Raw genomic sequence first — 72,089 nt, 5'->3', positions numbered from 1 at the left:
GGAAGAAAAAGGTCAAGTTACACAAACAGCCAGTTCGGCTGTAGACGTTAGGAAAGCCAGGCAGCATTTATTCATGGTTATGACGTGTGGCGGGAATGAGGCTGTTGAGTTCCTGACCATATTTATTTAATAATTTAATTGAATAATTGGGAAAACTGTGTACTTGGAAAACATCTGTCCTTCAGTGGAGACACATAAATAGGGCATTTGTATTTTTGAAATTTTTTTTTTTTAAATCAAAGGACCAAGGATTCCCTTAAGTATCATAATAATTCAGTACCCTCTCTCCAATATGCATTATCATGGCTCGATGCCCGTAACAGGGCAATATGACACCATATATGGCCCAAAGGCTGCTCCTCACCTCCTCCAATCCCACTGCACCCACCCTCATTCCCCATCCCCCATCCTTTCCCATCCCTGCCCACCCTGATCCATGTGCTGCACATCTGTGACAGGCATCACTAATCATTTGGCAAATGTTTGCCACTGAGCCTGCATGCCACCTCAGAATCCCTTGAAATACTGAGCCCCAAGTAGCCACCTGCAGGCAACTGCAGCAAGGGAAGAAACCTATCAAAATTCTAAGATTTATCAAATACTGACAACATATCTAGTCAGGTTAGGCTATTCAGCTCCCAAAGCAGTTAGTTCAATACTCAAAAGCCAGCCAAATTATATTTGGACATAATATAAATAAAAACACTTAATTTTTGGCAGGGATTTTTACTTCTCAAACCACTGTTTCAACACTGGTAAAGTTTGAACAACTAACTCTAAAAGTACAATGATAAGCAGCATTATATGAAGTAAATCTGATTGTGAAATAGCTGACACTTAGGCAGGATCTTACCAGCTAAGCGTGAATATGCCCCAAACCTCTCTTGCTTTGAAACAGATTTCTCACTGACCTTCCTTCTTTGCTGTCCTCCCAGCACACAGTATAGTTGCTGTTTTCTGCCCCATGAAAATTCAGCACCATATCCCAGCATTGTGGCAGATGGAGAGATCCGTGGCCCAGCATCTTGTTTGGAGATCCTTCCTGCCTATCCACTGCCGCTGAGTAGTTTTATGACTTGGGTTCATTTAGTATGGAAGGGGAAATAAGTCTGATCCTCATGCCATATACCAATCAGAGGCATAAAAATACCTCAGATCCCTTTCTAACAGCGTGGCCAAAATAATGGCACTTGGGAGCTGTGAATGTGTTTCCTCCTTTTCCCCTTAGATTCTGTTGACATTGTACGGGATCTGCAACAACAGGCAATCCCCCAGACTGAAAACCTAGGGATATAGGGCCCCTCTGTCTCCTCTTTGCTTATGCCTTTCTCAGTCTCCTTTGATACGCACAGAAACAGAGCTTGGGAGAAGCAGGGGAGAGACTCTTTTCCCCCAAACACAGTCTGTAAGACTTCTGACTATGGGGAAAAGGCATGAGAAAAAAACAGTGTGAAATTAACACAAGAAATGTATAGATATTCAAAAGGGTTTCCATTTTTAGATGCTTGCTTCCTTACCATCCACTAAGGCCCTGTCCCTGTCCCTGTGGGACCCCACTCTGGGCTGAGTCATCTTAGTCTTAGCCTATTGCTAGGCCTCTGACTGGCCTCTCTGTGTGAATGTTCCTGCCCTGCCTACTCACGAACTTGGGACATGCCACAGGGAGAGATGTGGCCCAGAAGAAGCGTGCACGAGTGCACTCAGTATGCTGAATGTGTTCTTACGAGAGCCACCAGCTCCATCTCTCTTGTTCATTGCCCTCTAAGGTGCCCTGGCAGCCTGAAGCTTAAAGCAGGGACCCCAATTTGCGGTTGTCAGGACAGCTCAATCCCTCAGGCTATAAAGGTAATGTAATGACTGACTAATTAATTCTTTTTTCTTTGAAAATTAGAGAAGTTTCTGTTAAATTCCTTACAATGGGACTTTTGCTCTAAACTGTCTCTTAATGTTGTGTTTGATAAATAATTAATGGCTCACTGCTCACACTAGTCAATAATTACTAATGCCTCATTTGCGTGTGCAATGAATGATGGTTGGTCCAATCATTTAAGCCTAAGCCAACAGGAGGAGGAGGCATGATGACTTGAGCAGAAGCTTGGGTTGCAATGGAATAAATGACTGGGTCAGTATCAATACTTTGATGTTCTCATGGCCTGTGCTAGAGACAGGTAATAAGGGCAAGTTTTTCAGTTTTTGGTGATGCCACGCAGTAACAGACTTGTTCTGAATCCCAGGCGCCATGAAGATTATTTGATCATGCAACAAATATTTGTTAAGAGTCCCACGGTGCACATACCGAGCCCAGAGCACCTGTGTTAGATACTTCCAATGGTTGTTAAGAATGTAGGAAAGAAAACAAAAAATTTAATTCTGCTTTTATATGGAATTGGTTTCCAGGCCCCAAGCAGAGACTACTGTCAATGCTTTGAAACCCCCTGGTTGCTTGACATCTGTCAGCATTTGGTGATAAGCCATGTAGCCAAAAGCTCTTCCCCTTGAACCTTTGGTTCATCATCAATTATAGTTATCAATTATGATTAAGTTCATCATCAATATTCTGTTAATAGACAAATAATATTTTCTTATATGATGGGAGTGCCAAAGCTCATTTTTATCAATCCAAGAATATAAAGATGAATATTTGCTTCTTACCATAGTGTAGTGGACGTTCATAAATACATGAAGAGTAGAATCTGACGGCTTAGGAAGTCAGTCAGATAAACTCCAGCTTGGGTGTTATGCCAGGGATGTCCTGAAATGATGTTCCCTTCTTTGGCGGCGGTACTGAGGAGGATACTTCTGTTTCATAGATGGGCCACGTACCAATCAAAATAGGCAATCTTCTGTTATTTTAAGGGAGAAGAAATACTTTTCCCTCCACTCTTCTGAGTTCTTGGCTGAGATCCTTGTAATGAAAGACAAATTAAGAAGAGAAAAACAAACAAAAGTTTATAAACATGTATACCTTATGTATACATGGGGGAGACCCAGGGAAAATGAGGAACTCTGAGGTGGCTTAGAATTCAGGATTAAATGCCATCTTAATAGGGAAAAGGGAGGGGGAATGTAGCCCCATTAGGGGAGAGTAAATGATTTTTAGGAAAGATTAATGGGCCCTTAGAAGAACAGATGGGAGGTATAACAGTTTTTCACAAAGTTAGTCTGCGTGTGGTGTTGACTTCTAGTCTTCTCTCCTGTGATAAAAGTCAGTCTTTCCTGGCTGATGAAACTCCCTGGGACAGGATTTATGACAACTGAGTTTCTTTCGGACAATTTGTCTTTAGGCAGACAAGGAGAGATCAGAGAAAGCCTTTCCCTGCAAATACTGTTTTCAAATGCCTGCAGTTTAAAATAGTCAATACACCAAGGTGACATATTTTGGTGTGGCATATTCTGCTACCCTTCATAAAAATCACCCCCAGTTTTACTGGTGTAATGCAAAAGTTTATTTCTCATTCATGCAAAATCTACTGAAAATCAGAACAACTCTTGAAAGCAGCTGCCCTCTTTGTGTTCACTCTTCATTCCAGGATGTGTCAATCTTATGCCACATCCATGCTACCATGCTCTTCTGTGATCACTGTGTCAAGGAAACAGAGGACTGGAGAGTGAAGCAATGAGAATTAAATGTTTCCACCAATAAAATGTAGCAGAGGAGATCTGTGCCATGTCCAGGCTCACAGAAGGACTGCAAGTCACTTGGCCACGTTCACCTTTAAGGAAGTAAGCTGCCATCCCTCCATGAGCATGGAAGCAGCGATGTCTGAGCACTGATGAAAAGGATGCTTGCCTGTTGGCTGACTTGAGAGCATTAGAAAATTCAGAAGAACTTTTACCTTTCCTTTGATTAGTAAACGTGAAAAACTAAATAAATAAATAATACATAAATATTCCTGAATGAGATTTTCTTTAGTATGAGGGTGATGATATAAATGTGGGAGTTGCTCGTAGATTATTGAAATAACTGTGTCACAAAAATTAAAAGTAACTGTTAGTAATCTACGTATTTTGGTACCTTCAGAAATATGAACTTATTAAATCTCTTGAGAGAGACTATACTTGGACTTCTTCTTAGAGGACTTTTATTGTGGTTGGCAGAATGATAGTGCCCTGAAAACATCCATGTCCTGATCCCTCGAACCTGTGAATGTGTTGTCATGTGGCAAGGAGGAATTAAGGTTGCAGATGGAATCTAATTAGCTGACTTTCAAATAAAGAGATTGTTCAGGATTACTTAGCTGGGCCCAAAATAATCAAAGCGTCTTTTAAAGTGGAAGAGGGAGGTGGACGAGGCCAGAACCGAGAGATGGCAACACGAGGTAGGACTGGGCTGATAGTGCTAGCTTTGAAGACGGAGGAAGCCAGGGTTTGATAGTCTCTAGAAGCTGGCAAAAGGCAAGGAAATGGATTCCCCCTACACCCCAACCCTCCAAAAGGAATGCAGCCCTGCTGACACCTTGATTTATCCTAATGAGACCCATTTCAGACCTCTCGCCTCTAGAACTGTTAAGATAATAAACTCGGGTTGTTTTAAGCCACTAAGTTTATGGAAACTGGTGTTATAGCAGCAGTAGGAAACTAATATATGTTCCACGCCTTCTCTAGAAGGAAGGTTAGGGCAGAACAAGTATTCAGGCGAGTGACGGATGGCTTTGGAACAGGTGACGGCTCGGGTTGATATGTTAAAAGGTGACTTTGTGTATGATGCTCTTTTGGTTAGGAAAATAATTAGGATTATGGATAGCGTGCACAACCAATCTACCTTGAATCTAGAGTGTAGCCAAGGTTAATAGAAAAGTTCCTAGTTTCCAAGGTATGTTGTATGTGCCATTATAAAAACTGTTTTTGCATAATGCATGACTCTCTAGTCTCTGTATGTGAATATATATGTGAACATATACATATATATGAATATATATAGCATACATTTCACTCCCTTGGAAAGATTCCCAAACAATGTAAAATACAACAAAGTTGTTATTTAGAAAAACCGGCAGCTGAAACACATACAGAGAGACAAGAATTTGGCTCAGAATAAAAAACTGTTGAAGACTATTCAATGAGAGGCCCCAAAGATGACCAATGGTAGACACCCAACTAGACAGTTTAACAATCATTTACCTTTTACCGAATCCTGATAGACAAGCATCCTTTCCGTGTCTATTTGCTGAAATTCTGCACTGATCCGAATTAGAAGTACTCCTGAGCTCCTGTCTGTCTGTACTCACCTGTGCCACCTGCCACCATTCTCTCCCCACTTCCTACCCCAACCACCGGGAGCCACGCTCTGCTTGTGTGTCATGTTTCGGTCATTAGTAGCTGCTTTACAATAATGATGGCAAAAGAGAGCTAATAGTTCTATTACTTATTTTCACTCCCACCTTGTTCTAAAAAGAATTTAAGAAGGGTTGCAAAAAATGCATGCAATATAGCCAGATGAAACAAAGATTAGCATAGTGAGAAAATTAAGGCAAAAGAAAGATACAGGTGGGAAAAATAAGAAACTGGGAGTACAAAATGTGCTCCATGACATTCTGAACCTTTGACAGGGTAGGACCCCAATTTTGGCCCTGGCTTTCTAGTAACCAGCTCAAAAGGGGGAAAGCGATGTGTGACATGAGTCACACAGCTGCTGGTCAGAAGCAGCACAGTAATTTCTGGAACCTGGACAAGAGAGAAGTTTCTCTCACAGGACTCCATAAAGAGGACCTCTGTGGAATTCTCTACATGGAAGAAACAATAAATTCCTCAGGGCTATGTCCTGTTACATCCTTCAGTATTGGTCTGTGACCTCATCCCCCAGCACAGTTCAGCAGAAACCCTCTACAGAGGGCCAAAGGGACAGCTTCCTGGTCCTCGATGCGTTGCCGGTTTAATCAAGGTGTAGAGTTAAAGTGTCTAGAGGAGCGGGTGGGTGAGCAGCCCTTCACAAACACTGTTTCTTTTCAGCTGAGCCCTGCAGGAGTTAAAAGCATGCGGTGCTTCAGCTAAAGGGAGAACAGTCAAGGCATTTGCAGAGAGCTTCCAGTCTCCTTTTTTGTGTTTGGGGCTCTAAGAGGAGAACCCGGCAGGCTGGGAGGAAAGAAGGCAGAGTGGGCAGGTACGTGTGATGTGTTACAAAGGTGGGGAGGTGGAGTGGTGGTGGTGTTGGGTCTTAGGCTTCTCCAGGGCGGGGACGGTCTGCTCCCAGCAGCAGAAGCAGCCCAGCTCCTCACCCTGTTGCCTTCCAGGGTGCCTGGGTACAGGGGGTGTCGGGCAGAGCCCACTCCCCTCTGTATGCCGAGGATCTGCATGGTGCCCCGTGAGCTTGGTAGTGGGGGCCTCTCCACCATCAGGGAGGGTTGGTCTTCATCTCAGCCTCCCCACCACATGCAGGCCTCCTCCGGGGCCCTGGGTGTTCATGTGGTGCCCTGACATGCTGTAACAAAGACCCCTGATGCTGTGCCCCCGCAGCCCAAAACCTGCCCCTCAAAAACTCCTGAGGCCTCAGTGGGGTTTGGGAACCCCTCCAGGCTCCAGCAGTGGGCCACTCACTTTTTTCTAGTGGCATTGTCCTTGGACATTTTTGGCAGGAAGAAGAAATAATGAACATGTGTTCTTCCAAAAATACTCCAATTCATTTTCCACACTACAGGCCCTGCAATCTTTCTAAAACGTAAATCTCATCATGTCACTTCCCTGATGAAAACCTGTCCGTTCTTTTCACGCCCCTCAGGATAAAGCTGCAGGTCTGAGTACAGTTAAGTAGACTTGTAGCTACCTCTACAGCCTCCGCCCTCCCCATTTCTCCTCCTTTCTGCTTGTCACAGCCGCTTCTATACAGTTACCCACACTTTCATCCTTTAGGCTGACCGATGTCTATCTCAGGTTACAGCCCAAAATGAATCCCTCCAGAGAGTGGTCCTGGAGGTGCCTCTGCTGGGTGCTCCAGGGACGTCCTTTGCTTTCTCCAACCATAGCATTGTATTAGGAAAAAGCCAACTGCAAAGACAAACTCCAACATTTCAGTGGGTTAATGCAATAGACTTACTTCTCCCTCATCTAACCATCCAACGCAGGTGCTCCTGGTTGTCAGGTGGTTCTCTCCAGGGTTACTCAAGGCTCCAAGCTCTTTCCCTATTGTAGCTTTGCCATTTTCTAGGGCCTCTGAGTCCCTGGCATGCATCTGGGGCAGGAGAGACAGGGGCTGGAAAGCACATCTGTGCCTTACTGCCTTGATGTGAGGGCATCACTTGTCCCTTCCATCCCAATTCCACTGGCATGAACAAGGTGTTATGTCGTTGCCAGGGGCAGCTGCTGTCCGGTGACAGTGTTATAATATGGAAGGACCCCTTTGCCAGCACCATCACCAGCGCTTTGGGGCAGAGACTGCCAGATGTGCGCTTGGCTGGAGGAGGGAGTGGGTCATGGAGATGAGGCCTCCTCTTGCATATGCTCCCTGATATTGTGTCAGAGCTGGAGAGAGCGAGCCAGCAAGCAAACAGGTGTTCCTTGCTGCTGCTGCTGCCCCTCTAAAAAGCGCCAATTCCCCTCACAGGAAGGCATTCATTGTGAGCAGAGAGGTTCTGTAATCACATATGCCTGTCAAGGCGCAGGCCTCCTCTTGGCTGATGAGCCTTCTGATTAAAGACTTGTTGGTACTTCACGGGGCAGAGAGAAAATGCGCTGCTGTCAGTACTGGCATTGCAGCCCCAGAGCACATCTGGCACCTGCCTCTGGGGCCAAGGAGATGGGTGCTGAATGCTTTTTTTTTTCCTTCTTTATAAACCAGCCACATCTTTAAAATGTCTCTCCACAAGCCATTTTTTGTGTGTATGTTGTTATGAGCATGTAACAGTAAGAAGGCAATCACCTATCATACTGTTTGGGTAGAGAAGGAATCAACAGACTCATTGACTTAGAAAGTAGAAAAACAGAATTCACCATCTCGAGCAGTGCAATTTTTCTATTTCTGAATATCCTCAGGTAGGACAGTAGTGCCTTGACTTGTGAAACTGGGATCTTACTGCTTTACAATTTGAGGCCCAAATAGTGGTCCAAGGTGATGTCACAAATGAAAGCCCTGGAGGGCCCTATCCCCACAGTCCCATATGGGAAGGAAGTCTGGTACTCCACTCTGCAAGGTCCCCTTCTTCTAAGTCAAGAACCCCAGGGCTGACTCAGTCCCAAGTGTTCAGTGTTCATTGCCTTCGGTGTCACTGCAGAAAACAGAAAAGTCCAGCGGTCTTGGTGATATAGCTCCTCCAAATCTGACACATTGGCATACTGAATATTTCAAGCAGGAAGGTCACTCTGACCTTCTACCCCCTTGCCCTTCATCCCTGACACAAATCATAAAACCTTCCTGTGAGGGGTGCCCTCTCTATACCTGGAGGAAAGGACCATCCGTATCTCTGAAGACAAATGGACACCAAGAATCTGGACACACAGACCTTGCTAAGTTCCCCTCAGTTTTCTACACTTATCTCATACTCCTTAAGCTATCCTATTCCTCCGGGAATGTCCACTTGTCATCAGACTTAGCACAGAAATACACAGGTAGAACTCGTTTGTGGGGGGGTTCATTTCAGTATGAAGGCTCCTGTATCATGTAAAACTCAACATTAGTTGAATCTGTATGCTTTTCTCCTGTTAATCTGCCTTTGTCCATTGACTTTTCAGGCCCAGCCAGGGACCCTAAGAGGGTGGAGGGAAACTTTCTCCTCCCCAACACCAGGCAGCCCCCACCCAGTGCAGGGGGCGGGGTGGAGACCCAGTAGCAAGTTGCTGTCTCCAGTCTTGCCAGTTTCCTCAGGGTTTGGGGGAAGAAGGAAGCCTACCTCCTCCCTTGTTAGTGGTCCTCTCAGCCGTGGGCACCACAGGCCAAGGGGGCAATAGGCAACCAGTTTACAGCTCTCCAGCTAGATGGTCTATTTAGGGTGGTGATGTCTCCATGTCCAGGAGAGCCAGGGCAGAGCAGGACAGCTTTGTTTTGATGCAGGAAAACAGATGTGGGGCGTGAGAAGGGCTGTGTCCCAGGCTACGGTTGAGCCCCTGGGATGTGAACCGCCAAGTGTGGGTCCTTGGCTTCACGCAGTTAAGACTTCAAGAGTGAGCCACATTTGAGTAAAGGTAGATTTATTCAGAGAGATACATTAAAAGGCAAGAGAAAGGCCACGAGGTGTGGGGGTTGGGTGCTCAGATTAAAAGTAGGTACACACTCCACACAGAATGTGGGCCATCTCTGAAGAGGGAGAGAGAGGGGCTGCCTAGAGGCGCTGCGTTACATTTTTATGGGCTTGGTGGCTTCATATGCTAATAAGTGGAAGGACCAGTCTAAGTAGCCAGGGGAGGGGGCTGGGATTCCCAGGAAGTTGGCCATTTCCCACTCTTTGACCTTTCGTGGCTAGCCTTGGGACTGCCATGGTGCCTGTGGGCATGTTATTCACCATGTTAATATATTGCAATGAGCGTACAATGAAGCTCAAGATTGAGCCTCAAGGCCTGCTGGGGGTTGAATCTTTCACCATCTGATGTTAATTGCTGTAGCACTCCTTGAATGGCTGTGCCCTGCCCCCTTCCATTCTGTCTCAGTTTGATGCCTCTCTGCTCAAGGTCAAAGAGCCAGCCCCCTGGGCCTGGTTCTGTTGACCCTCAGGGTCAAGAGGATGGTAATCTCATTGCCTATCCTGAGCACTCAGCTTCTGTTACAGCCATTCCAGGCCTGTGACTTTGAACCTCAGAAATGTTCTTGGTTCTTTTCTTCCAGGAAGGCCCAGAATATCTGACCCTTCCCAGGGCCACCCTTCTCTGAACAATGAATCCCTACACCCTCAACTGCTAATAAAAATAACTAATATTTTCCAGCACATACTATGTGCAGGCATTGTTTTACCATGTGCAGGTATTGTTTTAAATCTTTTATATGGATTAGCTCATCTAATCTTCACACATAGACACAGATTAAGTAGGCCTTAATTTCCTCCTCATTTTATGTAGGAGGAAATTAAGGCACAGAGAAAGTAATTGCCCCAAATTAGGCAGTGTCCGGTGTGAACCCACACTCCACACCCTGGATTCTTCACCTGCTCCCTGCTGTCTCATTTACACCACAAAAGTCACTTCTTCTCAGAACAGAGATGCGCCTAAGGCCACTAGACTTTCCTGCTATTGTCACCAGCAAAGCTCACTGGGGTCCCCAGAAAAAACCAGATGGAATCTAGATTATAAGGCCTAACCTTCTGTGCTCGGTCTAGTTCCATTTGCCTGTAAGGGCCCATGTGGCGAGGCCTTGTACCTAACACGTAAGATTAGAGTTCCCAGCAGAGAGCCCCTGAACCTGACACCCCAGGTTGGCTTACCACGTTCAGAGGCCGGTGCAGGACACCTCCGTTCACGCCCGCGCAGGTGAGCCACGTGCAGAGACGCCGTGTCCGGCACTGCCAGCTGGAGCGTAAGCAACACGCCTGCGCCAGACCCGAGCGCTCCACCCGCTCCCCGCAGAGAAGCCCTGTAAAGCAGCCCTGTCCTCAGCCTGTCCGGAGAGCAGCTATTCACACAGTGTGAGCAGGCACCTCTCTATTCTTTGATCATAGAATAAAGCTTTCCTTTGTATCAGAACCTGATTCGTAAGGGCTGGTAACATTATCATTACTAAAAATGTACACAATGAAGAAGTTTAAAAAATACAGAGTAAACCCCTTAACCCTCATTTAATCGTCCCTCACCAGAGGTGAACACTGAGAACAGCTGGGTATGTGTCCTCCAAACCGTCTCCCCGCCTTTACAAACATGCTCATGTGTTTCTACAAAACCAGAATCTTTTCTACAAAATAAAGAGTGGAATAGCTGGTGGTGTCTTTTACAGAAAAGTATTTTGTAAGAAAGTTCAGTCTCTGGGCACCTTGCTGTGCTTATAACTCAGAGAGGTCTCCTTGACCACCTTTGCAAAAGTAGCTCCAGGGATATAGACTGAATGCTTGTCCCTCCCAAATTTATATGTAGAAACCTAATCCCCAAGGTGATGGTATTAGGAGTTGAGGCCTTTAGGAGGCAATATGGTCATTAGGTATTAAGGTAGAGCCGTCATGAATGGGATTAGTGCTCTTTTAAAAGACCCCCCCCCCCCAGAGCTCTCTTCCTCCTTCCACCATGGGAGGTTACAATGAGAAGATCTGTGAACCAGGAAGCAGATTCTCACCAGACAGCCAGCCCACTAGTGCACTGATCTTAGCCTTCCCAGCCTCTAGAACTGTGAGAATAAATGTTTGTTGTATAAGCTACCCAGTCTCTAGAGTTCTGTGATGGCAGCCTGAACAAGACAGAAATCAGGCACAGCACACACAGAACTAGACTCTCCATGAACCCGAGTTAACTGCGCACGAGAGAAGGATTTGCTCTGCTTCGTGTCTGGTGCCCTGCATGCCAGCAGAGTGAAGCACGGGATCTGTGAGGCGCTGCATCAAACCAGGATGCCCGTGCCACCTCCTCCCTCTGCCCAGTCCGTCTATCTGAAGCAGGGCAGCGCTTCCTCGCTTGCGTCCGGCGACTCACGCTCTTTCTCCTGTGAGATGTTCCAGTAAGACCTAAGATGCTAGAAGGCTGGAGACTAAGACCATTTGCTTCCTGGTCACTGGACTTTAAGACCCTAGGAAGCGTTACGGCAACGGCAGCCTTGGCAAACACCTGTTTGGATTTCACTTCTCCCTGAGACGTATGAGATCTCCCTTGTGCTTTTGGAGGCCTTGTGGTTGACAGAGCTCCCTTGCAGGCATCCAGGTGTTCACACAGCTGGAGAGAGGGAGGGAGGGAGGAAGAAAGGGAGTCAGCATCAGGAGTGGCACATGCATCAGGGTGACTGAATGCGTCGGGGCCAGAGCTGGCACTAAGAGCCTGCAGACCATGCACTGCCCATCCCTCCTCACACATTTCGATTCAACAACCTCTTCTAAGTGGTTATTTTTAAATACAAATAAGGAAGCTCCCAAGGGAAAATTCCTTCTCTAAAAGTTTACTGTATGCTCCCCCACCCCCCCAGTGATGGTCATTCTGGCTCCTCAGACTGTAATATAATTGTGATCTGCTTTGTGGAAAAAGATTATCTATTTGTGTCAAATTGATAAAAGAATTAAATTAGGAATTGATTTTAAAAAGACTCACTGAAAGCTTTCTTTAAACAGAGAGGTACCTTGGAGGCATTTCAAATTATTTGACTTACAAACACTTAATTTGCACACAACCTTTCAAGGAGAGAAAGGTAGGCAAATGTGATTTGTGTGTGCATAACTTGTGTGCTGCTTCCAAGCCTCATACATCGCCCATGGTTGGATCTCTTGTCCTCTATGTGTTGTGATCGCTGTTTTCCTGTCTGTTATTGCTGTTATAGTGAGAGTCCCTTGCTGGCAGGGAGCATGTCTTAATCATCCGTGTATCTCCGATATCCAGCAGGGTTGCTGACAGCTGGGTTCGTCTTATTTTCTTTCTTTCCTTGGCATCTGATTTTGGGACTGGTATTCTGGGGCACTCAGAAAAAGTTTATTGGATTGAAATAGCTAAATACAAGTTTCCTTCTTTGGAAGTAGTATGGATTTTTGTACTTGTTAAAATCCTCTCATTAGTATAGCCCATTAAAACAATTATTTAATGTTTCTGGTCATGGGCTATCTGTAGGAACTCTGGCTTCCCACTGATCACTTAATGTATGGAATGTCTATCATGTACTGGGCACTGAGCAAGTAGCTGGGGATACAGTGAGTAAGGCAGATGGGGTTTCTGCCCCTGTGCAGCTTGTGGGCAAGGGGCCAAGGCAGAGGAAAAAGAAGTAACAGCATGGTTAAATCCTGGAAAGAGCACAGGGCAGGAGTGGAAGTGATGTTTGAGCTAAGACCAGGACAAGGAGGAGTAAGTCACATAGTGCAGATAGGAAAGTCTAGGTACAAGGAACTGAAATTTGGCAGGGGCAGGGCCTACAGAGGAAGCCACAGAGAGGGAAGAGATAGTGGGGAGGTTGGCCAGGACAGGCTGGCAGAGGCTGTGTTACCTGCATGGAGTGGATACGGAGGAGGGGGAGGGGAAACCTGGAAGGTGACTCGGCCACAGCATGAAGGATGAATCGGAGAGATCAATGCTTGGGTCAATTTGGATTTTTAATGTCCAAGGGAGTGTTTTATTGTGAAAATAAATGAAGACCAACCAAATGAGAATGAGCAAAGGCTATTTACTCCGAGCTTACTATACAAGGGAGTGAGCCGCCATCACCTGCACTTTGGCAGAGACTCAAAGGCAGGCATAGGAGTGGAAATGCTTTATAGCTCAGAAAAGGGGGAAGCTTGAGTCTCTTAGCAGCAGCAGGGAGAACTACAGTATTTACAGTTGCAGGTATTTAGAGTTGCAAATAACAGCAATCACTTTCATTAATGTGTATTAAATTCCCATAAATATTTAGCCCTAATTATACAATTAGCCAATTAATTGTAATGGTCTTAAGCACATTATGCTACATTTATAGATTTATTTAATCAATCTGACTTCTTTAAAGCACTCCACACCTTTAAAAACCTAAAAAAAAAAAATCCCAAATCTGAAATAAACCACCTAGCTTCACCAACATGCCACATCAGCCATTCCATCTTTAAATAACAAACGTACACAGACTGTCCTAAAGATTACAAAACTTAGTCCTCTAATGAACAGTATTAAATATAGGTTAGAGTACTTATCTTTAAACCATCTCACTTTGTTAAATCACTTACCTGCATCAGAAGAGCAGGCAGGCTAAGGTTACGAGGACAAAAATAGTTAGGACACAATTTCGTCACTTACCAATCATATTTGAGACTGTGACCTGGGTCTTGACACTATATCCTGGATTAATCTACCCATGCCACCGGGGTGTAGGCCGGGCCCTTTGTGAGGGTCAGTTTCTGTGTTCCATGGTTGGTGGATGCCTTCCCTGGCAGTTCCTTCCAACTGGGATTCATTGCAACTCAGTGCATTCCATTTCTCTTGGGAGTCTTTGAGTACTGTTGATTATTTCCCTTAACTTTCTTTAACTCTTGTCACCACTTGATTGGATTAATCTCTTTACTGTCCCATTGGATTCTTTATATATTTTGATTGACAACCTCTCCAGGGAGTTCAGTTAGGAGGCTGTTGTGGTCAGAGGCAGAGGGGGTGGTGGCCTGAATGTAAGGATAGAGAAGATTTCACAGCTACTGAGGGCAGAAGACAGGTAAGATTTAATGACAGAGGAGATGTTGGGAAGAGGGTATTGAGGGGAGAGGAAGGAGACAGAGAGATTGCCCAGGCTTTTGGCTTGGACAACTCAGTAGAAATATGTTTCATGAAAAATCACTGACTGTTATTGAAAATTAACTCCTTATGTGTGGTTGATTTAATTAGCTAAACATGTGGTAATTTGTAAACAGGCAGATGCAGCCTGCTAGGGGCAATGAGATGGGCTGAGAGACCCAGAACCAGGAGTCAGGAAACCAGGTTCTTTTCTCAGACTTGCTAGTTGCTTGCTGGACAGAGCCTGTCTCTTCCCCAGGCCTCCATTCTCTTGTAAATAAAAATATACACTAAAAGTCTGAGTTCTATTAGCTCTAAAATGTATAAATCTGTCAAATAAGAGAGTTGGATTAGACAAGGTTTCACAAGCTTCTTTGGTAATTTGATGAACACCAAGGACCCTCGCCCTAGGAAAGTGCTTGAAACATGTGCATATCCTTCCACAGGGTTACTCCTTCCTCCTGCCCTCAGTACTCACGGAGGAGGTGGTCTCTGAAGCTCTTTCATGCTCTTAAATTCTCTGATTTTATGATTCTTCAAACAAAGACACGCCCTCTTCAGCACTTTAATAAACATGGTGCTGCCTTTCTTAGCTCCTGTGTTCTTTCTCTTCCCTTTGAATTACCTAGGCCATCTATTTAGAGTGGACTTCCTGGGACAAAGGCTGTCTCAGTCTTTGTATTTGTTTTAGTGGTTAGAATGCAGTTGGATGCTTAACAGCATTGAATTATAATAATATGGATTATGGTATAATGTCATGTGTAAACCTTGGTAAATTTAGGACACATTCATAATATTTTAAAAATCTGTATGAAACAGATGGACAAAATTTAAGGGAACTTAAAAGGGGACTTGTGATTTCATGTTACACTAAAGGGTTAATTAAACATCCCCAGAAATTTATCTCTAAGAACCCATGGCTCACAGAATATTAGAATACATACATAAATAAAAAGTCTTGAATATATATAACCGTATGTTACATATAATATATTGAACACATATACTATGTATATTCAAGAATTATTTGAACTCTTAATGATCATAATAATCTTTAGGCCTAAGTAATCTTATTGCAGAATTATGTGCCCCTGGACTACAGATTTTTGGTTTTATTAGAGTTATACAGGCACAGAGCTCAAAGAGACAACAAGTTCTTCAAGTCTGGTTAAGAAAAGCAGTAGTCCCCAGGCTGCCTTGTGCCTGTTTGCCCTTCTTAAGAGGGAACCACTTTTACATTTTTTAACTGACTTTAAGAATTTCCTTCCATATCTATAAATAACATGGTCGTGTTGCTCCTTGTTTATTTTCATCTCTGACTTTATCTATTGACTTCCCACTAAGGAAAATGAGGATTAAACTCTTGCCTTTTCCTGTCCCTACCACACATGCTCACTTTCCATACTCCCAAGGTGATGTATTATAATTTTAGTTAAATCAATATTCAATGTCTACATTTTTATGACCCGATATGCTATTCAGAGCTCACCACGTAGAAAACAAGAATTACTTTTCTTTTCTTGCACAATTGTTTTCTTTCAAGTTAATAATTGTATTTAAAGAAAAATTTTTTTCTTCAGTTTTCTGTGCATTTATTTCTGATTCAACCCATCGTCTACGGTGCTTCTCAAACTCTCTGTGATGAAGGACCAGCTTTTTAAAAAACATTTCTAATCTGTTACAGATGGATACTTTTATAAAGTATAATAAGGATACATTTCTAGAACAGTTCATGGATACTTCCTGTGGCACTGTCAGGTCTCTTGTTAATAAGCCAAACATACTGAGTCTTCCATCAGTTTTGCCTTCTCGAAGAAGCCTCCTTGGAGCTTTCTGAAGTGCCACTGTGAATTCGCTGCCTTCTGTGTTCCAGGTATCCAGCTGTTTCATGAGTCTGGATTCTCTTCCTTATTCCTCAGGCTTCTCCTTGCCTCCCTTTTTCTCTGGTTCCCATGCCATCCTCACAACTGATTTACTCCCTTGTTTGTATGGAGCATAGCCTCCAAGAGCTCCTGGAAAAACGTGTGCAGAAAACAAAGTTTTTGAGACCCCCTATGTCAAAAAAATGACGTGTTCAAGTCACTCTTTTGACTGCCTATTTGGCTGAGTATAGAATTTTTGGTTGGAACTCATTTTTCTTCAGAACACTTTCTTGTCTTCCAGCTTCCAGTGTTGTTTTTAAGAAGCCCAAAACCATGGTGTTTCCAGAATCTTTTTATAGGACCTTTTTTTTATTTCTGGAAGCTTGTAAAATACTTTACATATTGTGGATTGACTCACGTTCATTAGACTGGGCACTTGTGAGCTTTTTCCATTCCAGGAAATGTTCTCAAATGATTTCCTTTCTTCTCCCTCCTTTGTTTTCTCTGCTTTCTCTTTCTGGAAACATTAATATTTGGGCATTTGACCTGCTAGACAGGTCTCTCATATGAGGATTCTCCGCGTAAATGGACTTGGTGCCCAGTTGTCCCCTCTGCTGACTTAAGAATCAGCATCCTCTAGGCTGTATATTAACTGCCTCCTCCTTCCTTCTCCAAATCCTGGTACTAATTATTTAATAGTAATTTTAGTGGGGCCTCGGGAGAGAGCAGAATTTGGTGTGTTTAATCTGCCATCTTTAGCCAGTATCTGGTGTCTGCTTTCTAAATAGTGATGTCTGCTCTCCATTGTGTTCTGGTCCCAGCTGTCTCTTCCCTTCAGCCAAGTAACAGATTAGAAGAGGATGTAGCTGTTGGTTTGGTACCAGCCCTACGGACATCATTTCCCAGCTATGACCTTGGACCAATCACTTCACCTCTCAGAGATTCAGTTTCTTCACCTGTCTGATGGAAGGAATAATAATACCTACCCCAAGGGATTGTGGAAAGGTAGCACTCAGTACACAAGGTGGCCAGTCCATAAATGGCACCTGGTATTGCTACTACTGCTCAGGCTTGACCCTGCCCCCTTCCTCTTCTCCATCAAAGTCTGTGAGCTAGAACATTGAATTGTCACACATGTTAGACTGAAGTAAGACTCCCACAGGGACTCTACTAAGGTGTAAGGGAAAACATTGCAGGGACTTGGTGGCAACCAGTTTGGATGCCCAGAGACTCATCTACTGGTTTTCACTATTCTCCCCAGATCAGCCAGAATCCCCTCTCTCAAATGCAGATCTTATCACAGACTCTCTTGAGCCTTCACAATGCAGGTGCAGTCCTTACAAGATGTCTGGGTGTCTTCCTGCATCTCCAGCCACATGCCCTGCCACCTCAGCTGTGGCTCACAGGTCCCACTCTCTTGCTTCCATGCTTGTCCCTCAAATTCTGGTCTCCCAGCTCTGCAGACCCCAGATCCAAGTCTGCTCTTCCCGTTGGAATTAGTTCAGTCTTCACCCTTTTCTGGAAGATTTTCCTGACCGCCCCCTTCTGACCCCTGTCTCTCAGACCCTACTCTGGGTTACTGTGTCCAATGTGCCTCTTCACATCCTCCGGGTGTGTGCCTCTGTCTGAGCGCCTGCGACTCTCAGCTGTAGCTGGTTACTCATCTTTCTCATCTGCAAAACTGTAAGTGCTCCAGAGATAGAGGATGTGACCTCCTTATTATCTTATTCTTAGCACCCAGTATGGTGCTTGGTGCATCTTAAGTGTGTGCAATTTTTGAAGTAAAAGAATACTTTTGAGTGAATGAATGAATGAAAAGATCTCAAATAATATTTTGGTTTGTGCATACTTAAAGAATGAAATCCTTGAATCAAGGAACTTAAAAATGTAACTCTCTTTGCAAATCTTCAGAGTTCAAAACCTTCCCCCAAAGAACAATAATGACTTGGCATTGCTGCACCTATTTGGGTAGGGAAATTATGACTGAGGTGTTCTAAGTGCTCTGATCCTCTTCTTCACGCTTGCCAGCTGCTCAGTGAATCAGCACAAGAGAATCACTGTATCACAATTGTTCAAACTACACACAGGCAGCTTTGTAACTTCTCTAATCAGCCCAGCAATAATATTTCAGTCACATTTCTGGGTGCTCATGCCCTTCTTAAAATACAAACTCTCTGCATGCTGTTTCCAGCCAAATGAAGATAGGGTCAGCTTTATACGTCTAACAAAGGAACAGCTCAAAAGCTTAGGGAAAAAGGAATTTGGTCACACTAACATGCACTGCAGACACGTGAGGGCAGGGACTCCTGTTCATCCAGCAATAGGTTCTGCCAGTCCCAGCTTTTATCCTGGTGGCCCCTGAAGGAATCCTGATTAACAAAACGACGAGGGTGTTCACAAACCAGCTCATTATCATTTTACAAAACTTCAGGGCCGAATAAAACACCAGACTTTATGTTCAAGCTGTGCTACCGACAGACATTTATTTAATGAACTATTTTCTGCTTACAGATGGAGGTTGAAATTGTATTCACATGCTCTAAATGTCAGCCTGCATCTTTAGACTTAGAGGAGGAAAGAAATGACAAAACATGAGATGCTGAACCTTGTTATGTTATCCCAAACCTGAGCATCCAGCTTCTGGGGGTTACTTTCATCCCTCTCTTGGCCTCATCGATGGAGGTGTAGCAAAGATAGGGATTCTACATACAGAGGAAGCTACTGAAGCAATTCACCAGTGTCTAATTAATGCTGTAATTTCAAATGTAAATTAACAACCCTCTAGATTTCAGGTGAGAACTGGACTCTTCAAAGATGGTTTCTCTCTGTGGCTGTAGTGAGTGAATTGGACACTCTTGAACTGCAGTCAGTTTTATATCCTAAGCATAATTTTCGTCTCTCAATACATATTCATGTTTTACCAAAAGACAGTTAAGACCCATCTAGAGCAACCTTTTAGGAAGGACACAGGAAACTGACAGAGCAAGATCAAAGTTGCAAAAATTGACACTGAGGAACAATGATCATGTTAAGTAGCCTTGTCATTATTAAATGGAATAAAAAGTCATTAAATGTATATGAAGTCAAAGCAAAATTGATCAGAAGAGTTAATCACCCTCATCAAGTCACATTTCTAGAAGTGCCCTCTGGGTGCAAGTTATCATGCTCTTGGACACTGGCTATTCATCCTTCAAGGGCAACATATTCAGAGCTGGGAGCAGCCCTGGTTTGTGGTTGGGGGTGAGAGGGAGGAGGAGAGAGAAGAGAATGCCTGACCACATAGATTCCATTTATGTTGCTCAAGACATCAGTGGTTTCACTGACTCCAACTAATTTGGACTCACAGATATATTAAAAGATAATCTCTGTGTTTGAAGGGCTTTCAACTCATCTAGGGAGATGTAACATGTATTATCTTCCAGGTAAATTGGATTTTGCTGTTTAGTGCTTTGAGCACAGTGTAGTCAGGGAGCTTTAGTGAATAACTGTGTGATTGATTCACAATCCCTTGGCTGTAAGGAAGCCCCAAGGGAGAGCTGATAATGGCCAGCCAAGTGTGTCCATCCTACTCCTGGCCACCCTGGGCAGGAACTGGTAGACTATGGATCTCCCCGAGGGAGCTGAAGTGCCCAGATTGTCCTGATGTGGCTTTACTTCTGCTCATCACTTGTAAACTGGACCTAAATAGGCATTACGTTTTACACATTAAAAATAGAGCCTGCTGCTTCTGTTTCATAAAACCAAGGAGAACAGCTACTATTTATTCACTGCCCATTCTGTCCAGGAACATGCTAGTCATTTTGCCCATTTGAAGTCAAATCTTCACATCCTCAATATACATTCTATTATTCCCATTTTACAGATAAGGAAACTGAAGCTCAGAGATGTAAAATGACTGGCCCAAGATTTAGTCAGTGGTGCAGCCATGGTTTAAACCCAGATCTGTCTGGCTCAAAGGGCATCTTCTTTCCTTTCTGAACAAACACAAGATTGTGTGTGAGTGGTATGTCTGTATTTATATCTCTATGAAATTGGCACCATACTTTATAAATGGATTTCTCAAAGAGTTCAACATGAAATTACCATAAAACCCAGAAATCCCACTCCTAGGTTATACCCACATAACTGAAAACAGGAACTCAGATATTTGTATACCAATGTTCACTGTAGTATTACTCACAGTGGCCAAAAGGTGGAAACAACCTAAATGTATACTGATGGATGAATGGATAAACAAAACATTATGATTTATATACACACACACACACACACACACACACATATATATATATATATATAGCCAGTTACAAAAGGACAAATATTGTATGATTCCACCTAAATGAGGTACCCAGAATAGGCAAATTTATAGAGACACAAAGAAGACTAGAGCTTATCAGGGCCTGGGGAAGTGGGAATGTGGGGTTATTAGTTACACAGTTTCTGTTTTGAGTGATGAAAAATTTTGGAAATAGATAGTAGTCGCGGTTATACAACATTGTGAATATATATAACGACACAAAATTGAACACTAAAAAGTGGTTAAAAGTGTAAACTTCATGTTGTGTATATTTCACGACAATTTGAAAAGAAGTCTGATGTGATGAGGAGTCAAGTAGATATAAGTGTGAATCCCAGACCTGCCTCCTACCTGTGTGACTTGTGGCAAGTGACCTGAAGTCTCTGAATCTCCATCTTCTCCTTTTGAAAATGGAAGTAGTAATGCCCAACTCGCTGGTAGGTAGGATGTAAATTATCTGGCCAGTACTTAGCACCAAGTGAAAGCACTCTATAAATGTGGCCGTGACAGCTGTGGTGGGAAGTTCTAAGTTCTTGTTGGCTCCGAAGTTCCATACCAGAAACTTCAACATGTGAAGACTATTTCTCACCACACACACATCGAGGGACGGTTAAACAATAACTGAGTTTTTTTTCCTTGTTTTGGAAGAACTTTTTTTCAACAGAATGCCAGTGAAGAACCAGGTGTTTGAAAAATGTGGCTGCGTTAAGTTAAATGAGCCTTTTTTGGGATGCCAGATGGGAACATAAAGCTGTTTGAAACCCCAATGGTCTTTTCTTGTTGATTTTTCACATGACTGGAAAATGATGTGACCACAGCACAGAGAAGCTGCCTAAGTGTGTTCTTGCTGCCAGTTTCTTGGTTGCCGTTTAGGAAAAGAAGAGATGTTTTAAGAGCAAAAACGCGTAACCCTTGAAAATAAGAGGCTGGAAGCCTCTGGGGAAGCCTTTAATTATGGAGTGGCTGAGGTGACATGCTAATTACAGGGCTCTCAGACAATTCCCTTCAGCTGAGCATTGTCGTCCTCTTACCTCAGGTATGGAGAAACTGAGTCTCATGGTGAGAGCAGTGGAAGACACCTACCAAGTTGGAAAAGACCTAAAGAAAGCATTTAAATACATCTACTAGACTGTGATTTCTGTCTTTCATAAAGTAGATGACCAACCCCCATTCCCCATAGATGTGGAATCTGCTTTCCATGCGTGTTAACATTTTCTAGAATAAGTTTATGCCAAATTCTTATGGATATTGACTGTAGCTCCCTAATAAAACACAGCTATAGATCTGGAAACTTGTCCTTTGAACATTTGGAAGCAACTCTGCAGACTCCTTCCTTTGCTTGAGACACATATGGCCACTGAAAAATAATGTGCTTTTCTATTTAACCCTTCGAGTCTTTGAAGGAACTCTGTGGAATGACCTTGAACTTATTTAGTGGTTCCCTAATGATCTGCAAGAGTGAAAACACGTCCTAAAAGTCAACCTTAGCTCCCTCCCCCATATATGCTTTCTGTTCACCCAGAAATAAACAGATTTTCAGATGTTACTCAGTGTCTGATGCCTAATACCTGTCCCTTGTATGAAATTGATTAGACACTGTGTACAGAAACTCAGACTAACTGCCACAGTCTAACTACTTATGATGACTATTGTTACATTTAGGTGTAGAACTAGCCAGAGTTTTTTTCTCAGTTGAAGTACAGTCAGTTTACAATGTTGTTGTACAGCACAGTGATTCAGTTGTGTGTGTGTGTGTGTGTGTGTATATAATATATATATATATAAAATATTCTTTTTCATTATAGGCCATTACATTGAATATAGTTTCCTGTGCTATACAGTAGGACCTTGTTGTTTAGATACTAACTACTGTATAGCATAGGGAACTATATGCAATACCTTATAATGGCCTATAATTAAAAAGAATATTATACACACACACCACAATAGTATACACCACAGCTTCTTTATCCAGTCATCTGTTGATGGACATTTAGATTGCTTCTATGTCTTGGCTATTGTAAATAATGCTTCTATGAATATTGGGTTGCATGTATCTTTTCAAATTAGTTTCCTCTTCATATATACTCAAGAGTAGGATTGCTGGGTCATAAGGTAAATCTATTTCTAGTTTTTAAAGGACTCTCCGTACTGTTTTCAATAGTGGCTATGCCAAACTACACTCCCACCAACAGTGTAAAAGGCTTCCCTTTTCTCTACACCCTCTTTAGCATTTATTGTTTATGGACATTTTAATGACGGCCATTCTGACCAGTGTGAGTTACCAGAATTTTCAATACATAAATATCCATTTTTATCTTTTAAAAAATGGGATTATACTGTACATGCTTTTTAAAAACCTGCCTTTGTCAAATAGCAACATACTCCGAATATTTATTCCTATATTATTATCTTAAATGGCTGCCTAGCTTTTATCATATTGATTCCATATATTTCATTTAACTAGGTTTAAACTGTTGGACTTTCAGGTTGCTAATTCCATGTGTTGGCTAGAATTAGGTTCAGTTTTATTTCCAGAAAACTCCAAGCATAGTGGCTTAAATTAAGATAGATGTTTATTTCTCCTTAATGTAAAATAGCCCAGAGGTAGGCAGTCCAGAGCTAGTATGGCAGCCATCAAGGACTTGGGCTCCTTTTACCTTTTTCCTCCATAATTTTTCTTCCATCCTTGGGGTCACCTGTTGGCCCAAAAGAGTTGCAAGAGCTCTGGACATCACATCAAAGTTCTGTAGTACAGAGGAGAAGGAAGGAAGGCTTCAAAAGGCTCCTCCCAGCCAAATTAGCTGACTTTAAGCAGCCTCCTGTTTTAAGCCTCCTCTACAACACTTTTGCTTTCCTGTAGTTGGCCATACTCAGCTGTAAGGGAGGCTTCAAGTGGTAATCAAAAGAATTCAATTGCTGAGAAAAAAGGGAAGAATGGCTACTGTGTAGCAATTAGTGGTTTCTGCCTTACCAGTTTTTGCTCTTATAATCAATGTTGTCATTATCTCTTCTAGCTAAATATTTTTATACAAGCATGATTGCTTCCTAAGAATTTATGCCAAGGAAATAATTGTGCCAGGTGAGCACATTTAAAGATATTATTACCATTTTTTGATATCACAAAGCAATGTATGCTTGTTGAAAAAGATCCAAAAAAGTTGAAATAGAAACTGTTTTAATATATCATTGAATTATTGAAATGTTGTGTCAATCCACATTAATTAGCAGTGAACAAAGGGGTCACTTTGTCTATATTTTTACCAGTTCCCTCTTGTCCTGTTGTCTTATCAACAAATTTAATAAGCAGGATATATATTAATTTGTACTTCATTGACTATTCACCACTTGCCTTTTGAGATCCTTTACTTATTTTTCTAAAGGGGTATTCATTAAAAAATAATTTTAAAATGCTCATATATTTAGTTACTTGATAATTATTATATATTTTAATTTTTTCCAAGTTGTCAGTTTCTTGTAAGTTTATTTAGTGTTTTTGTCATGTAAAAATTTTAAACTTTATACACTCAACCTGGTTATCTTTTCTTTTAAGGCTTCCTCTTTATTTTAAGTGCTAACAGTTAGAAATAAAATATTTTTTATTTTCTCAGGGAAAATTAAAAAGTTCTGATTTGGATTTGGTATTAAAGCCTACGTGCTGAGAGCCTGCCATGGTAAAATAGGCAGTCAGGGAAGAAGTAACCTCGTCCCTTTTCTCCCAGCACAGAGCCTTGTGCCGATTACCTGAGGGAAAAAGTCTGTATTTCAACAATAAAGTAGTCTTTAGATAAACAAGTTCATGCTGTATAGTGCAGGGAACTATATCAATATCTTGTAGTAACTTATGGTGAAAAAGAATATGGAAACAAATATATGTATGTTCATGTATGACTGAAGCAGTGTGCTGTGCACCAGAAATTGACACAACATTGTAAACTGACTATACTTCAATAAAAAATATATATATACAAAAAAAAACCCCAATAACCAATAAAGCAGTCTAGGTGAGTCTCACCTGCAATGGTTAGGTTTCTAAGGACTGAGATGTAAAGGACATATTTGTCTCACTAGGATCCTATTTTCCCTTTCACTGACGTTATGCCTCTTCTTCGGGAAATATTTCACAAACAGGACACCTAACTATTTATTAATTCAAATGGAGCCTCCCTGTGCCTGAGAAGCAGTATGGAACTGTGGGAAGAATGTGAGCCTTGAAGGCAAACAACCTGAGTTGAAATCCTACCAACATTTATTACTTATGGAACTTTAAGCAGGTCCTGTGACCTGGATGGGTCTCAGTGTATCAGGGCATTAAAAGACTTAGAAGAGGTGATTCAAGTGAAAGCATCTAGCATCATAACTAGTTCAGGGTGATGGAGACCACTAACAGACGTTTCCCCAATCTGCCAAGAAACAGAAGAATTTAAGTGTATCCGTGCTTGATAGAATTCATTTACAAGGCAAATAATCATCTCCTATGTTTTCTGTTTGGTGGTTCCTATTTTCAAATACTAGGGTTGCTGAAATAAAACAGAACCTCTGAAGCCATTCTCAGAATACCTTCCCTTCTCTCCACCCCCAAATCAACTCCAGTTAATGGTAGGTGAGGGTGGGGTCGGGGAAATTGGCTAATAGATGTTACCAGTGCTGCAAAGCTAGCAAGTCATTGAGCCAGCAGTCAATCCCACATCTGATTCCTTCTCTTGACTTCTGAGAATTCAGATTTTTCAGATCTCTTAGACGGAACAGGATCTTAATATCCTTGGGGAACGGAGGGCCAGGGGTTCTTGTTTATGCTCTGGTTGGACCTGGAGAAACTGAGCCCCAGAGAAAGAACAGACTTGTGTAAAATGCGCAGTCAGTGGCTGAGCTGAAACCGAGACAGCAGCTCCAGGCCTCTTGTCCTCCCTGAGTCCTTCAGTGCTGGTGACTGGACATGATGAATCGCTCACAAGTTTGAGCATCAGAGGTCAAGACATCATTAGTTGCAGCCTGGAGAAGAGCCACTTCATATCCAAGGGGAATAATATGCCAGATGAATAGGAACATTAGTGATTTTCATTTGCTATGTGCTAATTTCTCTTGAGAAAGGTGAGCCGACTTTTTAAAGCCATATGCTGGCAGATTTCATTCTGTGCTATTTCTGAGGTCTTGGCAGCAGAACTGGCTCTCCATCCCAGATCTCTGAGAACTCCAAAGAATCCGGTGCAGGGTGTTCCTGTGAATTCAGATTTTGAAGCGTCAACAGAATCTGGGTGATGTGGAGCGGAACGGGGATGCATGGTGAGCTGCTCAGGCCCCAAAGTCCACATCGGCTTCCAGAAAATGGGATGATCACCAGTCTGAGAACTTAGGAAGTTCATTCTTGGGGCCCTTACTGCCGAGATGCATGTGGAGGGAGCTTGGAAGTGAGACCTGTTGGGAGTGGGTGAACCACCATGTGCCAGCCAGATTCCCCCAGCTGTGGGGAACACTGTTCATAAACATCAATTACCAATTTTCCATCTGGGCCTGGCAGGTTCCATGAGTTTACAAGCAAAATACCTTAAATAATTCCATCTCTGTAATTCACTGATCTGGAGCTTTTGTTTACTCTCCAGGAAGTCCATATAATGCACATTTGTGTGATAAGTGGGTGGGTTGTGGTGCATGCTGGGAAAAATGATTTGACTCACACATTTATTAGTAAATTTAGAACTGAAAAAAAAATTACTCTGGTACTAGCAAAATATGCTCTGGCGCCTTCATTCTTTCGGAATGCTTAAGCAGTTGAGTCGGTACAATTCCTCTTGACTGTAACACCACTAGCTCACCTCCACCCCACCCCTGCATCCCTAGCCCCTACCTGGAGACATAAAGAGTAAAAAGCTCTTGGAAACAGTCTGGAATTCACGTTCACTCTCTGTGTTGCACAGAGGGGCCTTTGGAACCACTCTCCCCTTGAACCTCTGGGTGTTCACTGAGGAGCAGGAGTCCCAGGCTGGGCCTGTGGTTGGAATTCTGATGGCTCAGGATGTGTCCGCTGAGTCAGTGGGGCAGGTGGCCAGCTTGTGCCTCTCTGCAGGAATGAATTTATACGGGCAAGAGAGACTTGCTCAGAGAGGAAGCTGGATACCTGGGAAGAGACGGGAACAGGGCAGACAGAAGAGCGTGTGGTATGTTTCAGGCCTGAGGTCTCCTGCTGGGCCCCCGGACCTCATCTGAGCCCTTTGGAGAGGGCTGCAGGCACAAGCCGAGCAGCAGCTTTCATTAGGATGGTGTCTTCTGGCAGCACAAGCAGTACCACTGCAGAACCTAGGAGACTCAGGACAGCACAGAGTGGGACAGAGGAGCACCTCAGAGAGCTGCTCTGATGTAGTGAAAACTCTGGGGAACCTGGCTTGGCCTTGGCACCCAGAGGGGTACGGCTCTGAGACTGTCTCCATTTATCAGTATTCCCATGGAGGGCGGCCAGCAGCAGTAGTAGGGAGGAGCCAGCCCTCCGTTGGCTTTGAAAAGAGTTGACATCAACTAGGGCACCAAGGATGTTTGTGACTCAAGCAAGACATCCCAGGTTCTCTCTGAAGTTACTAGATAGGACTTTGTGTGGGACGAGACCCAGTGAATTTGGGCTGTTAATATGACTGGCACAGTACCTGGGCAAGCTTAGACTACTCTGAATTCTCTTCCTTCCTCAGGAAGAAGAGTAACCATGGGGTTACTTGGCAGTGATAACAGCCTTTGGTTTTTAGTCCCCATCCACTGTCCTTTTTGGAATCCAACACCTGCTCTAGAATTCTCTTCCAGTTGTCATTAAAGTGTTCCACTTGCTCCCCGTGGCTGCTCCCTCCTTCTCACTGTTCTTCCTCTCTCCTTACTACACTCGCTGTTTCACCTGATTCTTCTTTCCCATTGCACTGACTCCGTGCTGGTGCTTCTACCATGGTAGACCGTGATGCCAAACCCAGCCCTGCCAAGGTAGGGAGCCCTCAATCCATCAGAATTAAGCTTTTATTTTGGCTCTTCAAAATAGCATCTTTTGCTCCCTCATCTTCTTATAGGCTCCCCATTCGATGCACTTAAGAACAAGTTACTACCAAGCGTGGTTGCAGGACATGTGAACAATTTTGCAAAGTGTCTCATGGAAAGGTTTTCTGTCCACTCACAGTCAAAGAGAGTCATCTCAAATTTCCTCTGCTATAGGAGAATTCATTTCTCCATACCCCTCTGCTCACTGATCATTTTTCCCATTTATTTTAAAATTTCACATTTCTCACTCTTTAGCATTTCTCCTTCCAGAATGGAATTCCATGAAACAATCTATTACTGTCTTTCAGAAGATTTTCCGTATGAAGTATCTGGCAGTTGCTTCTGTTTGTTTAAACTTAGAAAAATCAATGATTTCAAATCGCAAATTCAGTTAAATTTTACTTTGTGATAATGTTGTAGGATAAAACTGCCAGAGTTTGGAAGCAGAAAGCAAATGAGGCAGGAAAACAAGATAATCGAGAGGATGATAGAACAGGACCTCCGATTAGTGAAGCACAATTACACGGAATAAATACAATATCGACTTTTGTGTAAAAATCACCCACAGAAGGGGAAAAAAGGAGGGTGCTTTGTCATCTTTCCTTCTCGTTTCTGTTTTCCAAGATATTTTCAAGTTCCCTGAACCACATTAGTTTTGTTTTGTTTTTAAATACAATTCTGATTTAGATGATTGATATCCCTTTAAATGCCTCTGGTATTTCCTCTTTGGAAGTGTTCCTTCTGAACCCCTGTAGCTCTGTGTGCGGTCCACTCTGGCCATTCCTCATTTTCTACATGGTGTTATCAGTATCTGTGTCCATGTCTTCACTCCCTTGTCTGACGGTAAATTTATTGAGAGTAGACATATACTTGTATATGCTTTATCAACAGTGAATTCCCCAGTGGCATGAGTAGGTGGAGTTCTTATTTTAAGAACATGATTTAAAATTTTGAGTTATAAGACATAATGAAAAATTTTCACATAGAATGCATGTTTTGGTGACTCTGAGATGGAGAATACGAGCTCAATTTATATCTCTAATAATTTGTAAGAGGAAAAGATGGGTATTTCAGCTGTAAGCCAGTTTTTTTTTTTTTTAGTTACTTGTATTTGTTTATGGTTTCCAGGGCATATGTAAAATTTAAAGACACACACAGCTACACACAAACCCTTGGAAAAAGTGGGGAGCCCACTGTGCCCTTGTGGGAGGGGAATGTGTTCCCAGAACCAGCACTGAGTAGAAGGTTGATGTTCCCAGAGTGTTGGGATTGCAGCTCTCAAGGGATGAAATCTGGTGTCAGGAGCCTGCTGGTGCTTAGAGGCAGGAGTCACCTGGGAGAAGGGAGGTCTGGCTGAGGCCCTGGTTAACCAACCCTCCCAACTGAACGTCTCCAAATGAGAGCACTGTTGCAGACATGGTTCCTACTTCTTTTCTGTATTTATTTTCTGATGTTTGATGAAACTGAATTTGTCTGAGAAGTCTCTACATGGTTTTCAGCTTAGCCTTTTGGAACTCATGGATTCTCTGGAAATTTTACTGTATATGTGACCTTACAGAAATAAACTTGTATATTCCTTTCGCACTTACTTCATTGGAACTCATGGATTCTCTGGAAATTTTACTGTATATGTGACCTTACAGAAATAAACTTGTATATTCCTTTCGCACTTACTTCATGGAAGACCATTGCTAGAGAAGGCATTCTTAATTCTTAATTGGTGCTGCAGACTCTGTTTTGTTAACTTCTTAGGTAGTCATCGTGTAGAGCAGAGGTTAGGTGCTCAGGTTGTGGAGCCAGAACAACTTTGGATTTGGGCTCCGTCATGTAATGTGCAGAAGCCAGTTTACCATGAAGCTGGTGACAATTAAATTTGATTTGCTTCCTTCCTAGGGGGGCCCTAGCCATGTGGCCAGCACAGTCAATTAGAGAAGACCACTGTCTCTTTCCACTCTGATTTCCTCTTGGTCTCCGTCTACCTTGTGTAGGGTGGCACTGGAATGGAAGGGCACCACGGGGATCTGAATAAGGGGAGCTTGAGTGGAGACTATGCCATTTTAACTGAAATTTGGGGAGTCACTCTGGAATGTGTCAATAAAACAAGTGAGAAATTACAGACTCCAGATTTGAATATAGGTAAATGGTACTTTTTTTGTGGCCATCTTTAAACTCACTAAAGAATTGAAATAAAATTCATCTACAGTTAAAAACATGAAATAGAACTGACCAAGATAAGCAATAAAATCAATAGACACTGAGAAACAAATTATAACAAAATGTTCTCAGATCATATCAGAGTCAATTAACAGAAAGAAAAAAATTATTCATTTAGTAAGAAATAAATATTGACCAGAAGAAATGAAGAAGCACTTAGAGCTTTGATAATCCAGTTAACAAAGGGCAGTGAATCATATGAGCACACTGGGAAAAGATTTAAATTACATGCTGATTTGACAAAGAACAAAGATAACATGAAATTCGTAAGTCACTATAGTGAAGATGTCTGTTGACAGCAAACAGGTTAATGAATGTTGTCTACTCAGTGATGTTGATTCAAGATTAATCGTTGACAAGAAAACTTGAAATGCCCTGAAGTCTGAAGGCTCAGATATGAAAGATACTTGATAGGGCTTTCCCCCAAATTCGACAACCTTAAGGACTTACCTATCATCCATATTGAGTTGTGAAGCTGAAAGATATTTTCTCAACTAACAATTTTGATCAACCACAATAAGGACAGATAAATTATTTTTCTATTTTCTTTATAGAAAAAAATGCAGCAAACAAATGTAAAAAAATATAATAGAGGTATGTCAGGCAGATGATATAAATTACCGTTATTTTTCCAGACTTTATGATATTTGTAACACATAATTATATTTGTAATTTGCAGCATTTTCTTTCCTTTTTCTAAATAAACATTCACTCACATACCTAAGTTTATATTTGGAGTTTCATATTCTTTTCCTTAAAGCAGGAATCCTCAAATTGTTTAAGTTTCAGGCTCCACAAAACCTGAATCTGCCCTACCGCTAGATGACCCTGAAGAAGTAAAGGGCGTGTTCTGAATCTCAACTTTCTCAGACTGGGGATCATATAGGTTCCTGGGCATTAGGTCAAGGAGTTTAAATGAGATAATGAAGATGAAGGATTAACACAGAGTCTGGGATGTGGTAAACCCACCTATGAGTATCACCCATCCATTCATTCAGGAGACATATATTATGCACCTGAATATTCAGGCATTGTAGATTCAACAGTGAACAGGATGGAAAAAGTCTCTGTTCTTAAGAAGCTTACACAGTGTATTCTTCTTCTTATTATTATTTACTACTCTCATTATCAGGTCTCTTTATATTCCTACTCCTAAAAGGGTTGCTGGCTCCTTACCTTTTCAAATTAATTTGTTTTGAAAATTATGTGCCATCCTTTAGACATGGGTTCCCCCTTGTGAAGGTACAAAACCAGAGTTGGAAACTGATGACTTGATGTCCATTCTAATCCTGCGATGGAATGAGGTTGGCTTTCACAGTTGGGAGACTTGGCATTCTGAGTGGTCAGTGATGGGGATGGAGTAGCTCAGCAGGGAGCTCATCACTGGCCTGAAAGAGGCCTGTCCAGAGGCTCTCTCTCCGAACTTCCCCTGGAACCTCAGGGTAGAAGAGACCTCTTAGAACTAGGATGCAGAGCTCACTCACTTCTTTTTGGAGCTACCTATTTTGGTAGGGTTTTCTGGGGTAACTCATCATTTTGGAAATACTGTTTTCTGCATTAATAGCTTCCCAAAACACAGCTTTCTAAAGCTGGAGTGGGGTCAGGAAAGGAGGCAGTACGCATGTTTCTGAGGACCAGAGGGTTGGTTTTTTCACTTGGACTCTTTGAGTCCAAGCATCTGCTGAAATTTATTTATAGGTTTACAGAAAGGGTCTTGGTTATTCTACAGCAGACGCCCAGGGTACTGGCTTTGGTCCAGTTTTGGGAAGCTAAAATGTTTGACTCTTTTTGTTTTATTTTAGGAGTGTGCTATACTGGTAGAATCAAATGAGGAAGCAGTGATTTGTGAGCACAATGCTTTTTTTCTTCTTCTTTTTTTTTTTTAATATGAATGACTTGGTCAGAGGTCTGATAATACTTAGTTACTTAGTGGCAGCTACATTCAGTTATTAAGATGCCAGATGAAGAGAATCTACTTGTTCTCTTCTTGTGCTGTGCCTCTGTTTCTGATACTAACACCTGTGAGTTCTGGAGGCCTCATTTTGAACAACCTCAGGTACAGACTCTGAGCTCCTTCAGGGCAGTAACCTTATCTGCTAAGTCCTAGGAATAAGCAGGGTATCTGGTACTTAGCAGGTGCTCAATAAATGTTTCTTGAGTCAGTGGATGAGTGACGAGGGAAGGACCATATAAGTTAACAGCATTTCCAAAATGGAGAAGGAGGCCTCCTCTACCAAAATAAGTTCATATGGTATTCATTTAAGGCATGCTAAGGAAGATTCTTCAGTAACATTTATTTCAAAAATAAATGTTGTGTTTTGAGAATAAACCAGTTTCTGTGTTGATACAGAATAAAGTGCTTTTCAGTTATAGATGCATTTCTCCAAATGGGAAACATTTAAATATGCATCAAGGCAATTGAACTATATAGACCCCTGACTTACCCAATGAGATTTAAATCAAAGAGCCTGTATTCTAAACCCTGGTCTGACACATACTGGTTCAATGGTCTTAGCTAAGTTACCTAAGCTCTCTGAATTTTCTCACCTATAAAATGGGAATAATAATAACAACATTGTAAGGTTGTGGGGGAGACTGAATAATATAATGCTTGGCACAAAGTAAGTGCTCAGTAAAAATTTCTCTCCTCCTCCTCCCTCCTTTTCCTCCCTCTTCATCCTCCTTTGCCCCCTGCTAACTAACCTGGGCATTGCTGATTTCTCCTGATCATCTTCTCAGCTGATCTCCTCTGAGAGCAAGTTAGAGTCCAGGGAAACTTTCTCGAGGCCCTACCTGGCAGTAACAATTTTGCATAACCTTTGAATATTCAGAGAGAAAACAAAGATTTCTGTCCCTAGATTTCACATGTGAGTTGGGCACTCATATTTTTGCTCATTTCATTAGTGACTGACTATTCCCCTCCTACACTCACCCTTCCCCCAAGTTGGATTTCACAAGCATTCCAAATCTTCTCGGATTGCTCTGTGTTCCTTTTTCTTCTTGGAATGCAAGCCCACTTTTATTTTCGTTTTCAGGGATTTTACTGGGTGAGAAATTGACATTGAAGACCGTTTCCTAAGGTCCTGGGCCTTGAAGGTGACTGACTTTCTAAAAGCTATTAGTGACACAGAGAAGCCAAGCAAAACTCGCTCTTCTGGAGGGAGCCCACACAACTCTCTAAAGCAGCCGTTTCTCCTCACTCCTCCATGACTATCCAAGGTCAAGCTTGTCCGTGGTGGTGGCTGGATTTTGCTCATTTTGTATATTATTTATGTAACATGCGGGTTGTGAGGGAGTGTGGATATAGATGATTCACAGGCACAAGCAGTGGGAAACAGATTGCAGAAGCCCAGCTCCGTTACTTGGGTGTCCCCCACGCCCCGCCCCCCAAGCTGCTTCATATGCTACTTCTTGCAGGCCCTGCAGTGCTGCTCCAGCTCCATGCAGCCCTAGGTCCCCACATCCCTAGAGAGGAGGGGGCCCACCTACACTTTAGGGCTCAAAACCCACACCCCCTTCCAAAATATAATTCTCATTTTAAAAAAAAAAACTCTAAACAGTAAAATAGCATAAGGAATTCTGAAAAAGTTAGGATGACTACTTCGATGCTTATTTTTTGAAATACCAAGTTCTTAAAAAAAAGTTTTTCATTTCTGTGTAGCTGCCCTGCTTTTCTAGGCTATGCCTGGCACCTGCGCTTAGCTTGCCTATTGGGCAGCCTGGCGGCTGGTAGGCATGCCGTCCTACCGTGGCAAAGGAATCTCCACTGTTTAAAAGTTTTCTCCCACGTGGGATACCTGCCTTCAGGTGACATCCACTGCCGTGTGATGCAGTGGGTGGAGCACAGGCTGTGGAGGTAGCCAGGCTTGGGCAAGTGACTTGTGAGTTCCGTGTATCAGTTCTGTGTAATTCAATGGAACACCCCCACCCCAAGCTCCATAGCTTTCAAAGCACTTACTGTTCATCTTCAGGGGTGATAGGCCAGGCAGCTCTTATTGATCTTAATGAGCTTATTCACATATCTGGGGGTTAGCTGACAACTGACCGCTGAACTAGGATGGCCTGGGCTGGGGTTAATGTGGCGTCTTGGCTCTGTGCCCCATATCCATCCTCCAGCAGGCTGGCCTGGGCATGCTCTCTGGGCAACAGCAGACTAAGAGTGAGAGTAGGCTCAGTTTATGTTAATCTCATCCAATAACACCCTCACAGAAACATCCAGAATGTCTGACCATGTATCTGGGCACCATGGCCCAGCCATGTTAACGTAAAATTAAGCATCACAAGTATTACAAGCTACTTGTTACTACAGATACTAATTATGCATTCAACAAATTCAGCAAGTATTTAATGAATGCCTACTGCGTACCTGGAACTACATTTATCCACTGGAATACAGCGGTAAGTTATTAATCCCACCTTCAAAGAACTGGTGATCTAGTAAGCGGTAATTAAGCAGGTAAGACAACCAAGCATCACAAATGCTGTGACTTACCATTTGTGGGGTGTGCTTCCACACAGAATACAGGTTTCTGCATATGCATTATCTCATTCAATCCCTGGTAGGCAGGCAGGCAGGCAGGCACTGCTGTCCCTATTGTACAGATGAGGAAAATGAGATTTGGAGATTAAGTGAGCTGTGTCACAAAGCTAGTCAGTACAGAGCCCAAGTTGAGTTCATCTCTGCCTGATGCCCAAGCCCAGGCCATTTGTGGCTTCACCATCTCGCTTATGTCCTTGTACTGCGCCTTCTCACAGACGAAGAGTGCAGAGGAGGAGCGAGCGGGACAGTGCAAGCCCAAGGTCAGCCTAGAAGGCTGGGGAGGGCTCCTCTGCTCTCTGAGACACATGTGTTTTCTCGTCCCTGCAAAGCTGGGACTTCTGGAGCCTCTGGGATGTAGGCAGCAAACAGGCCACCAGTGTTATCCTGGAGTCTGCAAGTCCATCCTGGGAAACAACCCTCCCAGTATCCTCATCTTTTAAAGGAACAAATGAGCATGTGTGTCTTTGTGTAGGTAGAGGGATGGAAGATTTGAACCCTTTCCAGGGAAGCCACCTCTCATCCATTCTGCTCAGGGACATGCTCTGGGTGAGCTTGTGTACAGACATACATATGTAATATTTTCAGACTTTATCTACTTTCAAACTGCTTGCAGCAGGGATGCAGATGGAACTATTATGCTAATGGATGTGGGGGAAGCATACTCCCCACATAAGGATTGCTCCTATGTATGTTTAGAGCAAGCTATCCACTAAGGGGCTCTCCCTAGCAGTTAGCTATGGGCCGTGCATGGATACGCACACATTAGCTGTTGGCCTGGGGTAGGTGGCCAAAAACCTGACCTGGCCCACAGATGAAGAACTGGCGGAGGCGAGGGAGAAAGGGGCGCTTTATGTAAGTGATTTTTAGACAGATGGAGGATTTATTTTAATTGCATAAGAAGCAATCTTCCTTGAGTAGAGATGTAGGTCTTTTTGTAAACCTGTGTTAGGCAAATCCTTGCTGCTGCCTGCCCCTGATACTTTCCTAAATGCCCCTCTATTCCCATGATAATTGCTCATCCTTGTGTAGAGTTGTATCTGGGCTATTTGCTGCTTATACAGACGCTCAGCAATTCTCAGCATACCCCCAACTCAGTGCAAGTTCACTTCAGTCCTATTAATGCTACCTGCAGAGACTTGAGACAAATTGTAACTGATCCAGTGGTTCTGAGAATGGACAAGTGGATATTACCAATATGGGGCAGTGAGGACAGTGAAAAAAGCAAGCTCAAGCTGTGCCCCCATGGATGGTCCATATTCAGGGAAAACCAATTGACCTCCAGATCTTTGCCCCATTAGAGTTCACCCTTGAAAGAACCTCTGAGTTCTCCCAGAATAAGCATCCTCAGGACATAAAGGAATCTGGGTTCCAGCATCTTCATCTTTAGAGCTTAAGTTGGGAACCATCTTTAGTGGCCTTTATCTCAGGGACCTGGAGGAAGGAGAGGCTGGCTTCCTGGATATGCTCTGAGCTGAAGAATTCTGAATCTGACAAGAAAACATTGGCTTGGATCATCTGGTTTGTACGCAGCTAAAATCAAGATGAAATCACTTATGCGGGCTGTATATCAGTGACGAGCGAGTAAAGCCTGATCTCTCCAGCAGGAAGCAGCTTTTTCAAGCTCACAGCTCTGCAGGACGACATGTTCACAAGAAAGAACAAAGAGGCTTGAGGTACTGTATCAAGAGATCCTCTGTCCCAACTAGTTACGTGCTGAGTGGAAGGAAGTTCACCACAGGGATGTGTTTTTGTAGGCACTGCGCCAGGTTTGTTAATCTCTGCATCTCCAGGACTCTTCACTGAGAGGCACACAATAAATGTGTATTAGATGGATGAAGACTGAGACCAGCCAGAGTGGAGGCAGCCTCAGCCTCCAACCCTAACCAGCTTGTAAACAATACAGTGTGTGAAACAAGTTCTTGTGCAGGTTTCTGGGGACAACTATGTCAGGGGACAAGCAGAGGCACAGAGCTTCTCAGCCTCTGTCTCCACACTGCCAGTCACAGAAATTTCAAGAATTTCTTCTCTAGCCCACCTGTTCACCATCTGCATCTTGGAACTTGTATCTTCTTCCATAGGTGGGACATTGTTTTTCTTTTTCTTTTTTTTGGGGGGGGGGCATTGTTTTTCATCTCTGGCTTTGCATGTGTTGTCCCCTCTGCTCTGAGTGCCTCCCCCACTCACTGGGTGGACTCTCTCCAGAACCAATCTGCTTAGATTGCTGTGCTGGGGCTGCCACTTACTACTCTTGACTTTGGCAAGTTGCCCAGATCACCTAATAAGTTTCATCCAGAAAACAGGAATTATAATAACAGTATCCAAATCAGAGGATGGTTATAGGGTTGAATTGGTGAGTATACACAGAGTACCCAGAAAAGAGCCTGGAACAGGGCATTTAGTGCCCATCAGCCGCCATCTCTCTTGGGATTCCCTCCTCCTCTGCACCCCTGTTGGAGTTGTTCTCTTTTTGGTCTACTCACACTACTTTATTTTCTTCTCTTTCCCACTCAGCACCTTGGCTGGCCCGCTTCCTTATTCAACAACCCTCAGCGGCTCGCCAATACCCGCCTGATTACATTCAAAGCTCCTTAGTGGAACTCCCATTTTCCATTTTCCAGGCCAGCAATTTTGACAACCTATTTCCCCACTATTTCCCGATCCACACCTGGTTTTCTTGCCTAAATGTGCTCTCCTTTGTTCCTAAGCTAGTGCTGTGCCCTCTCACCTCCGTGCTCTGGCTGGCTCTGTCCCTCCCCACCTTCGCCTGCCTACACTTCTGCCAGTGGGGGAGGAAGAGCAGCAGCCCACATAGCAGGCTTGGCCTTCCTTTATCTTCAGGCTTCAAATACTCTTGGCTTGGTCCAGGAGGTCAGATCCTGCACTCACATCAGAAGGGCAGGACATCTTTAGATAGTATTCTGAGGTACAACTGTACCTTCTAGCAAACTGAAACCCATTGGCTTTCAAAAGCATATAAAAGGTTAATGCTCCCTCATCACCCAAAGTGCCCTGATTTGCTTGCCTCCTTGTGACACTGGTTTTATTACACTGAACTTGGTTACTTCAAGGGCCAGCATCGGTCATCTTGAGGGATTTTAATTTAGAAAATATGAAGGAGACTGCTTTTGCTATAGAGAGGGTCACTGCATCTTATTGTCCCTGACTATGTATGGCTTTTAAAATCACCATTTAATGATTCATATGTGGCAGAAAATGCTTATCATATGTTAGCTGAAGGAAATCAGAATACAAAATTGCACTTACAATATGATTATAAATATGTACAAATCATGTGGGTCACGACTAGAAGAGGCCGGGGGCAAATGACAATAGCTGGATTGGCTGGGGTGATGGAATTAGAGATAAACTTTTCTTCCTTTTTCACTATTGTGTGAATGTTTCTGCTATCATGCAAAAGAAAATATCCATGAATAATATTAATAGCTACCATTTCTAAAATTATATTCATAGTATACTAATATACGCATGTTCAGTATAAACCACTGAGCTCTGCATGATCTCATTTAATCCCCCCCTCATGTCTGTGAGGTGGGCATGTTTACCCTGGTGCATGGGCAAGAAAATAAAGGATTTTCCCCAAGAGACACAGCCCAGTGGCCTTCGGCACTGTGGCTCCTGTCACTTGAAACCTGTTCTCTCAGTCACTGCTTTTCTTATCAAAACAAAACCAAACAACTTTTCATGGAGCAATCATACAAGCTTATTATAGAACAATTAGACAATACCGGAAAGAAAAAAGACTTTAAAATAAAAACTTAAACCTGGGAAATCCGTTGTCGATCTTTGGACGTACCTTCCGGGCTTTTCCTTTCACCAGCCACTGTCATCCTCCTGAGAATGGCTAACTAGGACCTTTGTTAGGTTCTCCCCATCTAGGAGGTGGAAAAGGAGGAGAAATATTTGTTCTTAAGCCGTAGTCTCTTTTTTTGATGGCCGTTTTAAATTGAAGTGTAGTTGATGTACAATATTATATAAGTTACAGGTGTACAATATGATTCACAATTTTTAAAGGTTATACTCCATTTATAGTTATAAAATACTGGCTATATTCCCCTTGTTGTACAATCTATCCTTGTAGCTTATTTTATATCTAATGATTTATACCTCTTAATTCATCACCCCTATGTTGCTCCTCCACCCTTCCGTCTCCCCATTAGTAGCCACTAGTTTGTTCTCTATACCTGTGAGTCTGCTTCTTTTTTTTATTTTTTAGGTTACACATATAAGTGATATCATATAGTATGTCTTTGTCTAACTTATTTCACTTAGCCTAATGCCCTCCAAGTCTATCCACGTTGTTGCAAATGGCAAATTTTTCATTATTTTTTATGGCTGAGTAGTATTCTCATGTGTGTGTGTGTGTGTGTGTGTGTGTGTGTGTGTGTGTGTGTGTGTGTATTATACACACATACACACTACATCTTCTTTATCCATTTATCTGTTGATGGACACATAGGTTGCTTCCATATCTTGCCTATTGTAAATAAAGTCGCTATGAACATGGGGGTGCATGTCTTAAGCCTTAGTCTTGAGGCTAGAGCCTAGAAAACTCATGACACTCCTGCTGGATGGCAGAATTCCTCTCCTGAAATCTAACGTAGGACCGACTAAGGAACTGGAGTTTGGATAGAATGAGTTTACCCTGCTGACAGAGTTAGGCAGGTGAACGGCAATGCTGCACTCACGTGACTGTTCTAACTCTCACACTTCCATAATCTGGGGAGTAGACAGATTCCAGGAACTCTGGAGGACAAGCCCACTGGTGTTTGGAGGGATTTGAAATGGTGCAGGAGATGATTTAGGTGGGGTTCTGTGGGCACAGATCACATGATGAGACAGTCGTTCCCTTTTCAATCCTTGTTCAGTCCTCCTGGTGTTTTTAAAGGAGCCAGTCTCAGTTTGGTGCTGGGATATCCTCTAACTTCCCTTGTTGACAAGGAGAGAGCTGACCTCAGGAGCAGAGTCCTGGCTGTGCCACTGTTCTGTTTGCACTGTATTCATCTTAAAAATTATCTAGTTACCTCCTAGTAATGGCTAGAGACCCCAGTAAGATTCCTTTAAAAATAAATGTCAGTAGAGAAAGTACAAAAAAAGCAAGTATATATTGAGGAAAATTACAAGTAAACAGTGATACTCTGATGTGGCAAAAAAATCATGATGTGATATACAGTGACTGAAATTTAGGGAAAAGTGAGTTAACTGAGGTCTCCTGGCCCCTGGCCAGTATGAGCTCTTTATAACTGTATTTTTGTATGATCATCATACATGGACCCATTTTGGGTCCTCAGTCTGGCTTGCTTTCTTTCTCATCTACTTTCAACTGCCTGGAGGAGCCAAGAAAGACAAGTAGGAACATTTAGTTGGGTCTTCAAAAGTGTGAGCATTTTGCCACGTAATAGAGAGCAGATACGAGACCCCTCAAGGGAGCTGACCCCCCTCGTAGGTCACAGACAGCTTTTCCTTTATCATCAGGGAAATTGCTTATAATGGGAATAAATAACACTTGGGAACAATAAGTATAGAAAAATTCACCGAAAAACGGTTTGGTCAATAACAACATCATTTGAGAATTGGAGAAATATTTCTCCTTTCCCCTTTGGTAGCCGGGAGAGCAAATAGCCCTAACTGAGACCAGCAAATAACAGCAATAAAAACTAAAGCCCGTGCACAAGACTGAGGGGAGATGTCAGCTCTGAGGAGGGCAAGGACTAGGAGTGGAGCAAAACAAAGAAATGCAGGTTTAAGCCTGTGAGACACAGGTGGTATTTTTTTATATTAACACAAGCAAAAGACTACAGGGGGGAACGCAGGCTGCCTTTATTTTTTTTTTTTTATGACAGAATCAATAGACTCTAATCAAGTTTTGAATGCAATCAGAGTAAGATGAGAAATACCAAATAGGTCCTAGTAGGAAGTAACTAGAACATAATTGTGTCCAGAAGGGATTACCAGAGTGATGTTCCCCATTTCTATCCAAGCCCCTCCGAGGAGGGAGACTCTGAAATTGAGAAAGGGTGACATGGTTTCAGGTTCACGTCCCCAGAGTTTTGATGCCCTGTTTTTTTTCTTTTTTCATTTTTCAGCTTTATTAGGTAGAATTGTTACAATTTGACTGCATGTATATAATACATTGTGTGTAAATACATACATACAATAAACTGCACATTTTTAAAATTTACATATATGTACTGTTCATCATTTCTAAGAAAGTTTAGAGGTTTAGCTTTTTAAACTTACATAGTTATCAAAGGAATAAAGCCAACCACAAAATAAGAATTAATTCAAAAAGATACATACACCCTGCTATTAACAGCAACATTATTTATAATTGCCAAGATACGGAAGCATCCTAAGTGTGCATTAATAGATGAGTGGATAAAGAAGATGCAGCATATATAAGTAATGGAATACAACTCACCCATAAGAAAGAAGGATATTTTGCCATTTGCAACCCTTCACTTTTTTTTTTCCACTTCAAAAACCAGAATTTTATAACTGGCATAAACATTTCCATTGTTGATGCCTTGTTTTTGTTGACTTTCTTCTTCTCTGTAGAAGCTCCCCTGAAACCAGGTTTTCAGTGAAGAAAGGAAATGAAAGAAAGTTGTTTTTCTGGAGGGAGGTAGTAAGGGGTGTTACAGGTCACTTTCTAGGGTGCACAGACTCAGAAAACAGATGCTCAGTTGGAAAGTGCTAAGGACCAGGGGCTCTAAAGGTGATGGGTGAGAGTCATGATGCTTCATAGTCTTCATGCACACTCTGCCCAAGTCACCCTGTATACAAATAATCCAAGCAGAAACAGAATGCTTACCATGTTGATGCAGCCTCAGGTTCCTGGAGCAGCCATGCTGATGCCAGCCACTTACAGCAAGAGGACGGCTCATCACGGGTTGCTCAAGCCTCCAACCAGGTGCTTCTTGAAAGCACTTCCATACAGCATGTTCCTGGAGCCACCACTGAAAGGTGGATATGATTTGAAGTCATTGATTACATGAGGAACATGAGAAAAAGAAAAACCACTTAGTGACAGAAGCTCCAACATCTTAATTAGATAGGTTCTGGCTTATGAAGATCGGGTGCCGAGTTCTGGGAAGACAGGGCTGGGTGGGAAGAAGATCCTTGCCCTTGAGGGGCCCTCTCAAAGTGGGTGACATAGACACACAGTCAACAATGTAAGTCCATCAAACTGGGGCTGTGATGGGGGGGACCCCAGCCTGGAGCTGTGGGAGTCAGAGGAAACTGTTACATGATTTCAACATTGATTTTAACTTCTTAGAGTGGTCTAAAGAGATGCAATCCCCTGAGGGGGTATTATTCCTTCAGGCACATAGTCATTGTTCAAGAAATGTTTGTGAGCATTTGAATGAAGGACTAGATGAAAGTCTCCCAGCCTCAGAAAAGAAATAACTTGCCTGAGGTCGCACGCACGCGCGCACACACACACACACACACACACACACACACACACACACACACACGGCATTTGCTGGATGGTGGGGTGGAAAAAGCTAGAAGCTCCAGCAGCCAAGAGGAGAAAATGATAGGAACCAACTAAGGCTAGATTTTAGGAGAGAATCAGCCCTTGCTTGTAGATGTCTGTTTTCTTCTCAAATGGGCAAGATCACAGTAGCCACAGAGCACACTGCTCATCTGTAAACATTGTCTTAAATAAAATAAAATAAAAAACTGTAGTATTCACTCTTCACTCTCTGATATCTCAATGGTTAGCTCTGGTGTTACGATCTAAGTGAGCCCTCTAAAAATATTCTTCGTTCAACCCACTTGGTTTGGATAGTTGATTTAGAAACAACTAATGAAGTCCATTTGCCACATGCGTAAGTGAACTTTTTAAAGTAGGTGTTCTGCATCCCTGCAGTTCCAGGAGCTGTTGTCATAGTAACATTTCCCCCTTCGACTTGCAGAATGCACAGTCCATGGAACCAACGGCAATGTAGGTCATGAGTGAAAACGGGTTTGGTGGTATTGCCTCGGTGCCCAGTTTCGCACAGCTGGGGGCTCAGAGTGCTCTCCACTAGGACTGAGTTCAGAAAAGACATTAGAGGAGGGGTGGGGGAAACTGGAGGTACAGAAACTGTGAAAGAGGCTGGCAGGAGCGAGCCCCTGCATGGAGATGCAGAATATCCCAGAGCCCAGGGTGACCTGTCAAGGCTGAGGGAGGAGAAAGTGGAGCGTTGGCGGCTCACTGTCTCTGCTGCCTGGTGGGAATTGGCGCCCCCTGCAGTTCAGAATCCCTTCAGAGTTGGTTCATGAAGGCCCACATCAATTATCTGTATAAAAGTTTGCCTACTGGAGACCTCAGCTTTGTAGACAGCCTGCAAATGTATTCAAGGAGACATTTTACATGTACCTTGCCTGTCTATCTGTCTGCCTACCTATCTATCTATCCATCCATCCTTTGATATGGATGTTTTATTTAGTCAGAAATAAAAGTGTTCATGAACAGGGGGATTTCAAACCCGAAGACTGTAAGAAGCTGAGGGGCTCATTATGGGATGGTTCCCAAAATGAAAATGATAACATTGTTTAACATTACAATGGTTACTTATTTCCATGGGGTTTTCCAGATGGTGTGGGGGGAGGGAGATTGGTTAAAAGTGAATATCATATCATTTTAGGAAGATGACTTAACTTTTGTTTATGGATCATCAGAGGCATTTATAGGAAATAAGTGAAGTTGTTTCTTTATGTTCATGAAATAACCTAGAAAAAGTTTTGCTTAACTGGTTTTGTCTGCTTGGGGGATTTCAAGCCTGGTCTCATTTTGTTTTATTGTAACACCATCCATCCATCCAATCTGTCTACCTACTGTTTGATCCTTAAGTTGCAGGCATAATATAATGCCCTTTTGTTGCTAAATACTAAAGAGTCTATTTCCTAGAAACAAGATAATTCTCTTACATAACCATAGTATAGTGATCAAAATCAGGAAATGAACATTTACACGTTATTATTATTGTCTACGTGCAAATCTTATTCAGATTTTGACCATTATCCCAATAATGTTCTTTATAGCAAAAGGAAATTCTGTCCCACAAGTTGCATTCACTTGTCTTGTCTATTCAGTCCCCTATAATCTGGAATAGTTCCTAGTCTTTGTTTTTGCTGACATGGATAGTTTTGAGAAGTGTAGGTCAGTTATATTTTTAAAATCAGCTGTATTGACGTATAACCTTCATACAATAAAATTCATCCTTTTCCATGTACAATTCTCAGGCCAATTACCTTACAGAATGGCCCTTACTTTGGATCTGTCTGATGTTTCCGCATGTTTAGATTCAGACTCTGATTCTTTAGCAGAAAAAAACCACAGAAGGAATGCTGCATTTTCTTAGTGCATCAATCAGAAAGCACATGATAGTGACTCCCCAATTACTTGATGCTGTTGGAGACTGTGTTAATAATCTGTTACTCCCCAAACTTTCACCCACTAGCGTTTTCATCATTGATGGTTCTTCCCCCAAAATTCTTAATATGATGTTTGCCAAGTGGTAGTTTTCTAATTCCATCATTTCTTCTATATTTGTCTTTATTCTGCCAAGAGGACAATTTTCCCCCCAACTAATTAATAAATTAATTGGTAATTAACAGCCCTTCAAGCCATAATTTGACGTGTCCCCCATCACTCTTTGAGCACTTCTTTATTTTCTGGTACAACAGGTGTTCCAGGTTCCTGCTGTACTTTCTGTGCCCCTGCCCTGGAGTCCCATTCCTTCAAAGAAGGGTGCAGCTTTCTGAAGGTGCACATGTTGCCTGAAGTCATTTCAATCTTGAGACTCTTCCCAAATTCACATGGTAGAACCAGAAAATGGAGATTTTCTCTGTAAAATTTTATTCAGGATACTTATCTGGCTCTTTCCCCTGCTTAAATGAATTTGAAGCAACTTACCAAAAAATTTCATACAGCAAAATTTATGAACAATTTTCAAAGGGCGAAAAAATAGTGACTAAGAGGAAGAAAACAGATGTGCCAGCCACAAAAGTTGCTGGGCTTGCCCAGAAAAACTTGGCATTTGACATTCTGGAAGCCAAATTGAAGGAGGAACTGCATGGGGAAGATGCCCAGAGCTCATGAACAACTGCAGGGACTCTGTCCTGCTGACAAGGGCAGGTGCGGCAGCAAGGGGGCGGGCTCACATTGCTGTGGGAATAGAGTCTTTCTGGATAGCATTCCAACCATGCGGATGGGGAATGAGCCACAGAGAGAAAGCAGCAGGGCCAGGATTTTTCTTTTCTCAAAAGCACTTGGGGTATGCCCAGCTTTTAGACTAGCACTCAGTGTGACCCCACAGAGAAGAGAATTGGTATTTACGCTCCCCATAATCACTCCTTCACCTCTCACTCAGGGATGTTCTATTGAATATTTACTAGGAGATGTGCATCTAAAAGCCCAGGGGAGGTAGAGACAACTAAGATCCAGACCCTCACCACCAGGTCCAGTAGCCAAGCAGGCATGACCATGAATGGTCGTATACCAGTTTAAACCCTAACTGTGCTCTGGGAGTGCTGCAGGAATTGAGAGGAAACTGAAAGACAAAGGAACTGCTACGTTGTTAAAACGTGGAACTTCTGATCTGCAAAAGGGCCTTGAAGGGAATCTTGACCAGTAGTCCCATCAGATCCTTGAATCTCTTCTACCATTGGACCTTGTGGGTGAATTGTCATTTGACAGAAGTAGGGGTCAGGTAAAAAAAAGAGCCAGTGAAGGGAGTCTTCCCCATGTGAATAGGCATTCTGTAGTTCTTCACAGCTATTTATTGAGGCCCTATGATATTCTTGGCACCGGAGTGGATGCTAGGTGTACAATGGCGAGCAAAAATGCACTCAATTTCCACGTTCATAGTGGTTGAGAGCTAATGGGAAAGACAGACATTAATCAGATTAATCCAAAATGCATGTGTTATCAAAAATTGCTCCAAGCACTCTACTGAAAGGTAACCAGCACTTCTAGAGCAGGAGATCAGGGACGGCTGTCTTGAGAAAATGACCATTAAACTGGGTCACTAATGGGGCAGAAGATGGGCATTCCACGCAGAGGAAATAGTGTGTGTAAAGCCTCGAAGGGGTCAGAGCATATGGGAAGAGAGACAGACCCAAGTGGCTGGAGGGTAGGAAGCAGGACGTGGGAAACACACAATGAGGGGCAGAGGGTGCAGGTTCACACAGGGAGTCTTCTAGAGGAAGGGAGAAGATGTGTCGGGGTGGGGGAAGGCCAGGCTGACTGAATCACAAAGCAGGGAGTAGAGGTATGAGCCTAGAGCAATCATTCTAAGACACAAAGGAAGTAGGAGGTGAGCTGGGGACAAAATTATAAAATGATAGGAATACTGGTAATTTAAAAAAACCCCAGCTTCTCCCATTAGTGAGTGCCCCACTGACTGACAAGGAAACAAGGCCCTGAGCCTTACTGATAGAAAACAGGGTACAGGGAAGGCAGAGTTAGCATCTATTAACACAGAGCCGAAAATAACCTAGGACTGAACAATTCCATTTCATACCATCTACCCTATAGAAACACTCTACCGTGTATGAGGAGATACATCCAAGGATGTTCACTGCAGCAACGATTGTAATCACAAAAGGACTGAAAACAACATAAATGCCCATCATTGTGGGAATGGGTAAACAATCTATGGTACACCTTACCATGCTATGCTGTGCAGCAGTGGAAGAACAGAATAAATCTCTGTGTGTTACATGGAAACGCTCCGAGACTTATGGCTGGGAGAAAGCACAAGGCGGGACATTAGGTCAGGGTGATATCATTGGCGTAAATGGAAATAAGCAGTCCTCAAAAAAAAAAAAAATACTATCCTTCCACCCCTTGTGAGTATATATCTATAGTACTAAATGCCCAGAAAAATGTATGGAAGGGTTTAGAGTAAACTGAAGAGTCGTTAACTGGGGAGAGTCCTAGGATTAGGATTTGGACTCCTAGGTGTGGTCAAGGGGGATTTCAGCTTTATCTGTAATATCACAATTCTATTATGGAAACTTCCAAACATAAACAAAAATAGGAAACAGTAATAAGCCCCCAAGTACCAGTCAACCATATGTTCCCTTCTCCAGCATTCTTTTAAATTACACTCCAGACACTGCATTCCATTCCTAAGTATTTCTAACAGATAAGGACCCTTGAAGAAAAACATAACAATGTTACCACGATCACACTCAAAAGTACTACTAATAATTCCTTAGAATTTATCAAATACCCAACCAGTGTTCATATTTCCTTGTCTTGTTATTACAATTTGTTGTTCAAATCTGGACCCAAATGAACTCCATATACTGCAATTGGTTGATAAGTCTCACGTCTTTTTGTGTGTTCTTGCCAGTATATACCAGATTGCTAGAAGTAACTTAAGTTGGGTCAAAGGTCAAGGGTATGTGTAATTTTGCTTGAGTTGTAGTAATTTTCATTCCACTGGCAATGGGAGAGTGGCTATTTTCCCCAGAGCCTCACCAACAGACTATTCTGTCAAACTTCTGGATTTTTGCCAATCTGATAGATGAGAAGTGGTATCTCATTGTACTTTTCATTTCTTTAAATTAGGTTTCAAAAGAAAATGAGCTCAGGGAGAATTCTGAGTCTGTAGAGGAAAGAAGCAATTTGCATAGAAATAGTACTATTGCCAACTACCATTCAGTACATTGTACTTAATCCTCCCAACTCTACTAGGAAGGTGGGGTCTGGAAACATGAACCTATCAAATTCAGACTTCTAAATAAGCATCCTTCTGTCAAATACATTTTGATTACTGGAATATTGCTTTGCACAATTCATCATGAGCATAGAATATCTGGTTTTAGACTTTCAACATTACTCCAACGAGTGAGAATGGCTACTCTCCTTCCAGCCATTCTCTGGAAGAGAAGACTGAGTGACAGTTCACCTCAGGAATTCTCAAGGCTGCGGAAGGAGCCTAGACCAAGACTGTGTAGTTCCTTGAGGGCATGTTAGCCAGGATCCTCCACAAAATGGATTTTGATCAGAATTTGAACTTTAGGAAGAAAGGTCCTTCCTTCCTTCTGTTAGTACCCTGAGGGCTGAGACCCCAGTTTCCCCCTCTTGGTCCTCTTCACTCCTCAGCACCAGGCAGGGCTTTGGGGATACACTGGGGATCCATGTGCTGGGCCCGCCCTCAAGTAGCCGAGGGAGGGGAAGAGGGAGGCATTCAATTAGGCAACTAAAAATGAAAGTCACCAATCAATCTCTTGCCCCTTAACACAGATGCGTGCACACATGTGTATTTGCCCTGCACAGTTCAAAAGCAGTGGACTGAGCCTCAGAAGAGGTGGGTTTGAGCTCTGGCGCTGTCACTTCATGGCTATGTGGTTTGGGGCTAGTCACTTTCCCTCCTTAAGTCTCAGTCTTCCCCGTTGAAAAATGGGGCTGATGACCCTTCCGTCACAGGGATGCTGTGAAGAAAAAATAATTCGCGTACAGCAGAACCAGATGAAGTGATTAGGGCAGTGCCTGGCCAGAGTAGGTGTTCAGGAAATGCCTATAGAATCTGGTCTAGTATGCCGCAGGACTGCTAGAAGTACAAGGAACTTGGAGGCCCAGCATTCATTCTTCTCATTCTCTTTGGAAGTTGTGGCTGATAAGGAGCACTGAGCCTTGCCCTGCTCTAATTTGGGGCAAGGCTTGCCCTGGAACCCAGCCTTCCTGGTTCAGGCCCTCAATGCCACACTGGATCAGGGCAGCCTGGACCCTTGAAAGATGTGTGTATGTTCAGAGTTCACGCCCATTCCTTTTCTACCATTGCCTAAGCCCCCACCCCCAACACACACACCTTTTAGAGAACAGAACAAAGAGCTGCTTCTGCACTTTCGTCTTTGAAATATGTTTTGAATCATCTGCTTTTCTTTACTAGGTGGGTTTTTTGTGTTTTGTCCACCTCCCACTTCCCATCAATCATGAGTGCTTGCAAAGATTCATTTCAGGGTTGTAAGGAGAGGAGTCAGTTTAGCAGAAGATCCTCAACCCCTCCGTGCACCTCCTCCCCAACCAAAACTCAACAACAGCACCAACTATGACCTCCCTCCCTCTCCCAAATCTAAAGACCTGGCCTCTTCTCTCTCCTGGGCTGTGGGAGAAAGAGCTGGAGAATTACTCTGCGCTCTGGCAGGACTTCAAATTCCTTTTTTTTTTTTTTCCCCAGTAGAAGCTCAATAATTCTCAAGATCCAGATTTAGAAGCTTGTATGGAGAGCCCCGAGAAATCAGTAGTAAGACACCCAAGCTTTCTAACTTTTTTTCTTCCCCAAGAAATCTAATAAAGCTATTGCACAGTCATTTCCCAAGGTCAATTTTCAGCCTTTAATAGTTTTAATGAGCTGTTTAAAAGGCTCCTCAACTTGTGTTCATCCAAGCTTGCGTATGTTTGGGAGCAGAGAGGGAAGGGAAGGAAAGGGGAGGGGGATGAGCAGTGGAGGGGAAAGAGCGGTTTGGTCCTGCTAACCTGGGGACCAGATCAAGGGTTAGCGCCTCTACAGGACGTCCCAGGGATGCTAATGGGGCTGCTCTTTCACCCTTGGGATCAGATTTAATAATTCAGGGACCTAAAAGTCAGCCACTTCTATCTCCAAGCAGGACCCATGAGTGCCCCCCAAACCTTGGCCATCTGCAGGGAGGTGAAAGAGGAAGCAGAGTGAAAGAGTGATGGTAAAGGCAATGGGAGAGATAAGGGAGAGGAACTTTGAGAGTTCAATGGATACGTAAAGGGGCTGAGGAGGAGGAAGGAGAGAGATAAGAAAAAGAAGGCAGCAAATCATGGGGAGTGATGCTCCAAATATAATTGGGGCCCGTGTATTAGGTGGTCTGATACTAATGTTAGAGCAGGCAGATAGCTAGATATGAGCAGAGAAAGGGGGACACAGACCAAATGGCAGGAATTGGGCAGAAAGGAGGGGCACAGGCCAAATGCAGGAAACCACACATCATGTAAGCAGCAGGGGTCCCTGGGCAGAGAAAGAAAAGCAGGAACCTTGGGGCTGATAAGGGATCATGCTTTTTAGGATGACAAGTGGCCTGGAGAAGAACAAAGAAAGGTGAGAAAAGGCAGGAATTTCTAGTGTCCGAATGTAACTTTTGCTCATTATGCCCTCATTTCAATAAAATTAGCCCTGAAAATCAGAAGTACCCATCATGCACCTGACGCCATGACACTTCCAATCCAGACTAAATAAGGACAAAAATCCCTCCTCCCTTTGGGAAGGTGGAGTTGAGATGATAATCAGGGAATATGACCCCAAACCCTTCCCTTCCCAATGAATATTCCGCCCATTCATTTTTACACCGTAAGTAGTTAACTTGCCAAAGAAACTCAGGGCAGCCGCTCACCCGAGCCTGCCTGCTCTCCCCTGAGAGTGTACTATCCATCCTTTAATAGATCCTCATTTTACCTTTTTTTAACCTCTAAGTCTTGTCTCTGAATTCTTTCTGGGACAACAAGAACCTGGAACACCAGTTGCATCTATCGGCAACACTAATAATCACCATCATAATTACAATAACGCTAGCGATGCCCAGTACCATTCATCTGTAGTTACCGTGCAGAAGGCTTGAGGCTAAGCACACTGAAGGTCTTCTCTCCTTCAGTTCTCACAGCTGCCCGGGAGGTAGGTTCAACTATTGTTCCATTGTAGAAAACAGAGCATCATTCAGGGGAAGTCACTGATCAAAGGTCATCCAGTTAGTAAGGCTAATTTGCATCCAGCTTGATTCTAGAACTTGAGATTATAATCATGACTGTTAGTTTGTTCACCACCTGAGAACCATATGAAAATTTCAGAAAAATCCAGATACCTTCGTAAGGAAGAAAATTAAAATACTCCTAAGTCCACTTCATAGCCATAGCAACTTGAGCATTTTGGTTTATGTGGCATGCATTGTGGGCTGGCCACAAAAAGCCAAGCTTTCTTTTTTCACGGGGATGGAATTATAGCCAGGCCTTGGCTGCACAGCTGGACGGCCTTTCCTGGACTCCCTGGCAGTTAGATGTGAACAGGTGATGTGGTTGTTGTCGTGGAATATAAGCAGGGTAGATGTGGACCATCCACAGGCCTGAGGTGACATACACTTTCCCCTTCCTGCTGGCTGGAACCTGCAAGTGCAGCCACCCAGTGTCAACCAATGCTTGTGATGACAGCACCAGGAGGTGGGAGGCACAACGTGGAGAGAGGAGCTCACCTCTCGCACCGCTATTGTATTGCAAGATACAATTCTTTTTTTTTTTGGTCATTGTGTTGTTGCATCTCTTTGTTACAACAGCTTTCCCTGACTATTACAGCATACTTCCTTCCAGTTTTCTTCCCTATGAATATGTGTACAGTCATTTTTCTCACCCTGGCCCTCTTAGGTGTTTGTTCTTTTCCTCACATTTCATGGTCTTCTTTCAGGACCAGTGAGTCCAGACTCACCGTCTAACCATCTAAGTATTTCCAGAAAAGTATTTATTAAAAAATGATGATCCAAATACAAACCACCCATGCCCCACCTCATCTATGATTTAAGAAGACCTTCTATCTCAGGTACTCAGTGGGGAAGAATCCAGTTCCCACAGTATCATCCAACGTGTCCAAGGTTTTTAAGCCTGTAAGGTAATTGTGGCCATCTCTCTACTTTGTGTAAGCACGAAACCTTGTCCTTATATCTTGTGTTGTGACATGCAAAGCTCAAGCATCCTAGTTTCTTCATTTTGAGACGTCCATCAGCACAATGTCCTAATTAGGGCCCAGTATGTCTATTCCATAGATTAAGACCCTGTGGCTCAGAGAGGATCTGGTTTTCTGGACCCCACCCCCTGGGCAAGAATCCACACCTGGTTAAGGATGGACTGGGAGGGCAGAATATGGACTCAGTTCCTTTGATTCTAAAACTAGGACCTTTAAAAAACTTACATTTTTTTCATACATTTTCAAAAGTAATTTGTATTCTTTGTACACACTCTCAACAGAGGTCAGAAGTCTTTTATAACATAAGTCATAAAAAGACAAATAACCCAATTTTTAAAATGGGCAAGGATTTGAGTAAATATTTCTTCAAAGATATACAAATGGCCCCAAAGCACCTGAAAGTATGTTCAGCAGCATTAGTAATTAGAAAAATGCAAATCAAAACCACAATGAGATACCACTTTACATCCACTAGGATGGCTATACTCAAAAAAAGAGGAACAAACAAACACTGGTGGGGATGTGAAGAAACTGGAACCCTCATACACTGCTGATAGAAATGTGAAATAGTGCAACCGCCGTGGAAAAGAGTTTAGCAGTTCCTCAGAATAAACTGAAGACATATGTCTACATAAAACCTTACAAATGTTCATAGCAGCATTATTCATAATAGCCCAAAAGTGGAAACAACCAAAACATCCATCAACTAGTGATCAGATAAACACAATGGGGTATATCCATAGTGGAATATTATTCAACAATAAAAAGGAATGAAGCACTCCCACTTGCTACAACATGTATGAACCTTCAAAATGTTATGCTAGTTTTCAGTGAAAGAGGCTAGTCTCCAAAGGCCACATATTATATAATTCCAATTATATGAACTATCCAGAATAGGCAAGTCCATACATGCATAAAGGGGATTAGTGGTTGCCTGGGGTTGGAAGAAGGGGGACTAGGAGTGACTGCTGATAGGTATGTGATTTTTTGGGGAAAGAAGGGCATGAAAATATTCCAAAATTGGATAGTGTCAATGGTTGCACAATCCTGTTAATATACTAAAAATCACTGAATTACATATTTTAAATGAGTGAATTATAAGTAAATTATCTCAATAAAGCCGTTTAAAAATACAAATTAAATTCTGTCACTTCTTTGCTCTGACCCTCCATAAGGCTCCCCGATTTCCTTAGCTTAAGACCCACATACATCCTCAATACATCCTAATGACCCATGACATTCTGCAAGGCCCCAGGTGACCTGGCCCTCAGTTTCCTCTCTGACTGTATCCACACTCTCCCCAAGATGTGCCAGGAACACACCCACCTCAGGGCCTTTGTTCATCAGGGCTGGTCCCTCTTCTGGAGAAGCCCCTTCCCCATGGGCCCTCCTAATGAGCTCCCATTTATCTGTCAAGTTGCCAGTTCCAGAGGTTTCCCTGGCCACTCTGTTTAGAGTTACAATCTCACCCCACCTCTCACTCTTTAAGTTTCTGCTTTGCTGCTTTTTCTAACATCCTATGTGATTGATTCTTTTATTACGTTTATTGTCCACCAGAATGTAAGCTCTGTGAGACTCAGGGTTTTGTCTGTCTTATCACTGCTGTAGCGCATAACACAGAACAATGCCTGGAGCATAGCAGGCACTCGATAAATATTTGTCAAATGGATGGTTGAGAATACATGGGGCAAACATCACTGATTATTCCCAACTCCCTTTCTCCATGCCCACCTCCTGTGACGGAGGCTGAAGGATCCAGGTCCTCACTTTTCCAGTTTACCTTCAGCTGAGGGCACCCATAGGACCAGGCTGCCAGGGAGTTTCTAAGTAAGATGTTTATTCCTCAATAAAAGGAAAAAAGCCTCTTAGGAGGGGAAACCAATGTCTTGTCTGCACCTACTCTTAGCCAGCTTCTCACCTTTAAATGTTGACGTGTAAGGGCATCTTTCCAGAATCCTTTCATGTACACACTTTTAAAAAAATTAAAAATCAGATTATCCTCTCTACACACCATTTGAAAATCTGCTTTTTCCCACTTACTGTGTCATGGACACATTGAGTTGTCTGTCATTCTCATCCCCCTGCGGGGAGCTCACTTTGCCTGTGTTTACTCATTCACTCAACCAGCACTGACTTAGTGAGCACCTACTATAATGAAAGTCGGGCAGCACAGATCAAACACAGTGGTGTGTCCTGGGTCCAGAGGAGCTGGGGAGGAATGAGACAGGCAGAGCCTGGCATGGGGGAAAGCCTACTCTAACGAGGGAACAGGGCAAGAAGGGATTCAAGGACTGGCCCCAGGAAGGAGGAATGGTTCATCAGTCACAGTCAAAGTCACAGTTATGAGTCTGCAGAGCCCACAAGGGCCTTTTCTGATCAGACTCTCACTGCTTTGACTGCAGACACGTTCTAGGTGTGCCTCCACTAGGAGCTGCCTTGGGGGCAACAACCCATACCTCCGAATCTGGGCGGAGCGAGCGGTGGGGTGGTTTCAGCCCTCTGCTTCATGAATAACACAAGTGTAATTAATCATGTCCACAATGGTTTATACTTCAGCATTTTTTTTTCATTTTTAACAGTCTGATTAAATTCATTTTAACTTTATAAGTAGTTATTTTAGAATTATTCTTTGTTCGCCCATGGGTGCAGTGCTGAAAACGCATAATAAGCGTGTCGCAAGGTAGCGACTGGTATTCTCAAAATGAATCTTAAAGGCTATTCAGCAAATATTAGCCACTATATATAAAAACAGATTTAAAAAAAACAAAACTTCTGTATAGCACAGGGAACTATATTCAGTATCCTGTAATAACCTTTAACGAAAAATATGAAAAAAATATGCATGACTGGGACACTGTGCTGTACACCAGAAATTGACACATTATAACTGACTGTACCTCAATTAATAAAAAAATTCAATTCAAAGTTAAAGGCTATTCAAGGGAAAAATAGTATTGTGTTACTACAACTTAAATTAGCCATAGAAAAAAACTGGAGAACTGTTTCTTGTTTCTTTATCTTAAAACGATAGTCCTTGGAGAATTAGGAAGAGAAGAGCTGTGAGCTGGAGAAGAGCCCCTTGGCAAGGTCTTCACCCAGGATGGGTGGGGACATGGAGGTAGGACAGCTCTGCAGGCAAAGCTTGCAACTGTCTGATTTGGAAAAGAAACCACGTACATCTTCTCTGTCCCTCAGATAAAAGCCCATTTCCAAATACGTTGTGCAGAGCTCATTTTAATGGTGTAGTAATTAAGTTAGAAATATGTGGTACTCATCCCTTTCATGAATGCTCTACTCATTGAATTTACAAACTCTCTCTGAAAGTCAGAGAAAAATTATTTAAAATAAGAATTGAATAAAACTCTGTTAATAATTAAAGAAATGCGAATGGAGGCAACAACAAGATGTCATTTTTCTCCCACCAGGTTGGCAAAGATTTATATCAATGATTAATACTCTGGAGTTGGCAGTGGTGCTGGCAGAAGTTTGCATAGGTAGTCTTTGTGGAAATAACTTAACAGTTAATAACAAGAATCTGTATTTTGGATAATTTTTTGTTTTTGAGGGCAATTTTTGTATGAGTTTTTGAAACAGACATCCCACCCCTTAAGACATCTGCATCTTAAGGCAGTACAGAGTTTAAGCAGATATGCAGATAAGAGGATTTTCATTCATTAGATTATTACTGTATACAGCAGGCCCTCCATATCTGTGGATCCTGCATCTGCAGATTCAAAACATTTTTTAAAAATTACAGGAAATTCCAAAAAGCAACACTTGAGTTTGCTGCACACTGGCAACTATTTACGGAGCATTAACATTATATCTACAACTATTTACATAGCATTTACAATGTTTCAGGTATTAGAAGTAATCTGGAGATGATTTAACATATATAGGAGGACACAGCATGCCAGTTTAAATAAGAGACTTGAGCATCTGTGGATTTTGATATCTGTGGGGGATTAATTCCAAGAACCCTACAGACACCAAAGGACAACTATATTTTCTAAAAGTTTTGAAAAAGAAACTTTTTAAAATACATTCTTCTTTCCTACGTTTTCTTGTATGCCGTAATTCGTTTTAATCCCTCCCAAAACAGCCATGTTGGAAATACCAGATAAAGCTCCTTTGAGAAGAACATGGGTGCCCGGAGGTTGGCCCCAGGAATCTGACAGCTGGGATCCTAGGCCCAGCTTTGCCAATTACTAGATGTTGTGTGACCTTAGACAATGTCAGCGCGTAAGAGTGATTCTTAACGTTTTTAGAAACAGGGACCATTCTGAGAACATACTAAACATACTAAAAACTATGGATGCTCTTTGCTGGGACACACTATTTCTGCATACAGTTTCAGAGGGCTTCATTCTTCCTGGTTAAGAATTCCTATCCCAGAGGGATAAAATAACATGGGAAAATGGAGGCCAACTCAGCCAGAGCCTGTACTGCCTACGGGTGAATACTCACAGGAGACAACAGCGATGTTGTCTTGCTTCTAGAGCACTTAAGATTTCTTGAACTCTTGACATCTAAAAACTTTTTTATACATCCCACAGATTTCTTAAGCCCTTCATAATTAAAAACTATTTTCATATATCTCATAGATTACTTACTAATTACAAAGAGGAAAAAGGAACTTTCTCATAGAGAAATCTGGTGGATAGCACTTTAATCATGCAATCAAACTTTTCATAGCCAAAACTGGGACAAATGGTAGGTGTTCCTGATGTCATGCGCTGAGAAGGACACAGCATCAGTCATGCCATATTCCTGCCAAAATCTAATTATGAGGAATAATTTAGGCAGATACATATTGAAGGACATTATGTAAAATGACTGGCTTGAATTCTTTTAAAATGTTGATGTCATGAAGAGCAATGCAAAACGAAGATGGGGAGTGAAGCCAAACTTGAGAGACAGATAAGTATAAGTAACTGCCATATGTGCTTAGACCCTGGATCAAGACAAAAACAAAAGCAAAAAGCCAACCCTGATATAAAGGACACTGAGGGAAACTATAACCCACAGTTCCTGTATGGGTAGTATTTAATGATACCATGTATATAAATTTACTTTGCAAACATTAAGCACCAGAAAGCTCTTGGTATAATTTGTATTGTGTTTCTGCCAACCTTAAGAAGAACAGACACAAAATAGGTCCATATACTATTAATTAGTTCCTTCTTTTATTCATTCAACATGTATTTATTGATTTGAGAAGCAGTGAAGTCAAGTGATTTGCCCAAGGTCACCAGTGAAATTAATTAACAGAGCAGGAACTATAACCCCAGTCTCCTAGTTTTTCAGGTAGCCCAGGGCAATGCTCAGGGAAGATCATAAATTTTGTTCATGGGGATGGTGATAAGTGAAGTGATGGTGTTGGGGAAGGTGGTGGCAACTGTGGAGTGATGGAGTTAGTGGTGGGGTGGTCATGGCAGTGATGGAGGTGTTACTGTTAGTGGCAGTGACGGGGTTGGTGGTGGCGGCGGTAACAATGGCAGAATGGAGGAATGGTGGTGGGTATTGTAGATGAATCCTAATGCAGTATATAAGATCAAAAGCCAGAGATTAGGAAATGCAAAAGCAATTATTCTGGTTACTCCTCCAGAATATATTTTTCTTTTCCTTGTTTTTTTCTTTTTTTTCTTCTCTTATCCCCCACATTCTTGGTTTAACAGGTATGTTTTCACCTAGGAGTTTGCTTTACTTCAGATCGCCTTATTATGTTTAGAATGAAAAAATATATTATTAGGATGGCAGACCATATATCTTTGCTTTGCTTTATAAATCATGACTGTGTTCTATTGTTATGGAACAAATGCCTACATTCTATAAAATGCAATCTTTTTAGAGCAAAGCTCTTAAATCTCCAGGACTTTTTTCAAATTGTGTTTTGTGGCACATGACCTAACAAGCTGCCATTGTAGAACACCCAGAATGGAGAGTGACAACTGCTGTAATAATGACCATTGGATATGTTGACCTCCCATCATCATTCCTGCCTCGGTACTTTTAGCACTTTCTTCTCCTTCTGGTAAATTAATATACCATAAAAGGTTCAATCCAAATGGGTACCTAGCTGATGTATTTTTGGAGACACTGGTATTCTGTTATCATTGTCAGATGAAATGCTAGGATTGTGTTGTATTTATTCCCTAGTTGCTGTCTTATTCAGTGGATTTTTTTTTTTAAAGAGCTTTGTGGGTGAGCACATTGATGGCATGCTGATCAGATTTCCAGGCTGCCACGGCTCTGTGAGTAGAGCTGATAAACTGGATGAAAGAATAATGAGCCAAAGCGATGTTGACAGTCTGGGAAGCAACCTGAACCATCACAGAGGCCAAGGCAAAGTCCAGCACTTGGGTCCACATGACGAGTTGCAGGAGGACAGCAGGGGAGGGACTCAGCCTAAGCAACTGGGAAAGAACCATGCGTTGTGATCAACAGCAGCCTCCAGGTATGAGACGGCTGTCAAGAAAGTGACATTGGTGGTGTTGGAGTGGAGAGGCAACAGCTCTCTCCTAGGCAGCAGTCACTGGGGGCTTGTGTTTTCTTCCCCACAGCTGACGAACAGGGATTGTACTGAGGAGAGAGGTCAGGACTTGAAATGTCACATGGATCTCAGAGGAGGGAGCCTAGAGACCTGGAGTTCTGGTGAGCTGTTACTGGTTGAAACATGCTCCTTTACAACTTAGGGAAAGCTCAGCTAGCAGTGGTCAGGTGATAAAAATGTGATGATCCCACAGAACAAGACATCAGGAGGCAGGCCACTTCAGGGTGAGCAGCAGCGGCTTAATGATACCATCCGAGGCCCAGGCTCCTTCTCGATTTATGTTTTGCATCCTTAGCATGTTGCCTTCTCATCCTTAGAGTTGTCATCTTATGGTACGAAGATGATTGCCTCGGCTCCAAGCATCACACTTCACAAAACCACATTTAAGGCAAGGAGCAGTGGAGAGAGGCAGGGAGCTCTTCTCAAACATCTTATCCTGCTATCAGGAAGCAAAAACCTTTCCAGAAGTTCCTTAGCAGGCTTCCCTTATATATATCATTGGCCAGATTATGTCACGTAGCTATCCCTTTGGCTCTTTAGTTTCAAAGACCCACTAGACCTCAGGCTGGGGAAGAGATATCTTTCTTATTTCTGGCCACCTCACAGCCAAACAAAACTGGCATTCTTTTAGCTCAGAAAAAGGAGGTGTGAAGAAGGCTGCTGGGTGGGCCACCAAGTGTATCTGTCACTGGGCATAGCTTATTTTTCAAATATGAGAAGATATTTCTTCTTGCGATGCAGAGAAGGGTTTGTTTATGAGGCTCTAGACACAAAATTTGGGCAAATGTGCCAATTGGTAGAAGTTATAAGGAAGCCAAATTTTAGTCTTACTTGGAGTCAAGATTTTCTGATAACTGTGGTTATTCAGAAATAGAAAGTGCTGCTTTTATGGAGAGATGAAGCAGAATTAGCATCTTCCTTGTAAGGGACACACTAAGGGGGAATTTTCGTACCAGTAGAGGGCTGTGGAAGATGGGGAGAGAGGGTGAGCATTTACACTGACCTGTGAGCTTCCTTCCAACCCAGAGAGCCTATGATTCTAGTAATTAATTTTTTCTCTTTGAATGTTCATTAGATAATTATGCTAATTAGAGATGATGTTTCTACTAAGTGAGGTAAAATTTCAAGTTGAATGGTATTTTTAATATTTAGCATCATTTTGTTGAGACAGAGTCTGCCTTGGACTTACCCCTGTACTTTGTTTGTAACTGTTACTTTTACAAGGACAAAGCAAGGAGAGGCATATTCCCTTGGAGTTAGGTTATGGATACCATGCACCCTGGCCTTCTAGCTAGTATCGTAAGTACCCACTCCTGTGGTCCCACGAATATTGTTGGAGTTGTCACACTGAGGCAGAGGTATCAACTGGACAGAGCCACCCTCTTTTACCTTTGATATTTTACACCCAAGAGAAAAGCAACAACTTCATATGCATCAGGGTATCAAGGAGAAAAGGGTGAATCCAACCAACTAAAAGAACTTGCTAAATTTATCTCCAAAGGAGCACTATCTAGTGGTTTCTAGTATTTGTGGCAAATACTATCTCTCGTTTAAAGCCTCTGAAAGCTTCTGGGACATCATTTTCAATGTCCCTGCTGCCCCTTAGTACAAAGAAGGAATGGACTCGGAATAGGCACCCTTTGGGCATCCCCCCTCCCCTCCTCTTTACAACCTGCCTGGTGTCCCTCTGCAGTACTGCCTGGTGTAGTCCCAGCAGTCCAGTTTATGGTAGGGGACCCTGCTTCCTCTCCCAGTCATTGCTGGTGGGACCATGAGTGTTCATCTGACCAACCAGATTCTCTCCTCAGGGAATTTGGAATTGGGACCCAGAGTAGCTAATTAGTTTCTGTTGGATGTCTGGTCATATAAATAGTGTGGGTCACCACCTCCTACCATGGGCTGAATAGCACAAAGAGAGACCACGTGTTCAAAGAGAGAGGCCAAGGCCTTGTCTGCTCAGTCCAGTCATGCTATCTAGCCCAGCCTGGCTCCCTCCAAGGCCTCTGGACATTTCTTAACTTCCTATTCTGTGCCACAATCCGAGTCCATCCTGTAACTCCATCCCATTTTGTTGAAGCTGGTTTGCATGGATTTTTGTTATTTATAGGAACCTGAGAGAGATCTGATCCTTAGAAAGGCCTAACAGAAAGCTAACATGAATTTTAAAAAGAACTTTTTTCCAAAATACAAAATTATAAATGTTCATCGTAAAAAGTATATATAGAGAGAAATGTCTCCGAATGTGAAAATTCCCACAACATTCCTCCTTAGAGATAATTGCTCTCAAATAGTTGAGAGGCGAGAGCACGAGCATGTACAAGCCGGCAAGGATTAACCTTTACTGGCTCTTATGCTACACATATTGTTTTAACTCATTGAGTCTTTTCTGCAAGAGGCCACAGAGTAGGACTACTTCTTCCATCATTCTCAAGATGAGGAAAGTTAGATGCAGAGAGGATACGTGGGGAGGCAAGATTTGAACCCAGGCAGTCAAGCTCCAGGGCCTGGGCCCTTCAATGAAGTGACTGGACAGGGACTCCTCTGAGACTTGACTGGGATGGCATCCACTTCCAAGCTCATATGGTTGTTGGCAGTTCCTTGCTAGCTCTTGGATTTAGGGCCTTAGACCCTTAGTGGCTGTTGGCCAGAGACTGCCCTTCAGTCCTCACCACATGGGCCTCACCATAGGGCAGTTCTCAACACGGGAGCTGGTTTCATCAAAGCCAGCATAGGAGAGGGGCTGCCAACAAGACGGACATTAGTATCTGATGTTATCTAGACATGAAGGGACATCTCACCACTCTTGCCATATTCTATTGGTCGGAAAAGTCCCCAGACTAGCCTACTTTCCAGGCAAGGGGATTATGTATGTGAATTCCAGGAGCCACAGATCACTAGGGGGTCTTCTTAGTGTCTGTCTGCCACATTACACTTTAACTTTCACATTTTTGACAAATCTCTGGTAATAGCTGGATTGGAGCAGTTGCTTAGGGTTAGGCCAAAATGGCACCTTGAATGGAAGACAGCCAGGCTCACGGCTCAGGGCAGAGCTGACCTGATTCCCACTCCTGATGCAGGAGGAGGAGCTGGACCAGGGAAAGAAGTGTGGGTCTGCTCACCTCTCCTTGCCCCTATGCTGCTGATTTCCCACCTGGGACAGGAAGCCAAGGGAAGGGCCTGAGAGATGGCACAAGCACCTCCCACACCTGAAAGCAGGTAGTTCAATGTCTAGAAGGCTGCGGGTTCTCCTCAACTTCCCTGCCCTCTAGAAAACACAGCACAAGGGATGGCCCTCCTGGGGAGGCGTGAGTCAGGGATGGAAAGTTGGGAGGTGCTGGAAGCAGGTCTCCTCCTGTGTGCATAGAGGATGGAAGGGAGAGAGGTAAGGTTCTCTCTGACCTGTGTTCTACAGAGAGTTTTGCACCTTGCTTTTGTCACTAGACATGCATTTGGACATCTATCTGTGTCAGAACACAGGGATCCGATACACCCTTTTTTTTCCCCTGGCTGCTTGGCATTCCACCGCGTGGGTCGCCTGACAGAACATGAGCTCTAGGTCTTTGGAGGTCATTGCACCTTTGTCTGAAGTGCATCATTCATGGAGGGCCCTCAGGGCGGGCCCTTGGGCTGTGTCATCGAAGAAGTGTGTGTTCTAAATACAAGCCTCCTCAAAGTAGTCTTTCTGAGTTTGGTGCATGTGTGTCCTCCAAGGACTCTAAATGGGGCCTCCGACGCCTTCCATTAACAAGGCTGGCTCCCAGAGCACCTCTGTGGAGGTCCTAGGGCGACTGAAAGAAACACAGCCAAGCCTCTGCCACTCCTCGGAGGGTGGAGGAGCTCTCTGCACTAGAGAGGCAGGTGTGTGAAACCCTGGCTGACATCCCTGTATTAGCTCATCGCCCACCAAATGAAAGGAGGTGTTATTTCCTTTCAAGCAGCCTCACCTTTTGCCCTACACTTGCTTCTGTGCCATGTTCAGCTGGCTCTTTCACTGTGCACACCGCAATTAGCGATGTCTGCTCCGTGCAGCTCACTCCAGTAACCAGCTGCACATATGCTTTGTTTCCTCTTCACTTTTAGGACTTTAAAGAAATAACCTTCTCCTGCATTTTTTTTTCCCTTTACAAGATCCAAAGTCATGTAATGTGATTTCTGCATACAGCTCAGTTTACTTTCCCGGCTCTCCTGTTTATTTCAAGAGGCTATAGTTTTAGTTTAACGATTAATAATAACAGTCATTATTTACTGAGGCTTTAGTGTGCACCAGGCCCTGTGCTAAGTATTTTGTAGGAAAAAGCTCCTGGAAGCTTCATCACAGTCAGCGATATGAGATATTTTTGTCGTCCCCATTTTACAGAGGAGGAAACCCAGGCTGAGAGAGAGCCTCACTCAAGGTCACCTAGCTAGAAAGTGCCTGGATCTGCTTAGAAATTCCAAACTCTTAAGCCCTCTACCAAGCAGAATTATTGCCTGAAATCCTCTGAAGAGTCACGGTGGGTCCCTCTAAGAACAAGGTTACTCAGCGTCTCAGGAGGAAAAGGAGAAACTGGAAAGCCTCCAGCGAAGGTCTTGCAAAGTGATTAAGAGGACGAGAGGAAGATTGGTGAGAAGCTCAGAGGAATAAGAGTAATTTACTCTGGAGAAATAAATTCTAGGGGCTAAATTAATGGCATTCCACTGATGTCTTCAAAGAATCAATTAAAATATTTTAAAAACAGGAACCAGTTTGCTAGTTTTATTACACAATGTCAATGGAAGGATTTAAATATGACTTTGCTTAATGAATTCAACATGTATATAGTAAGCAGCCACTATGGCCCAGATTCAGAGTGAACAGGACTAGCAAGGACCCTCCTCTGGCAGGACTCACATTTGGTGGCAGGGATGCGGAGGGAGGGAAGAGGGACCAGCTGTGAACAAGGAAACCAGACAAGAACAGAACCATTCTAGTCAATGATAAATGCTGTGAAGACACCAGGACAGGAGGGTGGGTAAGCAAATGTCTGCAAGTTGGCTTCTCCGAGGAGGGGACATTTGAACTGAGACCTTAAAGCCATATGGTCCTCTGGGGACAGAGTGGTCCAGGGAGAGAAGATCTTGAAGTGGGAGTGAGTTTGGCATAGGCAAAGAACAGAAAGCAGGAGGGTAAGGTTGGAGGGTAGAGAATGGTGGGTGATCTGCTGGTAGATCACATTGGAACCTCATGACCTGGGGCCACAGGAAGCAGGTGAGCGGAGGGGTCATGTGGTTGAAGGAGTCCTCCTTGGTAGCCAGTAGGGAAAGGACTGTAGGAGGTCAGAATGGGAGATGTCAAGGAGAGATGCTGTGGCAGTTTAGACTAGCATGGAGGTAGGGGAGGTGGAGAGAAGTGGACCTTCTGGATCTACCTTGTGTTGTTAGCACTGATAGGAAATCTCAGTGGATGAGATGCAGGGAGGGGGCAGAGGTACAAGGAAGAGAAGACTCAGGCATGACCATCAGATTTTTAGAAAGAATAATCGACTATTTACTTTGTTGTCATTTTACTAGGAGAAGGATGTTTTGAGGGTACCTTGCTTGGGAATTTTCAGCTGATACCCCCGGGCCAACAATTCTAGGTACCAATTTCAGATCACTGTATATCTTCTAGGGAGAAGATTCATGTCTCATCTGTTTCTTAGAAGAAAACCTCACCCTCCTCACCTCCCAGCAATAAAAAGTTGAGTCTGACCCCAGCCAAGCTCTCCCCACCCCACCTCATTCTGCAAGCAGGGAAGCTGAGGCTTAGAGAGCAGTGTACACAGTCACACCCCATCTGGTCCCCGGCAGAGTCTGAGGTCTCCTGACTCCTCAGCCAGGGTTCTCCCCACTGTATGAGCCATCTCAAAGCACAGGTGGGGCAGAGGTCTGAACAAACAGTGATTCTATCCCTCCTATCCTGGACTAACACGAGGTCCTTGCTATTTAGAGGTCAGTTCTCAGGACTGGCTGCTTCAGTTCCAACCATGTCGGCGCCCTCCCTCTGGCCAGCCTAACAAAAATTTAAGGTCTGTTGCCAAGAAATGTCCCCAATATTCAAGTGTCTATGAAAAGAAAGAAAGATCCAGGTGTGACAGGAACATAAATTAGGCAACAGTGAGGTATGTGTGTCGATCTATTTTGGAGTGCAGATCACTAGGGTTTCTGTGGGAGGGTGGTAAGCTCCTGCAGGAAGTGTTCCCTAAATATTTTTTCAGTAAGCCCAGAACTATAGGCTATCAGGCAAGATCTTGAACAGAAATCTCAGTCATAGTAATACCACTATATATACTTTTTAAAAGCAGGAGTTAGAGTATTAGAGTAACCCAAGGTGAAATGAATTCATGTTTCTTTTCAGTTTTGGCTTTCTGCAGTTCAGGCGTACTTCATGGGTCAGTCTCTGAAGGTCAGCCATAGGAAACAGAAGTGAAAAAAAAGGAGTTCCTTAAAAAAAGCGTCTGTTAGGAAGACAAAATTATGATGTCTCTAAAAGTGTGGATTGATAAAATGGAGCCTTCCTCTAGGAAATTTTCAAACAAAAAATTTCAAAAACTTTGTAATGAACTTTTCTGTAGCCTGGAGAGGGAATGCACAAAATAATGCAATTATTACAATTATAATGCCCCTTACACAGAAGCTTAATGCAATGTGGTGAGACTTTAGACAGTGTCTGCAGCTATATTCCTTGTGGAATCATAATGGCCTCAAGACCTGGTCTACTTTTAGCCAAACCGAAACTAAGTATTTCTAGGACAGAGAAATGTCTTCTCAACTAAATGTCCTCCACTAGAATTTTCAGATGTACTTTTTGTGTTGAGGCAGGGAGTTTGTCTCAAATAGGCCTCTGCTTAAAGGAACAGATTTATTTGGGAAATGCTATCACAGGTCACCATGAATTACATGATCAAATTGGCTGGTTGATGAGTATTTCTGGCAAAGATCTGGGGAAATGAGTGGTTCTGGCAAAGGTCTGGGGGAATCAAATAAGTTTTGATGCATTACAGAAGGGAATAAAAATCCTAAAGTTGGGGGGCTGCCTGGGGTGGGGAAGTTTCTGCATTGAGGAACCCTGTGGTGCCTATTTGGGATACTGGAAACCAAGTTAGTCTCCCAGTCTGGCCCTACTGGTACCAGTCAAAGCTTTCTTTGCAAACAGCTTAGTTTCCTTTGAGAGGACCTGGAAGCCAGAGGTTAGACAGTTTGCTTTAGGCATGATGTTAATGACCCAAAGAGTGTGAGTTAGGCTCTTACTGTTCAAATGGTGAAGTCTGGATTGCCAGCTGGGTGGCACTCTACCAGGCAGGGGCTTGCAAAGCATCTAGAATTCAGTCACCTCCCAAAATGGAGCCACTTCCTCCCATGAAGAGATTGTAATCCTCAACTGAGTCCTGGAGAGGAGCTAGTCTATCTTCATGTCTCCATTTTTGGCTTAGCTAGCCAAGTTATAGAACGGTGATGACTGAATCAGCAAAGTAAATTCTGGGAGTAAAATGTTTACTACATGAAAGTGAATTCACCTCTGAAAAGGGTTACTAATCTCAGCGCTTGTACTGTTTCCCTGGATGTATATTTAGTTTCAGGGCCCTAGCCACAAAATGTTGGGAAAATACACTCTTGAAACCCTCAGAGAATGTTTATTGAGTATTACTCTAGGCTGAACAGATGAGTAACCTGATGCTCAGATTGCTTAACTGTTTGTCCAAACTACAAACAAATGAAACCAGGGGTTGAACTCAAGTCCAACTGGTTGTAAAATCCAACCACATTTCTCCTATGTCATGCTTGATAAGAATAAACCTGGTAGCTAAGGTGGGGGCAGCACAGGAAAATGTTTCTGGCACCTGGGGAGTGAGCAATTCCTTTCATTCTTCTTTCATCTCAAAACTCTATGGTTCACTGCATCAGTGGTGAGTGACCTGGGAAAGGCCCTTTCTTTCTCACTGGCCCTGTCTGTCCAAGTAGACAGTAAAGGCACATCACCTCTTAGGACCCTGCTGGTCCTGATTTAATGTTTGTCTGACCAGAGGACAGCCAGTGGGAGGTTCTGGCTGTGTGTTAGCTATGGGTTGGGTTTGCCTTTGTATCACAGATTGGCCAGGTGGCCACCAAATCTGTTTCCTCTTCTCAGGCACCAAATTGAATTGTATTTCCCAGCCCCTCTGCATCTATGCGGGGTCATGTGATTAAGTTCTCACCAATGAATGTGAAGACAGATTGATATGTCATTCTGAGGCCAATGCAGCTGAGAGCAGTTATGCCTTGTCGGGCTCACTTTTCCCTCCTTCTACAATAACCTTGGAGATTATCTGATGTGGAGAGCAGCATTCCCAAGATGGAGGAAGTCTGCATTCCAGAGTCAGCGCTTGGTAGAGAGCGGCCAAGGGAGCTGCCCAACCAGAACATCTCTGCGTTAGACTTTGTAAGAGTGAAAAAATACAACTTAGGCCAAATACAACTTTAAATGTCTTAATGTTGAGATATTTGGGATTGCTCATCATAGCAGCTGTTGTTAGTTCCTTTGACTAAGGCAGCCATCCATTGTCCATTTCCTTTCTGAGGGAAATAACATCATTCTCTGACTGTATGATCCAGAGGATATATAAGTAATACAAGCTGGCCAATCAGGGTGTTGCACCCCCCCCAACCCCAGCCACAGTGATTGGCTTTAAAATGGGCATTGGAGCCAAGCAGAGCCTTTGGGGGAGGCTCTATTCTGCAAGATTTGAAGCTGTGATTAGAGTGCAGGCTATTGAGAGCTACTGAGAGCTTCCACATGAGGAGAGAGTGGCCTCAGAAGAGAACAGAGCCAAGAGACAAGGAAAGTGAGATTGGGATGATCTGTTGGCACTGCCTAAGTTCCTGAGTCCAATCACACTTGTTCTGCCCATGGTTATTTTCACTGTCTAAGCCAATAAATTCTCTCCCTCTTTTGATTAAGTTAGTTTGGGTTTTTTGGGTTTTTTTGGTCACTTGTAACCAAAAGAATACTGCGTTGTACAATCAGTAAAGAGGAATGTCAATTTTCTACATTTTCCAAGTCATCCATCTTTATCCAGTCAATTTCAGAACAAGTAAATGAATGAATGGCCATAGAGGCCGAAGTGTTGGGGAGAGTGAAGTACGATTCAGCCAAAACACTAGGGCAGTTGGTGAAAAGTTTGAGAGTTGCATCACCTGAGTTGTTTTCTATATAATGTTTGAAAATGCCATGTATTAGAGCAACTGATTATAACTTTAACTTACATAATGAGTATGTATTACAATGCAGGATGTACAAATGAACACAAAAGTTGTAAATTATTTGATGGGTTTCTTTGACAACCAGCAGTGGCCTAGCTTAAATTCTTTTTGAATGCCGAGGCTCAATTATCATTGCAGGATTGGTTTAGAAGCTTTAGTAATTGTGAAAGAAGAAAAAATGGTCTTCATAAAGCAGAAAATAACATGCACATTTCAGTAGTATTTTCAGTATTAAATTTTCCTCGGTCCACTTTCAAATTCTTATGAATTACATTACTCCCTCGCCCAGCCATATTCAGAATGAATGAATGAATGCATGAATGAATAGCAAAGCTGTAGGTTTTAGGACTGACAATTCAATTCACATTGGTTGAACTAGGAGAGAGTAACAGCCCTACAAGACTGAGATGTCCAGAAGATCAGATGTGAGGTCAGTATTGATCCAGATAGTAAGATGCAAGCCTCCAAGACCCATTTCTCCCAATTCCTCAAATTTTCCTCATGGTAAGTGTTTTTGTCTGCAGGCTTCACACAGCAGTCCTGTCAGGCCAGCTTCTCTTAGACAGCAGCAAGATGGCCAGAGAACACCTCACCAAAAAAAATACACTAAGAGATGGCCATTAAGCATACAAAAAGTTGCTCCACATCATATGCCATCGGGGAAATGCAAATTAAAATAAGTGAGATACAACTACACACTTATTAGAATGGCCAAAATCTGGAACACTGACAACACCAAAAGCTGGCCAGGATGCAGTACAACTACTCTTTATAATACTATAATAGAAGATATATGTTATTGTACATCTGTCCAAACCCATAGAATGTACAGCACCAAGAGTGAACCCTCCTGTAAACTATGGACTTTGTGTGATTGTGATGTGTCAGTGTGGGTCCGACTGTAACAAATGTACTACTCTGGTGTGGGATGTTGATAGTGGGGGCAGCTGTGCACCTAAATGGGCAAGGAGTATATGCAAAATCTGTTTCTTCCTCTCCATTTTTCTGTGAACTGAAAACTGTTCTAAAAAAATATATTTTAAAAAAAGGTAGCTACAGAATTCCAGACTTTAAGTCACTGTAGTGGACTCTCAAGGCTGAGAGGGTCTCTTGGACAAGCTTTTGCAGAGGAGGAGAAATCTTTTTTTTTTTTTTGCCAGGAAGACTCAACGATGCCTCTTCGTGCCCTAGTGTTTTACTGGCTAATCACTGTAGCCAGAAAGTAACGAGTACTGGCCAGTCTAACCCTGTCTGGGGTTTCAGCCTCACCTAAATCACATGGCTGGGCATGAAGAAGGGTAGTTTCCCAGGAAGACGGTGACGGAGTGATGGGTAGAAGATAACAGATGTTCTCTAGAAATGGAAAGTTTATTTTCTTCCCTGAACCTGAATATCCCTGTTTCTTAAAAGTTCTGTAGCATTTCTCTGAAAAGCCATTTAATTTTGATCCGCTGAACTGGTCTCTAAGGAATGCAGAAAATCCACAATAAATATTACTGAAAGAAAGAAACACTATTGGTAAGAGTAACACTAGTTGTAATATCAAGTCCCCATGTTTCAGTGGCTGAACACAACAGAAGTTGGTTCTTGCTCTTCTAAAGGTGCTGGATTGGCAGGTGATGTATCACACTCTGCTTCAGAGATGCTGGTTTCTTTTGTGCCTCAGCCAAAGGCCTTAGAATTCTTCACATCCAGACAGTGAATGGGAAGAAGAGTGGAGCATAGCCTATAGGTTTTATACCCACCACTTCTGTTCACATTCTGCTGGGCAGTACTCAGTCTCAAGACTCTGCCTTAACTACAAGGGAGACTGGGATGTGCAGTCCAGCTGAGTGTCCAGGGGAAAAAAGCCATAAGGAAGGAAAAGAAGGAAATTCCATTCACCTAGAACATTTGCTCATAAAAACAATCTTTATCTAAATTAAAATGTATTACCAAAACAATAGGTGAGAAGACCTTCAGATTACATGGACAAGCATTTGAACATTATTTAAAATCTTTTAAAAGCTGATCTCTATAGAAGTGACACGCACAAACGGTAATTTCACCTAGTTTGACTTAATGATAATTTGATATGAAATTTAGGAAGTGGTGGGAACTGAAAACATATTGAGAGTACCTCCCATTGAATATTTGGGGATCTTTATTTTTGAAACGTTTTTGAGGTATAACTATTTATATATGATAAAATGCTGGCTTTTTAGGTGCATAGTTTGATGGGTTTTAATAAACTTATCACACTTTTTGATGAGGAAAGTGTCCATGGAAGTAGGTCTGTACTACCACTATACAAAGGGGGGTGTTGAGGGAAAATCTGGAAATGTCTGTAAGACAGTTCCTCTTTTTTTAAGTTACTTAATAGTGAAGAAGTAGTTTTGTCCAAAACAGATTAACGCTTCAGTCTGCTTAATCAGAACAGATGTGACTTTAGCCTTTGAGTAGCAAGAGTAGTTCCAGGTTCCAGAATGAACATACCTGTACCTGTACCATGTACCTGATAAACCATGTGCACTGTGGTTAAGAGTTTGGGCCTTGTCGTTAGGTAGATCTCGGGCTGAGTTCTACCTCTACCACTTTCAATCCATGTTGACCTTGGGTATTCTGAGCCTCAGTATTCTCTTCTGCAAAATGGGACAAATAACAGCACCTACTTGATAGGGTTATTATGAAGATTAAAAGAGATGATGCATGAAAGCATTTAGTGCAATGACTATTATCCAGTAAGTGCTTAATTTCCTTTAGCTGCTATTATTAGTTATTTATCACCTGTTAGAAAAATACCCATTCTTGGAGAATCTCTGGTTTTATACAGTATTTGCCACTGAAAGGCTCCAGTAAAAATCATGCAGAAGTTGACTTCTGCAGCTTTTTAAATTCACCATCCCATTATTTTTCATAAGATATTCTGAATTCCCCGTGGAAGCGAGAACCATAGTAACAAGCTTTCTGCTTCGTTTTGCTTCTGAGATGATCATTAATGGAGTTGTTTTGATACTTTTTTTTTTCACAAGACAGCCTTAAGCTGTAACTACAAATGCTTTTTTAAAATTCCCTGATTTATTTTTCTGTTCAGGTGAAAGCCTGTCTTTGTCTTCACGTGTTTTTGATGAATGGATGATGTTGTCTTTAGATGTTCTCAACCATCCTGGGCACATGAAAATCCACCCGATGGCTCTCATCAAGTGGAACACAAGAAGGGGAAATCCTAGAAAAAGACGGCACAGGCTCTGCTTCCTGAGATACACGTGCACCTGCTAAGGGACGGGTGTTAGGGAAATTTACAAAGTCAGCCTCTGATTATAAAGATTCTTCCTAAGGAGAAAAGAAAGAAAAAAGCTAAAGAGAAACACACGTTTACTTCAAAGAACTCCTGTCTGATTGAGTGAAGAAAAAGTAGCCTCATTGCTTTGATCCTTTCACTGAGAGAAACAACATGAAAAGAAAAGAGAAAACAAGGCTCAAAATACGGGCTTTTGTTGAGAGCATCATTAGGAGTGTATGTTGGCTGCAGCAAACACGCATCACAGCTCTAGAGCACTCAGTGAGGACTTGCCAGCTTCCGCTTGGAAAGCCAGGCCATTGATTCTGGGCCACACTTTTTTTTTCCAAGAGAGAGAGCAGGGACCATAAGTCTCAAACCTCCTTGACCTCTGATGAGTTCAGGCTTTAGAAATAAACTTGGGTTTTTTCCAAGGCTTTGGTTTGTTTACCTTTTGTAAACACTGTCTGATTCTTTTTCTTCCCCTTGAAGAGAAAAGCTCTTCAAAAAGCTGATGAAAAGGCTTTTTGCACATCAGCTTCTTCAAAACAACATTGTGATGAGTTAAGTGCAAACAAATCAGGATCAGATGAATTACATCTTTCCTTTAAAATACAGAGTCAAGCAGATTTAAGGTGGTTGGGGAAATGTTTTGTAAAAGTGCTCTTCAACTCCAGAATACTGGGTATCAGTCAATATGGCCAGAATTTGCCTTTCTATACTTCTAGGACAATATTTCTCAAACTGGTGTGCATGGCCTCAATCCCTTACAGGTAAGCTGTCAAGGATTGATGAATGTGTGACGTTCATTTGCTCTGTGATGAAGAAATTCCCAACACAGTGACACTGAATAGACAGAATAGAAAGCTGACTATATGACGACAACTTGCTGCAAGGAGGAAAAAGGTACAATTTAATAGTAAACTGGAACCAAAGAAAAGTTGAGTCATTTGGGGGATAAGAGATTTTTGCTTAATGAGGATATAAAAGAGCATGGTCAGGGCAAGACACAGCTCTGCTCAAACAGCTCTGCTGTGATTTTCATGAAGGATAAAACTCAAGGTTTCCTCTAGAACTGAGTGCCCATTGCCTAGCATGGACGGAGCTAGTCCAACAACAATTCATTAACTGTCACATGAAAGAAAGAAAGACTGGATAAACCAGTTATACAGCAGCAAAGGCTGATAATGTTACTCAGGGTCTTCCAGAGAAAAAGGATCAATAGGATACATATTTATATATAAGTATATATTCTATCATATATAATATTATAAAAGATTTACTATGATGAATTGGCTCATGCAATTATGGGGGCTGAGAAGTCCCAACATTTGCCTGGTCAGCTGAAGACCCAGGAAAGCTGGGGCATAATTCAGTCTGAGACTGAAGGCTTGAGAACCAAGGGAGCTGATGGTGTAACTCCCAGTCTAAGGGCAGGGGAAGATAAGATGAGCTGTTCCAGGTCAAGAAGTGAGACAGAAAAAAAAAGGCGGAGGAGGCAGAATTCCTCCCTCTTCCGTCTTTTTTTCTATTTAGGTCCTGGACAGATTGGATGTTGCCCACTCACACTGGGGAGAGCGATCTACTTTACTGAGTCCACCAGTCCAAATGCACATCTCATCCAGAAACACCCTCACAGAAACACTCAGAAATAATGTCTAATCTGGACACTCCACGGTCAGTCAAGTTGACATGTAAAATTAACCATCACAGTGACCAAGAGACTAAGCTCTGTCAAGAGGCCTCCTCTCCAACTAGGCCAGAAAACTGAAAGGCTAAGAACCTTCGTTTTGAGCAAGAGCAGTCCCTGTCTTTTCTACAGTCTTTTCCTATGATGTGTGCATTTTCTTGCTTTACCTCCTCTCCTGGGCTGAGAGTGCCTAGATGCCTAATTTGGTTATTTCTTCCCCTAGAGTGACTGGTACATGACATGTGACACAAATGATACTGAACCCATGAAAGAATCTAGGCCACCATCATTCATCACTTTCGTTCTCACCATCATCATCTATTTCTTATCCTTCACTGCTTTCATTTTATGTCAGGAAGAGTGCTGTGCTGATTTTGAAGTACTTTTGTGGGCATGATCCCTTTGGAGGTACAGGTTTGTGCTGTCTGTCTGCTGTGGTTTGG

The sequence above is a fragment of the Camelus dromedarius genome, chromosome 17, assembly GCF_036321535.1.
Source record: "Camelus dromedarius isolate mCamDro1 chromosome 17, mCamDro1.pat, whole genome shotgun sequence".
In the NCBI taxonomy this organism is placed as follows: domain Eukaryota; kingdom Metazoa; phylum Chordata; class Mammalia; order Artiodactyla; family Camelidae; genus Camelus; species Camelus dromedarius.
Note: the sequence above shows the minus strand (reverse complement) of the source record.